Here is a 71,694-nt window from a genome sequence, read left to right as displayed (position 1 = left end):
TATCTCATTTACATTTACAGAAGCATTTGAAGAACTTGTTGAACCCTTCTCTGTGTTTGATACGCATTGTTTCTTTTATTTAGATCTCTCATCTGGATTTCAAAATAATAATAATAGAATTAATACTATACCATGCAAAAAATTATATAATAGAAAAAAGCTTACCCAAAAGGCAAAAACAGTAATTAAATATCTCATTTATATTTATAGAAGTATTTAAAGAAATTTTGGATCTTTCTTTGTCTTCGATACACATTGTTTTTGCTTTTCAGATGTGTCACCTAGAATTCAAAATAATAATAATATGATTGAGACTATATTACACAACAAATTATATCATTAAAGAAAACATAAATTAATTTGCTCAACAATTATTTCATAACTATCAAAAAAATATTGACAACCATGTAATATACAAAATAATTGTATGACTATACCAAAATAAATAAGCTAGTTATTTTTGTTCGGAAGTTTATTATAGATCATTTTGCCATGAAGTTCATACGTCAAAACACCAATTTATAGTTGATAAATAACTAAAACAACAAAATATAGACTAAACTTGTTTACTCTCTAGATAATAATTATATGAAGTTCTAATACTAAATACCTTTTTTCTTTTTGGAGATTGACTTTCTGATTGGCTTTGGAAATTTAGGCCTTTTTTTGTTCCACATAAACATTCTCAATTATCTATTCTCCTTGCATACTTTTGTTTTCAAATCAACGATACTTATTTTTCCAGAATCATATTCCAATATGTAGTTTTCAATCGCTTGCAGATATAATTCCTGAATATATGACTATATAGTTGCTGCATCTTGATCTGTAAGAACCATCTTACAATCTTGTACCTGACCAAAACAAAAAATATATTCTGTTAATTGCATTCTTTTTTTTCAGCTTTGTCGAGTTCAAATTATTATAATTGTATGAAAAAATTAATAACAAATGATTTACTATAGTTTTTTATGTAAATTTATGGATCGACAAATGTTTTATTAAAACTTTATAGCATAGAATATTATGGTTTTGTAGCAAGATTTGAATTGAAACAGAGCTTCATCTGTTACAGCCACACATTAAAATGGTTTGGCAACAAAGAGATTTCCAAACAAAGGGGACATTTATTATTATAACTATGAATAAATGGTTGGTTCACCAATGATCTACCAAAAGTATATCATGCATTTGTTGATTTGACAACTGAGAATAACGTCGACTCTAACATTATAACCAAAAAGATACTTGCATCTATTACAATTATACTTATATTATGGTATTCTAATTAACTCGTCGCAATTCTACAGGCCCGTTATATATAAATAAATGGTTCATCAATTAAATTTTGATCTCATGGAAATCTTAATCAATTACAATTCAAATGAAAAAGTATGATGAACAACGAAGTTTTCAATTTGCACTTTATTGGTTTTCCAAGAATTAGATTAATATTTTCAAAAATTAAAATCGTCAAATTCACATGTATTAAAAAAACTTGAGTAATTTGAATTTGATATCACAATCAATATTCAATTTAACAATTGTACAAGAATAGTTCACATACATAATATATTCATTACCTTTAATAGGAACTACACTGTCACTATAAGGAGCAATTGTTCCATCCAATTGTATATATCTATATTAGCGAACAATAAAATAAAGATATAAGAGAAATTTATCAGTAAGAAGCATATAAATATTATTATGCGTAAATTATTTAAAAAATGAAAGCAGTACGATATAAAGAAAAAAGAAAATCTAAACCTTAAAGTAGATCAAACACACCATACATAAGATAACAGTAATCTAATGTTCAGATAAATCTCTCTCTCTCTCTCTCTCTCTCTCTCTCTCTATATATATATATATATATATATATATATAGCAATGTTATTAATTTCAATAACTAGTCAAACACAATATTCTATAACATATACAATGTATGAGTATATATATATTTATTTATTTATAAATGCCATGCATTATAACTCACCATTTATTTATAGGAACAAATTCATCTCACTTGCAATTTATTAAGAGCAATACATTAATGAGCAAACTAAATTTCACAAAATAAATCATTAGGAAATTAATAGTTCGATATATTTTTATATCATGAAATCTTTATATTTTTTTTTAAAATAATGAAACCATGAAGTTCATAATTAATTATAGTTTTTAAATTATTAAATATTTTGTTTCTGTTTTAAATGACTACAATAAGTTTTTATCAGGTGTAATTATATTCGGAATTGGATATCTTCCACTTGGTTGAAACGTTGCCGTTTAACATGTTCATCATCCTTAAGAGCAAATTAGGGATTAAGGGCATTTTTTCCGTTGATTTTGTAATTACAGCTGCACTTCAAAAGCTTTCATATGTATCAACAAACTAAATTACATTACTTTACTGACTAAATTTATTGTTTTTATTGACTTACATCACTATTCAACTATGTTTTTACTTGCATTAACCAACAATTTGTGGGTAATTTTAGTTTTTCTTACTGGGTTTTATTTCCATCTCATTTTTTTGTCTGACAATGTCGCTTATAGAAATTCCTAGCACAATTACTTGTGCTGATCTTTTACAATTTCGAAAACATTACAATATCGACAACGATTTCGATTTATTACCATGCAATGGTTTTAAATTTTTTGTAGATTCGCATCCCCCACCTGGGTTTTTCACGTTTTTTGAAAATTTTCTCCAGTGTGGTCTTGTTCCTCTTTTCTCTTTGTTTGTCGAAGAAGTTATGATTTCTTATAATGATACACCCAGTCAGCTCCATCCCAATGCCTGGAAAATAGTTTTGGGTTGGAAGCTCTGTGTTTGATGCATGATATTCTACCCATGTTTTATATTTTTAACAACTTCTATGCATTGAAAAAGAGGCCGAATAGTCTGTTCTATTTTATCGAGGATAGAAAAGGTCAAGGATTGTTAACTAGATTATCAAATAAAGTGCGCGGATGGAATGATAGATATTTTCTGTTGGGTTGCAAAAAAGGTTGGTGTGGATTACCTACAGAATGGACAAAAGCTAAAATACCCCACCACAATCTCGATAAAATAGATGTGAACGAATCTGACATCCAGACATTGGAGAATTTTATTCGCAATCAACAAACATTTGATGTTTTTGATATGTTGGAGAAATACTCGATTCTTCAATTCAAAAGAGGTATTGCAATTTTTTATATGATCAGTTTACATTTATTTATAAATTGTTTCTCATGTAGCTTTTTTTCCCCCTAGTTATAGTGGATATCGAAAAAGCTTCTCCAAATTCAATAGCTTCAATATCAACTTCTACATTTGAAATTGAACATAAAGATGAAGATATAGAATAGCTGCCACTAATTAGGCGAAGCAAGCGTAAAAAGGTGTGTGATGAGGAAGCTCAAGTTTCAATTCCTCCCAACTATTTAAAGACAATGTCTAAGAAAGATCTTGAAGAACTTACATCAAAAGAGGTGAATTCTATGATTTAAAATTGATGAATTTGGTTTACTTCTAGTTTATTAAAAAAAAAATTATATTATTGTTGTTGTTGTTGACATGTTTGTGGAACAGAGAATTATGGCTTATTTGGAAATCAGGAGACGAGGGCTAGCCTCCGATAAAGTCATTGCAAATTTGAAAACAGACAAAAAAAAAAAAAATTGCTATTCATAGGGCCAAAATCACAGAGGAAATAATGGATTTAGAGAAACAGATGGCAGAAGCTGTGAATGAATCGGGTGGTTTCATAAGAAGAAATTATCAATTATTGAACAATCCCGTTCAAATGCAAAGTTAGAAAATGATGTTCTTGAAAGAAAGGAGAAAGAATTGTTGGACTACAACAGCAAGCTAAAATCTACCCTTGTTGTAGTTGAAAAAGAAAGAGATAGAGCTTTTGATGTTGTCTCACGCATGTTCTTGAACACTCGAGAAGTCTGTTGTGATAATTTAAGTCTAGATTTCCTGATGAAGATTTTAGTTTCTTAGAGAGCTTGATTTTGCAAGACGAAGAAAGAGATCTGGTAAAAGAGGATTGAAACGCCGAAGTTTGTGGTAACAGCGGTAACTAAGTTCAGACCTTGAGGTTTCCTATTACTTATGCTATGTTTTGAGAAATATGGAATGATAATCTCGAAGAGGAATTTGCTTTAATTCGTGAAGTTGTTTATAAGTATAATTACGTAGCCATGGATACTGAGTTACCTACTGTTGTTTTGCGTCTGGTTGGGACTTTCAAGAATATAAACAATTATAAGTACCAGACGTTGAAAGATAATGTCGATATGTTGAAATTGATTCAATTGGGGCTAACATTTTTGGACGAGAATGGATATTTACCTAGTTGTGGTTTGCAAGCGATTCGGTAGAGTTGTTACGCTAATGCGGGATTGACTTTAAGAAGAAAAATGAGAAGGGTATTGATGTGAATCGAATTGGTGAGCTTTTGATGTCAACAAGGATTTTGTTGAATGATGGTGTTCACTGGGTTATATGTCATAGTGGTTTATGTTTGTATTTGTAAAAATATTCCCTGATATATTATTGTCGAACTGTGTGTGGAGCTATTGTAACTACTATACTTGGTTAATGACTGGTACACTCTTAACAACATTAATTTGGATTGTATCAGCAAATATTGAAATACTGGTATTACAATATTGTGAATCTATTGTTTAACCAATACAAAATAATTTCAAACAGTAAAAAAAAAAAAACAATTTATATGAGAATAGAGATTTGTTTAATATATTTTAATATCAAAATACATGCGTGCATTGCTTTATATATTTATCAAGGTTCAGTAAATGGTGTAGGTCCAAGTTCTGTAGTCATTTGATCAAAACATTCTGATTTGAGATCAATCGAATACTCCGTTGTCTTAACATCAACAACAATAAGCTTAACATCGTCCACGATTTCAAATAAAGCATCAATCATATCATTGCATTTTTCTCTTGTACCATTTAGATTTTCTATGTTGCTGCGAACATTGGGTAGTATCTGTCTGTCACCCATTGTCGCACCAACAGGTTTAAAAAAACAATGAATTTCAATAAATATTTAAACATGCTAGAAATAAAAATTGCACTATAATTGTATATATATAAAAATAAAAGGATAATGTAAAGTTGAATTTCAAATAAATAAGTCAACAAATAATAGAGAATTTATAATATTCGCTCATTTACAGAAAGCAAAGTATCCTTTGCTTTCAAATCCGAAACAACAACGACTATAAAATTCATGACCTCAACCAGCAAATGCATGCCTTCTTTGATTTTTGTTTTCGCAATATTTATATCAGTAACATTCTGGTCGATGTCGCTCAAAATTATTTCAGATCTCCTCTTTCTCTAGCCATTATCGAACCAATTAAAGGTAAAAGAGATAAAGAGAGTCTACAAACGTATAAAAGTTATATGAAAAAAAAGTTGAGATTGATAGTTATATATACATGCAGTTTCGAGAAGAGCTTAAATAAGAAGAGAAAATGAACATATGGAAAACAAACATACGTGTTCTATTAAATGAATGCAATGATTGAAGAATCCGAAAATATCAAAAACCCAACCGAGGTGATATGTACTGACTTAAAACGTTTCATTGATTTAATAAATAATTACATCTGGAAAACCAACGAAGAAATAGTAATAAATAAGTATAATGATATAAAAAATTGTTCAGATAGTTTCAAAAGAAACAATAATATATATTTAGTTAAAGTCCACTGTTTCATACAGTAGTTACAACTTGATATTAGCATAACAATTTGTTCAATAGACCAATGGTAAGAATGTTATAGTTCAATGAATGATATAATGTTTATAAACATTATCAAACTTAATTAATATGAAATCCTATATTAAAGTAATTTGTTATTTTAATCTGGTTGATGGTTTTATATTAATTAGGTAAACAGTTTATTAAATTACTAATGACATTTTAGTTTTTCATTCCATTTATGTTTCACCGGTTGGCTTATGTGATTTATGTTTCTTTAATATATTCATTTATCTGGTGTTTCTTTATTTAATGCATTTTTTATTTCTTTAAGCTATGTTCACGCCCATTGTCTGTCCAACACGCTGTCAGTGTAATCGTTTTGGCTTTCTCTCGTGTCGGTGCTGATTTTCTTCCAAAGGTTTTGAAGCTTTCGTGTCGACATCTCTACATTGCTAATTTAGTTATTGTATATCTCATCCCTTTTTTTAATACTGTTCTTTGTTTTTGGTAGTAGTTCCATCTGTTTGTTTGTGTAATCTATTGTTACAATTTGTTTAATGTTATAGTATACAGTTGTATTTTATGGGCATTCCTATGAATTGAAGTTATTTCTACGCAATTATAACACTTGTAAAAAAATTTGGATCAAGCGTTATTATAAGTGAAAACCTAGGTTTACCGTTCATAAGAAATTAATACTTGAAGGGTCACAAAAGGGAAGAAACAAAAAAAAAAATTGTTACAACTACTCTTACAGAGAAATTTCTTGTTTCAGAATTTACATGTTTGAGATAACGATATATTTTTTTTTTAACCGTTTGTTTTTCTTGTTAATATATTTCAGTTTCATATTTGATCTGCTTTATTATGTAATCTTGGTAGAATGGAAAAGACAAATCAATCATCAAAGATGGTAGAATCACAAATTGAGGGGAAAGAAAATGCAAAGAATTTATCTCCAAAAACTAAACGGAAGAAAGTTGTCAGAGGTCTTGGTAGGCGCTCTGCAAGACTCCGAGGAACAATTGTGGATACTCATAATGACGATGTTCAGCATGAGATAGAATCGGTGGTTTTCACTGATAGCAACCAAGAAATTGAACTACAATCACCTCAGTAGATGAAACAGGCTGAACCAAGTAATACAATTGAAAATTTGAAAGGAAAGGTTGACCATTTAATACATCTAATCAAAAATCAGCAAACCAGATATAGAGATTTGTACTTCAAATCCCAAAAGAAGGTATAAAGATTCTGGTAGAATATGATTCACTTTTCTAGATGATTTCAAATGCTATATCTATTTAAGTACTGTTAATGATTTTAATAATTTTGTTTTCACTCAAATTCAAGTTGAAACCTTAACAGAAGAAAATCATCAGTTGGCTTTGAAGCTACAAAATGCATTTGGAAAACTTGAAGCAGTATGACTTCTATAGATTATTAATTAGATACGCTGTTGTATCACTTTTATAAACTCACAATACTTTTATAACAAAATAATATGTCTTTCCACAAACTATATTTTACATATGAAATTGGTGAAATGAATTTGAACACTTGAGAAGATCAGAAAAATTGTGTTTTTTTTGTTTGCTTGCAGACAGAGAAGTACACCAAATTATGTTTGGAATTGATGAACAAACGGAAGAACACGGTCTTGCCAACAAATTCAACAGCAGTTCAAGATACAATCAATGTATCCTCTCAACCAATGCATGAGCATCAACCTCATCACAAGGGTAGACCCCCATCAAGCAACCAGAAAGAATATCCACAAATGAAGACCCAATTCGTTTATGTGTTTAATCTATTAAATATGAAATGAATACTTTATAAAAATTTCTATGTTGTCTCTTTTGGATTGCTTTTATAGTTTTTATGTGAACTTAAAAAACGTTTGGTTAGCTTTTTTACGTGAATATTGCAATGTTATGTTGTTTCTTTTGGATCGCTTTTATAGTTCTTTTCCTCTTTTGTGATACCCCTAATATGTTTGTATAAAAATGGTCTAATTATATTTTCAGCATCATCTACTTGTACAATTAATACTATATTTGCAGACATGTTTTTGACATTCGATGTCAGTATTTCATAGTGAATTATGCATGATATTTAATATTACCTGAATAATATTGATATCAACTATTTAAACTTAAAATTTATACCGACCTTCTGTAATTTCTGTAACTTATAATAATTTTCAAGTTTGACATTGTCTATTAAAACTTTTCTCACAATATAGGATTCATATATTTCTTTGAAATCAGTAACCCAGTCCAATTCTCAAAACAAACATATGTTCACACAGTTCATTCAAAAGCTTTGTTTGTTTAATAATTGAGAACGTGATAATCCAATTAATTTTTGGATTACTATATCAAACAACATAAAAGTTATTTTGGCAATTTTGTTAGACATACTCACATCTACATTTTTCCTGTTATAACAGTAATGAAAAATTTACAAAAATTAAATGGAGAATGGTCGTATTACTAGACCAACTATAAACATATGTTATACTTATTTTATTCATTTAAAACAATAACAAAAAATTTAATAATTTGAAAACTATAATTGATTCAAAATTTCATGCTTTCATTATTATTATTTTTTAAATAAAGATTTTTAGATATAAAAATATATCGAACTATTAATGTTGTGATAATTTATCTTAAAAAAATTGTATTTCCTCAATAATGTATTACTATCAATAAACTATACTTCAAACAAATCTGATCCCATAAATAAATATTGACATAAAATCACATGAATTTCAGGGGACAACATAAATTTAATTCTTTCACAATAACATCTATGAAGTAATTCACTATCTATTTCAGCTCAAAACATTAAAACTAAACCATAACATTTTATACTAATTGTAGTAAACAATATGTCGAATCTAGAATTGTACCTAACCATTAATGACATTTTTGCATTTCTTTTTGTTGTAATGCGTTATATAATCTGATCATATTTCAAATTTCAACGATACAACTTGATTGTTCATAGACTCAAATGTTCAATTTTGTTATTCTTGAGTGAAGGGTGTGATATTTTTTTTTACACGAAATAGTTTGTTCACTATTTTATACTAATTGTGGTTTAATGTTATATTTATTTATGTTGGCATCCATCAATCAAGAGAAAGCATTTTCACAAACAAAGTCCCGTTTACATTATGTACTTAATCTATCAAATGTGACATGATCACTTTATCAAGACCTCAACTTTTTTCTTGGATTGCTTTTGTAACCCCTACCGTTGCTTTTAACATTCTCATTGTCACTTTCTTTCTGCTCATTTCCTCGTTCCCTCTCTTTCGATGTGCCTAACATGTCTGTACAAGAATTGTCTATCCTATTTTCAGCATCATTAGCTTCAACTCTTGCCACCATTTTTCCGGACACATCTTTGATTTTTGGTGTCAGTATTTTGTATTCAGTCACGTCTAACATTGACAATTGTGATCCATATTCTCCATTATTTGCTTGTTGTTTTTTATAGAACATTGATATCACTTCAATATTATGAAAATTAACTATCTAAGAATAAAAATTATACTGACCTTTTGCAATTCTCACAACTTATATTCGTCCTCAAGATTCTCATCAATTGGAAAAAAATTTGTGACAGTATAAGATTCGTATCCTTCCTTCAGATCCATAATTCTCAACTTCATTTTGAAAACAAACATCTGTCCAGACAGGTCACCTAAAACTTTTGGGATATTCTTCAAATCATTACCTTGTTTGTTCAACAGTTGAGAACATGATAACCCAACCAATCTCTAGGTTACTGTATCAAACAATATAAAAGTTGCTTTGGCAGTTCCATCTGACACTCTCATTTCTACCTTGTATCTGTTATAACATTAACTAAACATTATTACAAATAAATGTCTGAAATTGAATATACTTCTTACTGCATTGACAATACATAATTATAAAGAGTAAAAAATAAACAATGATATACCTCATCTAAGGAGATTTCAATTCCTTGTTGCATTTGTCATAATATAAATAGGTATTAATATCAGGAATTTTCTTCTTGCAATAGGTGCAGGAATTGTAATACCAACCATATCTATCATCAACTTCGGTTATCTTGGCCTTAATTGTATACTCCATCACCTATACAATTGTAATTTCTGTTCACAAACTATGTTATAATAATTAGTTTAATGTTTAGTGAATATTGTACCTCATCAACATTATGTCACACGAGATGGGTAACATGTGTAAGTGGTGTTCTATTCTCAAACATTTCCTTATCAATCGGAACTTGATTCAGAATCTTTTTCTGTAATTGAATTACTGACAGAATTCCCATTCTGAAATAATAAAGAGTAGATAAAATTTTAAATATGATTCAATCCGTGAAATTACTTTAAAAAATTGTTTCTCAAACACATACTCTTTCTGTAGAGAATGCACCTCCCCAATATCTAAATTTATATAAATTCTAGATGCCGAAGTTGTATTGAGATATAATCTTCCTGTGTGGAAAAAAATAAGTTAGTAATAAAAAATATATCAATTTCATGTAATATATTTTTATTACCTTGGAAATCTTTAACATTTGTTGAAGTAACTATTATGACAATTGGGTTTGTACTTGCTGATTGCAAATCTTCTCCTATTTCTTTAGAAAATTTTCCCCATAATGTAATGTCAACTGCTTCAATTAAATTAATATTAGTGTAAATGATTTAAAGTGGCAGAAGAACGTAATAATATTAACAAAGGAATTTACTCTTCCATCTGTAATCTGATGTCTCTTTTTTTAGTCTTTTTCGACTTGATCTCTTCAATTTCTCCTAGTGCATTCAAAACTCCAATGATATCTACATATAATTTATCATATTTGATGTACAAAAATATTTCTCACACATTTAAAATACAAATATTCAAATTAACTATACCTGATAATAACCTTGTATCATTTGTTCTATTTTGAAGATCATGAAGACCAGCAAATTCAAATTTATATCTCGGAATAACAATTCTTGGTTCTTTTATTTCTTGTAAAGTCATGATCATCAGAAATTGTATACGGTATATACTGTCAATAGGTCTATAAGAGGGAGCACATGGTATGACTTTTATATGTCTGATCAAATATATTGACCCTTTATGAAGATGATTTTTAAACTTTGCAATCCTATTCTTTGGTATCGACGCATGAATAACTTGATTCTAAAAAACCAATGAAAATCACAAATTTAAACAAACCTGTATAAATTGGAAATAAAAGTCTTAACATTATTTTCAGATTATATTTTATACCTATTCATTAACCAAAATCATGTCAAGGCTCATAAATTCGTCACCCATTCTAAAATTCCTACATTCCCACAATCTAGATACTTTGACAGTGACTATCCAATCATCTCTTGATTCATCAATACCTTTAAGAAAAGTATTAGACATAGTTATGACTTGCCTACAAAAAGAAATTCATCCTTAATACAATTCAATAAAAGCAATAAAGATTCCCAACCGAGATTTTACAACTAAAGCAAATGCATTGTATCATAATTATAAATATATAAAATAATGTTTCAATTTTATAATCTAAATCATAATATAAATATTTCTTATCACAATTTAATAGTAAGTGGATTTTTTGTTTGGTACTGAAATTTTAAACTCCAAGAAGAACTTACTGATTTACAATTGTCACTACAATATTGTTCGTCAATTTCTTTATTATAATTCTATAATATTATTATATGAAATTAACAGCTTTTATAGACGATTCATAATCCAACATATATAGCATTACAATACAAAGATAAAAACAATTGAAGGTATCACATTACCGATAATAGGAACTATATCTTAACTATGCCATCAATTTGTTTGTTTTTTTTTTCTTGGGAACAATGATATAATGATGTACTTTCAAGTACCTTTACTTATTTCTCTTAATCTTGTACAACAACATAAACAACTACATATATATAACAAACACATTAATTTCAAGCGTTATGTATAAAACCTTTCACATTCAGATAAATACTCCTCATACTTCACATTAAACATAATACATAGCAAATACAATGTATCGATCTCTTTAAGATAAATATCTATCCAAAAAAACTGCATCAACTTCAATAACGACTGGGATTTTTTAATGTTTGTAATTTTTTTTTTATGTGGACAGCTGTAACTCTTATTTAAGTTGCATTTGATACAAACTTATACTATTATGTGACATAAACAGTACCATTTATTTCATCAACACTTTAACAAAAACACTACATTAAGAACGACATTAAATATCAGAATATCAAACATCATCATAATATCAAACACATCAATCAAAAAGGTAGTACATTAACCCATAATTAAACCAAAATTCTAATATCCTAACCATTAATAGTAATATCACATTGAAAGTATCACATAACAGTACAATGCACCCATCGATTTTGGATAAATATATATCTATAAATATTTACAACGTCAACACAATGCATCTATAAAATTATTAATAGTATAAATCCAATGCATAAAAAAGAAGCAATTGTAAAGCTACAAAACACGATATCAAGAGACTAACACTATTAAGAACAACAACAAATATGAGAATGCCAAACATCATCAAAATACCGAACATATCAATGAAAAAGTAAGTGTATTAATCCATCGGGCTGCATGATTAGTTTCGCAGTTTGTTTATTACAAATTATCCGCATAAAATACCATGATTCAAAAACCACACCTTTGATTTATTGAATAAATTACAGCACAACAAATGGTTTATTACAATGCAAATCATAAACTTTATTGTTTATAGACTGATACTGAAATGTTCAACTGAGAGAAACATTGAGCCATTTCAATTATTTTAATAATATTATAGTTCGACAGCTTTACTGATATAAACTCAAAGAGAAATCAAGCCACTTTATTTTTTATTGATATTATAGTTCGACATCTTTAAAAAATTGTCTAACAAATTGTATGGAATCCATTGCCTAACCATTGTCTATAATTATGATTGTTCAAAGCCTGCTGTGGTCAATAACTTCACTATCAAACCATCAATTTGGCTATAAATGGTGATAGGGCAAATACCAATTGTGATATCATGATTTAAGAATGCTTGGAATTTCGACGGATCAAGGTATCATTGAGGTCTACATTCCATTGCCAAACCATAACCAGGATGTAATTAATTGTATTTATAATTTGTTACAACTTTTCTAGGAACACTGCTAAACCATGAATTTGAATACTTATCCATGACTTAAGGATCGCTGAAATTTGGATAGCTTGATATATCATAAAGATAAACAATCCCATTTATTCCTATGTTAGTCACTCCCAGGTTATTTTTTATAGTCAGACTAAGTATTAGATAGCTCGCCTGATACCAACTTAGAAAGACGTTAAGCCACTTAATTGTTTATTGATATTGTAGTTCGGCATCTTTAAAAAATCGCCTAACAAATAGTATGGAATTCGTTGCCTAGCCATTGTCCATAACTATGATTGTTCAAGCTATCCAAATCTTTACATCCTTAAACGACTGATATATCAGATCGAATTGGTTGTAGTCAATATACGGTGATTTAGTGGTTGTAGTCAATTTACGCTTCACAATTTATCCATAAGGTATCATTGCGGTCTACATTCAATAGCCGAACCATCATCAGGACATGATTGGTTGCATTTATAATTTGTTACAACTTTTCTAGGACCACTGGTAAACCATGAATTTGATTGGAATTAGGATACATTAATACAATTCCATTTGTCCCTATATTGGTCACATTCAGATAAATACTCCTCACACTTCACATTAAATAATACAAAGCAAATACAATGTATCGATCTCTTTCAGATAAATATCTATCTACAAAATTGCAGCAACTTCAATAACACTTAATAAACAACACAACAATAATAACAAAATTGAATAACAACTACAATTTTTTTATATGGACAGTTGTAATTCCTTTTTAAGTTGCATTTGATACAAACTTATATTATTATATGACATAAACATTACCATTTATTTCATCAACACTTTAACAAAAACGCTACATTAAGAATGACATTAAACATTAGAATACCAAACGTCATCATAATACCGAACACATCAATCAAAAAGGAAGTGCATTAACCCATAATTAAACCAAAATTCTGATATCGTGACCATTAACAGTAATATCACATAACAATACAATGCACCAATCAATTTTGGATAAATATATATCTATAAATATTTGTAGCGTCAACACATGCACCTATAAAATTATTAATAGTATAAATCCAACTCATCAAAAAGGAGCAATTGTAAAGCTACAAAACACGATATCAAGAGACTGATACTGAAATTTTCAACTGAGAGAGACATTGACCGCTTCAATTTTTTTATTAATATTATAGTTCGGCAGCTTTGCTGATAAAAACTCAAAGAGAAATTAAGCCACTTCATTTTGTATTAATATTATAGTTCGGCATCTTTAAAAAATTGTACTAACATATTGCGATGATACACAACTGAACATGCACCCCTTTTATAACCCCTTATTTAGACCTTCCGAATACCAATGCAATTAAATACGAATTTAATACTATAATACTTTCTCTCTCTAGCTAGTATACTTGTAAAATAACAGTAAAACTCACTAAATATATATAAGAAAATATACATGTAGGTGAGTATAAAATAATGGCCCCATAATTAATTTTTCTTTATATACAAATCTTTACATAATATAATAAAGTCACAAAACAGTAACTCGATAGTGTTGCCAAACCCTTCCGCTTCTTGACGTTCCAAGTGACCGCATCTCACTTACTACCTGCAAAAACATTGAAAACAACGGGGTGAGCACTAATTGCTCAGTAAGTAAACTCGTTATGTTACCGTTCTCTCTCCGTTGCTTAAATTCTGAATCTCTTTCCTTACATCACACTTTTATATTCTTCTCCGTTCTTTCTCTATTCTTTCTCTGTTCTTTCTCTATTCTTTCTCTATTTTTTTCTATTATTTCTCTGTTTTTTCTCAATTTCTAAATTTCTCACTACTCATGATAGTAGGCATGGTATCATGCATAGGTATGATGCAAATGCACAAATGCATAGGATGTGCATTTTCTTTTCTATTTTTTCTTATTCTGTTTTCTGTTTTTTTTCTCTGTATTCTTTTCTTTCTTTTATATTCTTTCTTTCTATTCTTTTCTCTTCTTCTATTCTTTCTTTTCTTTTCTTTCTTTCTTTTCTGCCGATCGGACTCGGTTAAGGCATGGATTTGGAACCCTGGCCGTGTGAGTGTATTCCTAATTCTGGGTATAGTCCTCATCCACATGCACTTCTAACGGACTGTACAATTCTTCATTCTGAAATCGAAGGCCGCTTACTAAAGGCGGCGTGCATGCGGGGCTATGTCACTCACGGGTTCCCCATCGCAACAACCTTCTCTTCTTTTATCTTTTTACACTTCTTTAAATAAAATTTCAGATTTGAACTATAGAATATTTCTCTTTTCTTTCTCTTTGTTCTTTAAGGTTCTTTGATGTTTCTTAATAATCTTATGAGTATGTATGCATGTAGATGGGCTCATGCTTATTATTCTTTCTAAATTCACATGTTAGGATGCAATAATGCAATATGGAATGTAAACATGTCATTCTCTATCATCTACAAATTCATCTGAAGATAACAAATAATCATACTCATACATGCATTTCTCTTTGACATTTCATCAAACAATTTATATGCACACATCAACTCTAATTTGGCTACACTTCTACCTCTCTTCTAAGCCACCAAAATTTGGAATAAAACACACCAAGAATAACGTCAAACCTGTCCAGGATTCACACTCCATAAATTTTACTGCAGTTCTTCCATAATTCATCCAAACTCTCATCAAACATCAAGTACACAAACACTACTTCTCATGGATAAATTCTAACCATCATTCAACATCCAATCCGTCAACAATTCTTCATATATAAGCACATACATGCATAAAAGAAATTATCTACACAATATTACTACAATCATAACTAGGGTTGGATTTACTTACCTTAGATGTGAGCAATCCAACACTTTAGTAGTCTTCTTTTATCCAACTCCCTTTCTCTTAAATCCTATGAACACAAATCATAAGAATTCAACACTTTAAAAATTAAAACTCATTTCTTAGTGCAAGGATCTTACCTAAGGATGCTTGAGATTGAAATTCCACTAAAAATAAACCAACATCTATGAATTGCCCTTGAAAATTGATTGAAGAAATTTGAGAGAATTTGGGGATGAAGGTGGCGTGAAAGAGGAGAAGAAATGGCTAGGGTTTCATTCTTCAACTCTTGATATAACAAAATATTATTTATAGTTTCCCATTTCACCCTTGCACTTTCTATGAAATTTCATCTATGTCCCTTAGTCAATTACCATAATGCCCTCATTTTTATTGCATTCTCCATGAAATTCTATTTCTTTTCACTCCCCACCTTTTCAACTAATTATTGAACGAAATAGAGACAACAATAGGAACAAAATATAACAGTAAAACAAATTAAACAGTAAACAAAGAAAATAACACGCGCGATTTACCACGATTCACCTAATGTGGGCTACGTCCAGCTGAGTCAATATTATTGTAATATGCCTCACCTCTCTCGTTTACAATGAATGAATTGCCCTATGATTTGTTATCATACACATAACAAGAGAAAAGTATGTTTATATACTAGGTTTAAGAGACTAAACCTAATTTTACAAGGATTCCTATTCCTAAGCCCAACCCAATAAGGAATTAGTAATTTAAAAGAAATCCTACAGCGGTTATACATGGAAAAGCCCAAAACCGCCTACGGGCTCGGGGGTGCTGCCCCCGCGACACCCGCCCGCTCACCCAATAATGCTGAAGTAATCGATAACTCCAACAATTATGAGTGAAAATACCATTTTACCCCTAATGAAATTTTAGGGAATTTTCTTCACACTTGTTCAAGATAACTTTAACAAAATCCAACTAAGGGTATTAGGGCATAAGTAAAGCTACATACCTCGATGTGGGCATTACAAATACGAAAAAAGTTTTCCAATGTCAATACAATGCATCTATATAATTACAGATAGCAATCCTATACAAATGTCATTAAACCACAATTAGTAATAGTAATCCAATACTCATCTATACTTGTTATTAATGCACATCTTTGGAATGTCAATGCAATGCACTTGTATTATTATTATTATTATTAATTATTAATATAGATCCCATTTTTTAATTAATTAATAATTATAGATGGAGCAATAAATTCCAATCCAAAGTGTCAAGATAGAGCAATTTGATTGGCCAATCAATCCAATGTGTCAAAATAGAGCAATTCTAGAGCTTCCAAAATGTGTCACATGGCGAACAACCCGCATAGGTATTCAACTTTATATATATTGTATGGAATCTATTGCCTAACCATTGTCCATAATTATGATTGTTCAAAGCCTGTTGTAATCGATAACTTCACTGTCAAACCATCAATTTGGCTATAGAATGGTAATAGGGCAAATACCGATTGTGATATCTTGATTTAAGAATGCTTGGAATTTGGACAAATCAAGGTATCATCGAGGTCTACATGCCATTGCGAAACCATAACCAAGATGTAATTAATTGCATTTATAATTTGTTATAACTTTTCTGGGAACACTGCTAAACCATAAATTTGACTACTTATCCATGATCTAAGGATGGCCGAAATTTGGATAGCTTGATATATCCGAAAGATAAACAATTTCATATGTTCCTATATTAGTCAGTCCCAAGTTATTTTTTATAGTCAGACCAAGTATTAGGCAACTTGCCTGATACTAACTTAGAGAGACGTTAAGCCACTTAATTTTTTATTAATATTGTAATTCGACATCTTTAAAAAATTGTCTAACAAATAGTGTGGAATTCGTTGTCTGACCATTGTCCATAATTATGATTGTTCAAAGTTTGCTACGGTTGATAACTTCACCGTCAAACCATCAATTTGGCTATAGAATGGTAATAGAGCAGATACCAATCCACAATTGATCCATAAGGTATCATTGAGGTCTACATTCCATTGCCGAACCATTATTAGGATATGATTGGTTGTGTTTATAAGTTGTTATAACTTTTCTAGGAAGACTGCCAAACCATGAATTTGATCAGAATTTGGATACCTTAATACAATCATATATGTTCCTATATTGGTCACTTTAGGAATATTTCATTGGTGCAAGTCCAAAGGAAAGGATAGTAAATATTTTGTTAAACCTACAACTTAGAAAACATTATAAGAACGTCAAGATGGTTAGACCTTCCGGATGCCAATGCAATGCACACATACTGACAAAAGAAGTAAAAAATCGTCATCCATAATTGGGCGGCATGATTTGCTTGCCAATTTGTTTGTTGTAATTCATTGGCATAAGATATTATGATCCAAAAAGCACACCTTTGATAAATTGTCTGAGTATTAATAAATACATAGATGATTGGGACACATATAGTTGAATACATCAAAATCACCGTGTATTAACTACAACCATGTAACATCAAACCGCAAATGTTCATGCAAGCAAAATAACTTGCACAATAACAACTATCATAATCTAGCAACACTAAACCCGGAATAACCAAATCTCTGAATCACCATCACCATCATATCAGGATACTAACCATGACACGCCCACAGCACGAAACGTTGACATCCACAATGACCAAATCCGATACAATAACATTTCATTCATAAATCACAAAATCGAACCTCAACTACTATCGGATTTTGCTACCCTGTGATAGTAATGCACCGTGCAGCACAATTCGATTATAGTTGAGGGCCGATCGTGTCACCTGAGAACAGAGTTAGCAAAAACAATACACACACGAGTCTTGTTAACATAAAACAATCCATAAATGTTTCAAGTAGCTCAGTCCCAAAACAAATGCTTACATATCGGCAGGAACAAACAGATAGTATGGCCGAAAAAACAATGCTTAATCTTTAGACAAAATACAAACCATGAACGTTTAATGTTACTCAACGTCAACAATACAGGGAAAAATTAATTGCCCCTCATATGAACATACCGACAACAAATACTCACTGTTCAGCCAAAACTGTAAGCTGAAAATAAAATCAACAAACATTAGTGAGCATATAATTCACACTAATCGATTGCAACCATAGCCATACCAAATCAATGATAGTACTGAAGACTTAATAAACACAACTTGGCACAGAACACGCTGGCTATTGTATGAACACGTCAACTCTTTTCCTTGTAACCTGAAAAACAAAATCAACGAATCCACATTTTATGTCGATCGATCGACAGAAGAGACGCATCAAATCAATGACTCTACCAAAAAAATAATAAACACAAATCCTCATTTCCTTGAAAACAAACATAACAAAATGAAATCGATCTTCTTGTTAACATTGTTAAGGAACAATTATCCATTCGTATAAAAATTGGGACCTAAAAACGGAAACAACAAAAGTTAATTAATCTTCATATTAAAATTATCAAGGAACACACTTACCATTCGAAAGGAATAACACAATCAATCATTCAAATAAATTGGCCGAACAAAAACAATCATTCAATCTGACAATAACTGTTAAAATAGTTGGAAGACATACTTACAATTTCGCATTAAAATAGTTAGAAGATATACTTACAATTCAGAAGAACAAATCAAAATAACAACTCATCTGACAATGTCAATTGGACATCCAGCCTTTATTCCATGCCAATTCATGAATCTTTGACTTGTAAACAACAAAAACATACATAAATAAAAAACCATCGATCAAAATGCACATGAAGAACAAACATATTATTTTCACAAACTAAAATAACATATAAACAATTAACAAAAGACCAGACATATTGTTGATACCAACTAACAAATTGCGATGATACACAACTAAACATGAGCCCCTTTTATAACCCCTTATTTAAACCTTCTGAATACCAACGCAATTAAATACGATTTCAATACGAAGAAAGTTTTCCAATGTCAATACAATGCACCTATATAATTATAGATAGCAATTCTAGACAAATGTCATTAGACCACAATTAGTAATAGCAATCTAATACACCTGTATACTTGTTATTACTGCACATCTTTGGAATGTTAATACAATGCACCTATATTTTATTATTATTATTAATACATATCCTATTTTTTTAATTAATTAATAATTATAGATGGAGTAATAAATACCAATCCAATGTGTCAAGATAGAACAATTTGATTGACTTGTCAATCCAATGTGCCAAAATGGAACAATTCTAGAGCTTCCAAAATGCACCACATGATCGAGTAGGGGTCTCTATTTTAAAACCTAGACTGGACCGGTCGGTTCAACCGGTTCGACCGAACCCGATCTTATTTCCAGTCCGAGCTAATATAAAACCCGGTTATAACCAAACAACTGTGTTAACCCGCCATTGAACCGGATGAACAGTGCCACCCACTCGGGCCAACCGACCCGCTAGGTTAATCGGTTCACTGTTTCAAATGAAAAAAAAAAAAAAACCCTAACTCTATACTTTAAGTTTTTCTATGCAAAACACCAAAGGCAATCACACACAGCCACTCTCTAAATCGCAGCCACTTTGAGCCCTCTCAGAAGTCGCAACCCAATCTCAATCAACTCCACTCTCTCAAGCTTGAAATCGCAACCGCTGTCTCAATCTCAATCTCAATCAACGACGACACCTCCCTTGCTCGACGATGACGACGACGACGACGACGTCTCCCTCCCTCGCTAGAAATCGACGACGACAACACCTCCCTTACTGGAAATCGACAACGACAACACCTCCCTTGCTCGACGACGACAATGCCTCTCTTCCTCACTAGAAATCGACGACGATGACGCCTCCATTGCTCAAAATCAATGACAACGATGCCTTTCTCCCTCGCTTAAGCTTTGTAAAGGTATTTCCACTGTAAAAAAATGCTTAGTGTGATCTGGAAATCGACGACAACTCCCTTTTTCTGGATTTTGCATGTTTCGACTGAGTTGAGTTTTGTTATCTCAAAAATGCTTGGAAGTTTTGTTAGTTGTATTTGTTTTGAGAAGGGAAATAAGAGTCGGTTAATTAAATAATGGAAAGCTTGCTTGTTGGGTGAAATTTTTGGACATTGGTCTGCACTCTAGTGTGGTTGTCATTAATTCTGCTTGTGGGTGAAATTTTTGTTAGGTGGAACTTGAAAGAATGGGTGAGAGACAAATGTTTGGCTTGTTCATTAATTTTGAAGTTAACTCCCTTTGTTGGCGGAATTGTTATAATAAAGAAAGTTCTTTTATTTATATATTGTATTTGTATTTTATATGTTTATGGACTCCATGAATTGATGGATATTGAAGGATACAGGAGTAGGGTTTCGGATTTAATTAAATTGGTGTTTGGGTTCAATCATCAATGGAAGTAATTGGGTTGAATGAAAATAATTGGGTCCAATGGTAAACATAACAATAATTATTTAAACATATTATATTAAAATATATAATGATGTCACCGATCCAATCGGTTAGACCGATTGACTCGTGACCCAAGCAATAAAACGAGTTACCCTCCGGTTCAAGTTTTGAAATAGTGGTAAGGGTCGCCTTGTATTCGCAAGTAGGAGAGGTAGGGCCAAGGAGCTAGATAGGTGTAACAGCATTACCCATTAATATTTAATACCTTTATTTAACATTCCTCAAACCTCTCATTCAACTCGAACGAAGTGTGAGACCATTATTTAAACGAATACATATGATTACGTCTATCTGGTTGGACCAACCCACATGGGTATTCAGCTTTATATATATATATATATTTTGCATCTTCTAAAATTCATGAACAAGCTTCAACACTTACAGCAGCCATTATTGCCAAACTCCATTACTAACATTCAATTACACAACTTCTCTGTTTGCTACATAACACTCAATACTAAAAGCCATAAATGGTGCCACAACCACAAGCCCCATCGGCTATCATAGTAACATATTCAAGAAAACCTATTCCATTCAAACACCCATTTGGTTTTCTAGACATTATCTTCTCCCTCCTAAGCACCATCATCATCAAGGTTGTTCACCCGTTCACATTCATCAATCCATTCGCTGTATCTGCAATCACAAACTCCATGTAAGCAAAATAAAAAAAAAATAAAAAAAAAAAAAAAAATATATATATATATATACATACACACACACACAAATGACAGTGACAATTCCAGATTAGTTAAACTTACATGTCGATTGGTTCGGTTAAAGCTGCAACCAGAGAGGAAGAAAAATCAATCATCCATCAACACAAAGTTAATTTAACAACTTAAATGAAATAACTTGAACTTCAGCCTTTAAAAATTCTTGAGCTTCACTTTCTATTTTCCCTCGACCACTTTATAAGATTAATTAAAAAGAAGCACAAAAGATTTAAGCTCCCTCCAAAATTTGATCAAGTTCGTTCAAGAATATTCCAATTACCTGTGATAGTGGTGCTGAAGCTCTCTTGGCATATCAAGCATACAGCTTCACCTATTAAGTTCTTCATATCGCTGAAATCACAAAAACACTAAAAGTCAGTACGCAAATTTGAAAACTACACCCCTATCATATCAATTGATATTAATTGGATTTACACTTAATGAATCCAAATTACCACATGGAGATCCCAGGGGCTCAAATTTTTTGAAGCTGTTTATAAGTTCCAATAAAAATAATACTCAGGAAACAAACTTAAAAATTTGAATGAACTCTTACATGCGGCATTCAACACTGGTGCCATGGTTACAGAAGGGACAACTGAAGACAGTATCAAGCTTATCCATCCGCTTCTTTGGTGGAGGCTTCGCCCTTGACTTCCTCTTTCCCATTACTCAAGTCCTTCTACATCAAAGTTACCGGTCAGAAACAAGTTAATATATAAATAAAATAAAATAAGAAGAAAAGATTTTAACAAGAAGAAGAAAACCATCAGCGTTTCACAATAACCACTCACTATTCCAACTACAAAAACAACCACAGCGCCTCTCATATACATTACCGGTTACCATATATTTAAAATAATTAAAAAAACTAATTTAATCCGTAATTTTCTTTGTTTAGAATCAGTAACATTAATTAACAACATGAGATACGAAACAGAATTTCTTTCCTTTCCTTATTTTTTTAAAATAATTTTTTGCCAATGTTTTATGGTTACAGTTGAACCGAAACCCTAAAAATTAAAGTCAATCGCCTTAAATTATCTACAGAGCTAAAGGTGAAATTTCGTTTTCATTGAATAACATGTAATTTAAGCTCAAACTCTCGCATTCCAAAAAAAATATATATAAATTTTTTTAAAATTTCTCATAAACCGCATAGAATGTATCTATAAAATAAAGAAAAAACCAAAATTGAATTTCTTTTTGATATAAAAATAACCATCGAGAAGGGACGCACCAAAGGATCGACAAAAATCGATTCTCGATTTAAAAAAATCGATTACGTATGGTTTCGATCTGCAAATTTGTCTGCAAATATTACCAACACTATCAGAAAACAATGAAAATCGTGATCGAATTAATCAAATAGATTAACAAAAATTAAGAAAAACAAATCAACTGACCTGTAAGAGATTCCGATTAGCGCACAAAGCAAAACCCTAGCTTTGTCAATGAGAAAGATAGAGCCAACGATGACTTGTATCGACTATTTATAATTTTGAGAAATTTCTAGGGCGACCTAGAATACGATGCCGTTTCTCTGTTTGTTTTTCATCCGTTAATTACCGCCACTTTTCATTTTATTAGCTGTATACTAATATTGTTTTCCTTGTTGATTTCGGAAATCGGAATTGGCTTGCCTTAATTAACTAGGATTAATTAAACAAGAATGTTTAGATTTTAATTTTAATCCTTAAATTAAATTTAATAAGGTTTTTACATCCGGGGTTACCTCCAAAAACCATTTATCATTTTCACAGGCCTCACTGACGGATCATTTAACAAGACTCAGTAAAGCCCAATTCCGGCCCAACGCTTAAAAGTAGGCCCAATAAGCTATCTACTTTGCTAACATGCGCCGCTCAAACGTTCAAAAAACCTCGAAAAAACCCTTACTCCTCTGAAATGGCTGTCACTCACTCACTGTCTTCCTTCAGTCCTTCTTTTTCCTTTATTGTCCCCAAATTACTCTTCTTTAAACCTGGAAATCGCTTCCCTGTCGTTTCCTGCACTTCTCCGAAAACCACTGCTTCGCTATCTACAGAACAGGAAGTTTTGAAAGCAGTGGTGGAATCCGATGGCAATACGCTTCCGTGTGTCAGAACGTACGAGAACGACTTGGCTCGGCTCAGCCTTGTCGGTGCCGTTGGCTTCAACCAGGCTCTGACCGCCGCTGCGGCTGATGGAGGTCAAGCTGCCTCCGAACATGTCATGTCCGGTTTGCCCGCTATGGTCGTTGAAACCGTTTATCCTGGCCCCACGAACGAGCGCGCCACGGTCTCCACCCGGCTGGTCAGCATTGAATCTTAATTTGATTTGTTTTCGTTTATAATGATTGATGAATGTGTATAAATCAATTTTGAAGTTTAGCGTTTGATTGATTTGCAAGAATTTTGTTATAGAAGTAATGAACGGCTATATTATGATGAGCTTGATATTATTTATTATTTCTTCTGAAAAAAGTATTATACCGGCATTTGAGTTTTGTAAGTGAACCAGTGTAGTGAATTTTGGGGGACTTGAGAAGTAAAAAGATGTGGAATCATGTTTAATTTAGTTTGTTGTGGTTATTGTTGCATCTTTTTGTGATTCTATTCGATGTTGATTGTACATTTTGTAGATTTTGTTTGTGTTTATGGATAGGAGTTCTGAATTCAATTGTAATTTGCAGTTTTTGCCAGCTAGGAAAGTTGAAGAGAAAGCTAAGAGACTCAGAAAATCTCTTTCTAAAGATGTTCTGTATGGCACCACTTCTAAGAACATACTTGCCATGACATTTAGACAAGTAGTGATGCAACAACTTTTGAAATTTGAACTGGTTTTGTTCAGACCTGGCTCAGAAAGAGATATGGAGGATCTTGAAAACCCGAGAAAGGTTATAAACTGTTTTTTGTCTTTTAAGATTTTTATTGTTACGTCTGCATCACTATGTTGTGATACCATACTAGTATCTCTGTTATGCAGGTGCAACTTGGTACTGATAGGTTCAGTTCTCTTATTTATTTGGTATTAGCAGGTTCCTGCATCATTCACCCTTACCTCTTCAGATGAATGGGTTATCTCAATACTTGCTGAAGTTGTTTGCATTTCTGCTCTTCAGAGTACTGAAAGACATTTCCTCAATAATTCATTGGGTAAAACTTCAAGAAGTTTCTTTCCTAGGTTTTGGAAGCCCAAAAAGATTATATCAAAAGATTCTTCTATTGTCATATATAAATTATTTGAAGATGAGATAATTGAAAACGCCAAGAGTCTGCTAGAAACTTTTAATTCAACGAAGGAAAATGTTAACCCTGTCAAAGTGAGGCCAAAGCACAATTGGTGGTCATCATCAGCTTACTCTAAGTTGGAAAAGATAGGTGGGCCTGATTTTTGTGCTTGGACAAGTGAGTATGTACCTGCTTACAAGCTTCAAATAGATGCTAGTAGATTTAAGGATGTAAAGTTTGATGGTTGGAGAAATTGTGCTGAGAATAGGTGGGAAATTCTTCTGACCCACTCCCAAATGGTATCTTATCTTTCCTTTTTAATATTTTTTATTTTGCTTTTAGTGGTACATTGTTTTTGTTGTGTTTGATGTGGTAATTCACTCATAATATAGTGTTCCTCTAAGTTACAAGATATTGGCATAAATCATTTTGAAATAGGTTGGTAATATTGATGTTGGTGACAATTCCTCCACCTGAAAACAGAACCAGTTGAAAAAAAACCCGTAATTTTGAGTGTGATAAAGCCAGATCACTGCTGTGCAATAATGAAGATTGTTTATCATTTACTATTGATTTGAAGTTTACTTTTAAATTTATTTTTCCTTTATTGTAAGTCTAGTTTCCTATATTTGTAGGCTGGGTTGGCCGACGTATTAGACATGTACTATGAAGATATTTTCACACTGCCAAGTAAACAGCTGTCATGTGAAGCAGTTGTGAATTATACTAACTTGTCCAGTAAAAAGGTATTTAACTTATATCAATTTTATCTATTTCAGCTCTTCATTTAATGCTTAAATTTGAATGTTTAATGACATATGCTTGCTGCTTATAATTGGCCTTCTGGCTAATGTCAGTGAAACTTTGAATAGATAATTGATCTCAAAATGATTTGTGATTTTTTAAACTAAAAGTTGACAAGTTATAGAACTTTTGATCATGGAAAGTGTGGTGCACATGATGCGTTTGCTATTTCAATATTATTGTTTGGGAAGTTAGGTTTTACTCTTTTTTTTTTTATTTTTTTTTTATTTTTTTATAGATTTTACTCTTCTTTTTTTATATTACTATTTTTCTTTTGTATTAAATGTAAGTGATGTAGAATCTGGATCTAATCATTTTAGGAAATAATTTATTTAGGAAATTTTCAGTCAAATTATTTCTTCTTTTATGTTGATTAAGTTTTCTTAGTTTGTTATAATTTAGGTTGCTTATTATAAGAAGATTTACATGTTATATTTTCCCTCTTTAATTTAGCATTAGCTTTATGAAAAAGACTTTATGCTCTTATTTTATGCAGACAATGATATGAAAAATTGAACTTTGTTTTCTCTTTTTCCCTAAGTTTATCCCCTTTCTTCCTGTCTTATTCTATCTTGCAGGAAAATTATAACCAAACCAGCTCCTGCAAACACTCAAATCTGTCTTAAAAACTTCCATAAAACACATAAACCATCTTATATTAGCATTCCACAAAACCTCACAGCCCATAAAAAGGCCACAAAATAAATGAATAAATAAAAAATGTGGAATACCAGAAAGTGATACCAAATGGTCACCTCTGTTCCACCGCACACAATTTAGAATCAGCACTGTTGACACCGCTCTTTCCCAAAACTAGCAATTTTCTAGATTTCACCAGCCTTGCATGTACCTCCTGTTAGACTTGATTAGGTTTGGTAGGTCTATCTCTAACTCCCTATTGTGGCATTGTTTTGATAGAATTTTGGCTCTACTAAATTGATATAGAACAATCAAGATCAAAATAATGAGGGGAAGAAAGGGGAGAAAATTGGACAAGAAAGAAATGGAAGAATAATAGCAGAGAGAGAACAAGATTCAACTTATATATCAATCTCGTGTTTGCATACATTAAGAACCTAAAGCCTTTTTTATAATGGCTATTACTAAATAAAATGGGAAAAATTTTCAAACCTTCTGATAATAAGCAACCTAAATCTTACCTAACTAAGAAAAGAGAAAAGGAAATGAAGCTATATCAACTTAAAATAAGAATTAAAACCAAATCACCATATAAGAAGAAAAAAAACTAAATCAACTTAAATGAAGAAATAGTTTGATGAAAACATGCTCTTAAATACATCATTTACTAAAATAATTAGATCCTAGTTTCTCCATTAGTAGTGGGAGGATTTGATGTCATCTTAATATTATTTTTTGAGGAAGTTGAATTTTTATAATCTTAGATATGCGTTTCAATTATTTACTTGTTTTCATGTTCCCCTTTCTTCTAGTGTTGGAATTTTATGGGGAGGCAGGTAAGGGGTTTATGGTTTGTGAAGGATCCTGGTGCGAACAACTTGTTATTGGTTTCTGATAATCGAGTTTGGGTTAAATGCTCTGTTTAGTTTAATTTCCATTGAGTCCTGGCTGATTGGTTCCATTTCTTACAGGGAAACTATTCTTTTTTGAAAATTCTATCTGTCACTCTTGCAAGTGGAATTTTTCTTGTTGCCATCAGTGCTCTTGGTCAATTTTTTTTGCCTCATTTATACAAGGGAGACAAGTACCCGAGACAAAACAGGTTGCTACCTTCTTCTCAAACTGAGCCTGCTATACACCAGCTTGCAGATGCTGCGAAGGTATACTTTCTTTTAGCGTGTGAGATTGCCACTATACAAGTACTTTAGCAGATAAGTTTGTCCAAGAAATACACTCATTTCTTAAAGGACTTTACAATCAAAAACTCATGTCAGCCTTTAACTGCAAGGAACCCCAGTCCCTCCCATTTGGACTGACCAGGTAAAATCCTGGAACAATTTGAGACCAGCAATACACAGAAAATTCTGGAAAGTGCATAAAATGGCATTTCTAAATTTTTTTTTGAAGAAAAGGTGGAAAGGTCTTTTGGGAACAACCTTATTGCGGTCAAATCATGATGATTGTGCTACGTTTATTAACTTTTTGTTTATGATTGATTTGTATTCAATATTTCTTCCCGTATTTTTTTTTATCTTTTAAAGAAATTTATTCTCCCTATCATGTTTCTTCATGGCGCAATGTTTTTTCTTTAATCATGTGCAATATGGAAATATTTCATTATATATTAAGTATACATATGTGTTTAGGTTTACATCTTTTTGTGTTAGGAATGCTTGAGTAAGTGCTTTCTTTCATGTATCTCCCTTATACTATAATGCCCCATGTTTTTTTTATCTTGTTGTTGGTGTTTTGAAGATAATATTTGAATTTTCAACTAAGACTGGTACCATATGCATTTTTTTAATAACCCTAAAATCTCTCAGAGTGTGTATAGGCTTGAAACATAGAGACAACTACCAGAACCTACAATCTTTAGCTGTCAAGAAAGTCCATGAGATATTATATCCCAGGTTGGTGGTCTTAAGAAGACTTAAATCTTTGACCTCATGGTTGAAAAACAGAGGGCCTAACTAGTTGGTTCACCTCTTTGAGTTACACTACCGTATTTTCAATAAATAGGTTTATCTGGAATTAGGATTATGTTACTGTTGGGCCTATTTAATATTATGTTCCTATATACCAATTTGGATTGGGGTTGTCAGCTGTTACAGAGTAGTTATCTTTAATGAGTATTATTGAAGCTAATCTGCATTTCTAAAACCTTTTTGATTTTCTCTGGTATGCATGTTGGTATGCTTGGCTGTGCTAAATATATTAGGAATTTTGATTAGTTACAGGGTTGCTATTAATTTCAGCAGCTCTTTTGTTTAAATGATTTTGCATTAGTCATGTAAAGGCCACTGATTCTGTTGAATATCCCTGACAGCATAGAGGTTTATGCTTGAAAGCAGTTAATCACCAATCTTAGAAGTTCTTAAGTTTTAGCTTGTTCATTATAATTTTTGCATATTTATGAGTTTCATTCTAAAAGAAACTTAAAATTTGGATTTACTGTGGATAGTTGGAAGAATTTTGCGTTTCAATTGTCAAAAGGATTAAGGATGCTTTTGATTGGCGTGGTGACATAATGACTGAAAAGAGTATTGGTGCTTGGATTGGGGAAAAGCCAAATTACTTGAAATTAACTCATGAAGATGATTCCAGTAATGGGGAGAATTCAACTGATTCTGCTCCTTCAGAGAAAATGGATGCAGACATGAAATCATCTGTGCAGGATATTGCTAGTTATCAGGTAATTTTTACTTGTACAAGTTTTCTTTTTTTTTTTTTTCTTTACAATTTTCTGTGTCCTCTTTTTAGCGCATATGCCCATGTGACAAGAAGAAATAAAATAAAAAAAGAAGCTCAAATATGAAATTACACTTTTGATACAATACATGCATGTGCTATGTGGTTTGGCCTACGGGTAGTTATGGTGGTGGTGTCCTTACTGATAACTAATCCCCATCCGTAATTTGAATTGTTCAACCAGGTCAAGCTGAACCTGAGCTATCCTAGTACCATTTTTTTTCTCTGTACACTGGATCTAAATTCTAAAAAGCACTCAAACATCCTTTTAAGTTTTAGCTCTAAAGCTAAAGCATGATTGTGCACTAAGTTGTACATTTTATGTATGATCAGTTACATACTAGCCCTGTTTCTCCATTCGTTTATTGTCTAGTTCTTCTCGAATAAGTAAACCTAGCCACATTTAGTTAAACATGGTCATTTCCACTATGTAACATCAAATTAATGTTCTTGGCAATAGTAAAAGGAGTTCCCTTTTAACCTTTATGGTACGGATGGTGTTCTTTGGAACACAATGGAATGAAGTGAGGACTTCAATGAATTTCTTCATTCAGGCTACATTATTGTCAAGAACAATACTGTAGGACAAGGAGTGTACCATAGTGGTTTTAGTAGGAGTGTCCTACTGTTAGCATTCTGCTTGTTTGATATTCATTATATCATTTTGGTACTTGCATCCTGTTGTTGCTTATCATTCTTGGACAGCTCCTCTTATATTTTTCATTTGCTTGCTTGTTATTTGGTTGGACTTTAGGTGGTTCTTTCAACTGATGGAAAAATAATTGGGTTCCAACCAACAAGTCGAGTGGGTGTAAATCATTGGGCTGCCAATCCCTTGGCACGGGAGCTGTATGGTGGGAAAAAGCTTGCCCCTGGTAAGATTAGTGTTGATGGCTTTTATATGTGTTGTTTCTTCTGTGTCATACTAAGTCAATGTGATTGATGTTCTTGGCTTGTTGCTTGCAGGTTTCATAGAACCCAACCTGAAGATCCGGCTTCCAAATGAGATAGTTTTAATTGAGCTATTGATGTCTGTCAATTCAGATTCATGTTTTGCATTGGCGAGGCCAATTCAAATTCCTGTTGATGGTGAATGACTGCAATTAACTATTTGTCATGTTTTATGATGTTTGGATAAATCATAAGTGAATCTTTGTGCGATCATGTTCTGCATTTGCTGCAAAGATTCAGTGTTCCTTGAAGATCAACTGATAAGGCGATGGAATGACTGCCTTTACATGTAGACAGATAAAGGTACATGGATTTCCCCCCAAGAAGCTATTTAACAAGTTAATATAATGTGTGGATAGTAAAAAAATTTCACCTGGTGTATAGAAACACTGAGGTGAGTTTTTCTAAGTTAGTGGGGAATTTTGATTTGTGTGGGCGGGAGTTGATGTTGGAAAGATAATTATGATGTATTGATCATTGTTAATATGAATCGAGATTCTTTCATATACATACTATTGTAAATATTCATTTTTTTTTTACCCGTGAATTTTCCAAATCTATAAAGCAATTTTATTCTGCCTCCTCTATTTCTTTTCAGGATCTAAATGATAATCCTTTTGTTAAGCCATGATTCTAATCTAAGATTCTTGCTTGTCAATTTCATTTCATCGGAAATATATAACATACTTACTGAGGATAGAATAGTATTGTTCAATTTCTTGTCATTGGAAATATAGAGCAAAATTATGCTGCCAATCACTGTTCCTTAACCGATGATATTCCTTTTCCATTGCATCCCCTCCTCATGACAGCCATGGATCTCACTCGGCCTGCCATTTGAAGCGATTCTCTGTGACCTCAAACCCCATTTCGTCTTCTTTGATTTCACTCACTGGTTGCCAGCATTGACACAAAAGCTAGGCATCAAATCCATACTTTGTATTATTAGTTCTTCCACTATTCATTATTTTTTAAGCCCAGAAAGAAAATTTCCTCAGAACCTGATATATTGCAACCTCCACAAATGTACATGCCCATCAACATGAAGCTCGACTAGTTGCTACAACCGTTCAAGACTTTGGTGGCTTATCATTAGGAGAATGACTATTAGCATCTTTGAGTGAGTGTGATGCTATTGGTTTCAAAACATGCAGGGAGATTGAAGGGGCTTACTGTGATTATATTGCAAGCCAGTTCTTTTGGCAGGGCCTGAAGTGCCAGAACCTCCTTCTATAACTTTAGAAGAACAATGGGAAACGTTGTTGGCTGGTTTCAAAGCTAAAAGTTTGGTATTCTGTGCATTTGGGAGTGAGTGTATCATGCAAAAGGCCCAGTTTCAAGAACTGGTTTTAGGTTTTGAGCTCACTGGTTCACCATTTTTCGCTGCTCTAAAACCACCAATGGGACATGATACAATAGAGCCGGCATTACCTCAAGACTTTCAAGAAAGAGTTAGAGGAAGACGATACATTCATGGAGGGTAGATTCAGCAACAGCTGTTCTTGAAGGATCCTTGTGTGGGTTGTTTTGTGACACACCGTGGATCAAATTCATTATCAGAGGGAACGGTGAACGATAAATTAGATTTATTTAAATTACATTAACTGAAAACAATAACCTAAAATTATGTCTGTGTAGTAGGTTATTTGAAAAAATGTTATTCTGAAAAATTATCTAATATGATAGGATATGATGAAATTAGATATATCTTGTCGGCCAAAATGTGGTCGTAGTCAATGGGCAAAATATGGTTGTCGTCAACGGCCATATCGTTAACGACCAAATCTCTGACTATAGATCTAGTCGTTTTCAGTCAGATCCATGATAGATTTGGCTGGAAACCACTATATCGGTGCACCAACTAGATCCAATCGGTCATGCGTTGTTTCGACACTGATGGTCAACGGTGCTTGCTGGCGGTTGACAGTGGTTTGGGTGGGTGGGGTATTTTTTTTAATTTATAAATTTTTATTGTGAAATGTAACTGTTTTTAGTTGAATGGAGTGGAAAAAAATATTAGAATAAGATAATAAAAAATAGGTTTTGCTCACTTTTCATTTTCAATAAAAAAATCTTATTTGATTTAGATTAATTTTCAAAATAATGATCTCAATAAATAAATATTTTGTTTTTTTAATCCAAATATAGTAATAAAAAATTGATTGAAAAGAGTCAGTAGACAGGTAATATTTACTTAAATAGCATTTACTGTTTAAACAAAAGTATTAATTCAAAAAAATATCCTATTCATCCACGTGTATGACTGAGATTGCAGGAACTACTTCGTTTCGGTGTAAGTGAAAGCAGCAGAGGAAACCGTGGGGAACACGGTAATAGGGTTTTAGTTGCCAACTTGGAAAGGACGATACGTAAAATATAAAAGGAGCAGTCAAGCGAGCCGAAAATCAATTCATTCTCATTTTATACGAAAGAAGTGAAAGCAAGTTTGGATTTCTTGAATCAAATCATCTCATTACTTAGTGTTTTTGTTGTTGTTATTGTGATGGGAAGAGGCAAGTTCAAGGGCAAGCCCACCGGGCAACGCCAGTTCTCCACCCCTGAAGACATACGTAAGTGCTCCACCTTTTAATTTTCAGTTTTTAAGCTTAAATTCAAATTTCCGCTGATAAGTAATTAATAATCTAGAATTTAAGTTTTCAAATATAGATGAGATTGTGATTTGTTTATAGTAATGTTATGTTGATTTTGAATGATGAGAACCAAATATTAGCTGATTAATGGTCTGAAATATAGATGAAATTTGAATTGTTTAATTACTTTGAGTTTTCAAGTTTTCTAAATTTTAAATTCTTGTTTGGTTGCAGTTGCGGAAACTCTACCCGTCCTCGTACTTTCAAACGGGTTTTTCTCTTTTTCTTTCTACCAATTATGCATGGTTTGTCTAACTGATGATTGCTGATTATTTTAAGGTTTTATTAGGTGGAAGCTGAATATGAGAGGAAGTATCTGATGTGGAATCTGGGGAAGAATCTGAAGAGAAAACTGAAGTAAGTTGTGTGTAATTTTTTTCAATTTTTCAATGAAAAATTAACTTTAAACTCATGTGTTCTATGATGATTTAGCAGAGTCGTAAAGGAACTGAAGGTCTGATTAGATCAATCCTAATTTAGTCAAGTCAAAGAATTTGAAAGCTAAGATGTTGATGTAAGTTTCATGCATCCTCCTTGTAAATTATGTATTACTGAAAAGGTTGTGTTAATAGCAGTGACCAAAAATATTAGTACTTCACTCATTAATCCATTCTTTCTTTTTTTCCTTGTGCGTTTGGGAGACCAACTGAACTTTCAAGGCGTGAAAGGTTTTTGTTCGCATTGGTTAAAGTGGGAGGATGCTACCTTAATTAAACAGAACTCTTTATAGGTTCGGAGCTGGTTTTGATTTTTGAACTGTAGATGGAAGAAGAATTGGAATTTTCTTTTATGAATATTGTAAAACAAATCAGTTTAATCAAGATAGGATGGAAGAACAAGTGGATTTTTCTCTTACGAATATTTTAAAACAAATGGGTTTAAACAAAGATAGGATGGTAGGGCGGTCGCCTATCTTAGAATAGAGAGATGAAAAAATGTCACAAGCCCATGATCAAATTGTTGTCTGTTAGAATCTTTCAAATGAAGCAATTATCCTTATTACATATCACTTCTCTTGTGCGTTATAGAGAGACTGGAGAAACAAAGATCTCATGAACGTTACATGAAGCTGCAAGAACAAGGAAAACAGAAAAAGCAAGACAGGATTTAGGTGAAACTTAGCTATTTCTCTTTTCATATTTAGTTGTGCAATGTTAATCTTTGTGGTTGAACTGGTTACTGTGTTAATGGTGATGACTTTCATATATGCAAAATTTTGCCTCCTTATTACTTTCCATGATCTTGCAACATGTTAAAGTTACTCGTATGGTGGCATATCTTGGCATCACCACTTTCCTCTTTGCTTATTATACTAGATATATGGGCCCTTTTTAGCTTTTATGTGATTTTACATGTACTTGTAAAAGTTATAGTTTAGAAAATAAGATCAGAGTTCTTCAGGAGAATGAGATTATATTTCTTTTCGCCTCTTTTCCTCTGCCCTTAAGCGTAACAGTGGAAGATCTTGTGATATCAAGCATTCTTTTTTTTTTTTTTTTTGGATTACTGCTGGCTAATTTGCGCTCTCTATTTCTTTGACACCCACTTCTGATTGTGGTCTTGATGACTAGCTTCTAGCTTCAATTACCTGAAATTTGAATAGGTTTAGGAACCATGAGAACCCTAAACTTGTATCCAATCTGATCTAAACCCGGGCTGAGCATATTTTTGCGCCATTCCCACTTGATGTTCTTCAGTTGATTGACAATGTATGCTGTTGTCCAGTGCTACTACAATTAGTATTTTGTCATATTGACTTATTGTTGCACATGCAGAACGTTTAGCACTTATACGTCAGGAAAGGGCTGAAGCTGCCAAAAGACGGGAAGAAGAAAGGGGAGGTAATGCTCTGAGAACATTCAGTTTATTTGTGTTCTTAGATATATGATTTTAAAACTTACTTATACATATATATTCACTTGTTTCAGCCAAAGAGCGGAAGAAGGCGGAAGCTCGGAAATGACATTCCTAGAGATTATTGATGTGAAACAAGTGACTTAGTACAGGAAACATATTTCCATTATAGATTGTGTTGTTGTTTAACTTTTAATCAAAGATTTATATAGAGGAAACAATTGTCTCCTTGATCTCTTTGCTTATAATTTGAAGATTTATTAAATAAAATGATTTTTATTTCACTGTTATTTCAATGTTTGGCTTGGCTTCCTGTGGGAGGCGTAGGACTTCAACGCCCTTATTATTAATATTTTTTGGGCTGAATTTTATTAATATTTCACATAATTTTAGAATATATTTTTTATAAATAGATGCTTTTTTTCTTCCGAAAGTGTTAAAAGAAATATTTAAGCAAAATAAAATTGTTGAGAGCCAGATGTCCACAGTTTGACAGATGGCAAACTAGAACGAAGATATAAATGTGAAAAGAACCTCTGTTTTTGTACAACGCTTAGCCCACCATGACCGACAGGCAAAATCCCCAAACCTCTCAGAACCTTCCTTCTTCTTCTTCTTCTTCTTCTTCTTCTTCCAAACTCACACCCGAAACCAGCAAAGCCAACAGCAGCTCTTCGGGCCAAAAGATCCGCTACCCGAACCCAGCGGAAACATCAATTCCCGACGCGGCAACACTTCGAGAGCAGTGGAAGTTCGCAATCAAGCAGTACAGTAAATGGTACTCCCACGCGTGGGGCACCGCAATTCTCGCGGGTTTGTCATTCTTTGCTCTTGGTTGGGTTATAAAGGGATCCAATCCTCTGCCCTCTTTCAAGGGTGATGATTCTCCTGCTCCTTCCGATGATCCTGATAATTCAAAGTGAACCTTCCTCGTTCATCACGCTTCTTCGATGTGGGTAAATCTGATTTCTCAATTGTTTGGGTTTTGTGTTGATTGAGCTTTGGGGATTTATTTGCAATAGTTCAGGTTTTGTAAATTTTAATTTTATGAATTATTAAGTAATATTACTTGCTGGACCCTTCGTCTCAATACTGAGTTGCAAGTAAAATCAACGAAAATTAAAACTTTGTAGGCTCCCAGCAATTAGGAGATAATTGTTGAATTAATTACTTTGGTCCCATCATTTAAAAGGGCAATCCTGCTTAAATTAACAGATAAATATATGTTTTAACTGAGAAAAGTTAATGTCTTTGTATATTATGATTCTGATAATACATCTTTAAAGGATGAAGATGAACGTCTAATTGTGTGTAATTTTACTCTGATTCTAGTCCTTACATTCAGAATTATGTGTTTCAGGATTGACTCATGGATGCTTCTTATAATATATATCCCACCGTTGTGAAGAAGACAGCTTTGTATCTAGAGTGTCACTTTCTGACATTTTCAACTGCTTTTATTGTACAGTGTTTCCGGAAATGTTATATCATAACAGAGGTTGTTAAGTAACAAGTTATCTTTGGGTGGAAAAGTTGGTGGTTGTTATCCTCTTTTCAGTTTGTTCTCAAAGAATGGTGTTAATGGCTGAGCCATTTGTGTTATTGTGTGTTTAAGGATGCATGTCTATTGGTGTTGATTAAGTGAAAGCAGCAGAGGAAACCGTGGGGAACACGGTAATAGGGTTTTAGTTGCCAACTTGGAAAGGACGATACGTAAAATATAAAAGGAGCAGTCAAGCGAGCCGAAAATCAATTCATTCTCATTTTATACGAAAGAAGTGAAAGCAAGTTTGGATTTCTTGAATCAAATCATCTCATTACTTAGTGTTTTTGTTGTTGTTATTGTGATGGGAAGAGGCAAGTTCAAGGGCAAGCCCACCGGGCAACGCCAGTTCTCCACCCCTGAAGACATACGTAAGTGCTCCACCTTTTAATTTTCAGTTTTTAAGCTTAAATTCAAATTTCCGCTGATAAGTAATTAATAATCTAGAATTTAAGTTTTCAAATATAGATGAGATTGTGATTTGTTTATAGTAATGTTATGTTGATTTTGAATGATGAGAACCAAATATTAGCTGATTAATGGTCGGAAATATAGATGAAATTTGAATTGTTTAATTACTTTGAGTTTTCAAGTTTTCTAAATTTTAAATTCTTGTTTGGTTGCAGTTGCTGGAAACTCTACCCGTCCTCGTACTTTCAAACGGGTTTTTCTCTTTTTCTTTCTACCAAATTATGCATGGTTTGTCTAACTGATGATTGCTGATTAATTTTAGAGGTTTTTTATTAGTATTATTTCTTTATTAGGTGGAAGCTGAATATGAAGAGGAAGTATCTGATGTGGAATCTGGGGAAGAATCTGAAGAGAAAACTGAAGTAAGTTGATGTGAATTTTTTTCAATTTTTCAATGAAAAATTAACTTTAAACTCATGTGTCTATGATGATTTTAGCAGAGTCGTAAAGGAACTGAAGGTCTGATTGAGATCAATAATCCTAATTTAGTCAAGTCAAAGAATTTGAAAGCTAAAGATGTTGATGTAAGTTTCATGCATCCTCCTTGTAAATTATGTATTACTGAAAAGGTTGTGTTAATAGCAGGTGCCCAAAAATATTAGTACTTCACTCATTAATCCATTCTTTCTTTTTTTCCTTGTGCAGTTTGGGAGACCAACTGAACTTTCAAGGCGTGAAAGGTTTGTTATTGCGCATTGTTTAAAGTGGGAGGATGCTACCTTAATTAAACAGAACTCTTTATAGGTTCTTGAGTTGGTTTTGATTTTTGAACTGATAGATAAGGAAGAAGAATTGGAATTTTCTTTTATGAAATATTGTAAAAACAAATCAGTTTAATCAAAGATAGGATGGAAGAACAAGTGGATTTTTCTCTTACGAAATATTTTAAAAACAAATGGGTTTAAACAAAGATAGGATGGTAGGGCGGTGGCCATATCTTAGAATAGAGGAGATGAAAAAATGTCACAAGCCCATGATCAAATTGTTGTCTGTTAGAATCTTTCAAATGAAGCAATTATCCTTATTATATATCACTTCTCTTGTGTGTTTATAGAGAGGAACTGGAGAAACAAAGATCTCATGAACGTTACATGAAGCTGCAAGAACAAGGGAAAACAGAAAAAGCAAGACAGGATTTAGGTGAAACTTAGCTATTTCTCTTTTCATATTTAGTTGTGCAATGTTGAATCTTTGGTGTTTGAACTGGTCACTGTGTTAATGGTGATGACTTTCAGATATATGCAAAATTTTGCCTGCCTTATTACTTTCCATGATCTTGCAACATGTTAAAGTTACTCGTATGGTGGCATATCTTGGCATCACCACTTTCCTCTTTGGCTTATTTATACTAGATATATGGGCCCTTTTTAGCTTTTATGTGATTTTACATGTACTTGTTTCAAAAGTTGATAGTTTAGAAAATAAGATCAGAGTTCTTTCAGGAGAAAGTGAGATTATATTTCTTTTCGCCTCTTTTCCTCTGCCCTTAAGCGTAACAGTGGAAGATCTTGTGATATCAAGCAATTCTTTTTTTTTTTTTTTTTGGATTACTGCTGGCTAATTTGCGCTCTCTATTTCTTTGACACCCACTTCTGATTGTGGTCTTGATGACTAGCTTCTAGCTTCAATTACCTGAAATTTGAATAGGTTTAGGAACCATGAGAACCCTAAACTTGTATCCAATCTGATCTAAACGCGGGCAGAGCATATTTTTGCGCCATTCCCACTTGATGTTCTTCAGTTGATTGACAATGTATGCTGTTGTCCAGTGCTACTACAATAGTATTTTGTCATATTGACTTATTGTTGCACATGCAGAACGTTTAGCACTTATACGTCAGGAAAGGGCTGAAGCTGCCAAAAGACGGGAAGAAGAAAGGGGAGGTAATGCTCTGAGAACATTCAGTTTATTTGTGTTCTTAGATATATGATTTTAAAACTTATTTATTCACTTGTTTCAGCCAAAGAACAGAAGAAGGCGGGAGCTCGGAAATGACATTCCTAGAGATTATTGATGTGAAACAAGACAACAAGTGACTTAATACAGGAAACATATTTCCATTATGGATTGTATTGTTGTTTAACTTTTAATCAAAGATTTATATAGAGGAAACAATTGTCTCCTTGATCTCTTTGCTTATAATTTGAAGATTTAATCAAACATTTACTAAATAAAATGATTTTTATTTCATTGTTATTTCAATGTTTGGCTTGGCTTCCTGTGGGAGGTGTAGGACTTCGACGCCTTTATTATTAATATTTTTTGGGCTGAATTTTATTAATATTTCACATAATTTTAGAATATATTTTTTATAAATAGATGCTTTTTTTTTTTTTTTCGAAAGAGTTAAAAGAAATATTTAAGCTAAATAAAATTGTTGAGAGCCAGATGTCCACAGTTTGACAGATGGCAAACTGGAACGAAGATATAAATGTGAAAAGAACCTCTGTTTTTGTACAGCGCTTAGCCCACCATGACCGACCAGCAAAATCCCCAAACCTCTCAGAACCTTCCTTCTTCTTCTTCTAAACTCACACCCGAAACCAGCAAAGCCAACAGCAGCTCTTCGGGCCAAAAGATCCGCTATCCGAACCCAGCGGAAACATCAATTCCCAACGCGGCAACACTTCGAGAGCAATGGAAGTTCGCAATCAAGCAGTACAGTATATGGTACTCCCACGCGTGGGGCACCGCAATTCTCGCGGGTTTGTCATTTTTTGCTCTTGGTTGGGTTATAAAGGGATCCAATCCTCTCCCCTCTTTCAAGGGTGATGATTCTCCTGCTCCTTCCGATGATCCTGATAATTCAAAGTGAACCTTCCTCGTTCATCACGCTTCTTCGATGTGGGTAAATCTGATTTCTCAATTGTTTGGGTTTTGTGTTGATTGAGCTTTGGGGATTTATTTGCAATAGTTCAGGTTTTGTAAATTTTAATTTTATGAATTATTAAGTAATATTACTTGCTGGACCCTTCGTCTCAATACTGAGTTGCAAGTAAAATCAACGAAAATTAAAACTTTGTAGGCTCCCAGCAATTAGGAGATAATTGTTGAATTAATTACTTTGGTCCCATCATTTAAAAGGGCAATCCTGCTTAAATTAACAGATAAATATATGTTTTAACTGAGAAAAGTTAATGTCTTTGTATATTATGATTCTGATAATACATTTTTAAAGGATGAAGATGAACCTCTAATTGTGTGTAATTTTACTCTGATTCTAGTCCTTACATTCAGAATTATGTGTTTCAGGATTAACTCATGGATGCTTCTTATAATATATATCCCACCGTTGTGAAGAAGACAGCTTTGTAGCTAGAGTGCCACTTTCTGACATTTTCAACTGCTTTTATTGTACAGTGTTCCGGAAATGTTATATCATAACAGAGGTTGTTAAGTAACAAGTTATCTTTGGGTGGAAAAGTTGGTGGTTGTTATCCTCTTTTCAGTTTGTTCTCAAAGAATGGTGTTAATGGCTGAGCCATTTATGTTATTGTGTTTTTAAGGATGCATGTCTATTGGTGTTGATTAACAATTTTGGAGGCATTAACCCCTCCCCTCATGATGGAATGGCAAATCCTTTATCTATTAGGGTATAACTCGAATGGCAAATCCTTTAATTATTAGGGTTAATTATACCCATTCGAGTCACAAGATTACTTTGGTCTATTAAACTTGTAGGGTGTTCCTTGGTCCTGAGAATTAAACAAACTCTAATGTGGGGTTAAATATCTCATATGGCTGAAAAAGAAATTTTGGAGTCATTGATTGTCATTACATTTTGAGAAGTTTAACATGTCTTAATAAAAAACGTAAATAATTTCTGAATATCTGATTACGATTCTTCTCTCTCTCTTCAAACTCTATGCTTCACAATGTTTCTTCGATGATGCTAAAGCTATGAAAATATAACCTCAATAAACTAGGGAATACCAATGATTTCGACTCAGAAATTCATGATGAAGGGACCATGAGGCGTTTAATTACAAACACAAATAAAGTCGTATTCTCTTTACAAAATGATGTGACCATAACCACCCACTTATGATTGGATGGATGGAGGGGGGTTGTAGGGTTGAAAGACTTGAGGGTCACAAGTTTAAGTTGTATTAAGTGGGTGGCTAACCAATTAGCTTACCTAAAAACAAATGGTGTGACCATTAATCTTTAAATCTTTAGTTTAGTTAAATGTAGATCCTTTATATTTGATGCATGACCCAATTCACTTATAATAAAGTAAAGTTAATGAAGGGATTGAGATTCCAAAGAGAAGGGTATCATTTACAAGATAGATCAGTTGAAACTGGAAAAAGGATTAAGCAAAATTAGTGAAAGACTGACAGTTACAAGTGACAAAGCAGTTTCTCCTTTACGGGGTTTTATATAAAGTTTGTATTAGTGAAGTAATTTACAAGCTATTCCGAGAAGTTGAGGCGTTGATAAACAATTTAAATACAGCATTTATAGCGGAGGAACACCTGGTACCTGGTACATACTACAGAGTATTTTCAAATCAAACTGAACTTCTGATAGTCTTTCTCCCTCTTAATGCCCCTAACTGACAACCCAAACAAAAGGCCATAAAACTAATTCACTGAATACAAAATATATAGAGAATCGGAAAATGATATATATTTCAATGACTGCAGATCAATTTTCGTGTCTTACTAAATTTTGCATATCAACTTCTGATGTTTGTATAAACAACAAACTTGATTGAAAAGAAGATCATGAAGACACGAAATGAAAACGACAAAGTAAATCTGATATGCTACAACACTTTAGGGTGAAATGATGGTTATACGATCCTGAAGTTTCAATTGTTCTTAACATAGCAAAAATAAACCACCTAGCGATTTGAACAGAACTTCCAGAGATTGGCAGAATACGTGTATCTCAATGCCCAAATGTCTGAAAATTATGGTGATCATGATTGACACATAATGATTTGTTTCCCTTCCAAATGTTATTGAATTTAACTATTAATGTCCTTTAAGACAAAGGTGCCTACCAGGAGTCCCAAATATTGACAAGGTGAGGAAAACTTTTGATTACTGAACATAGAAACTGTGCTGCCCCTGAGTTAAAAAGAGCATATCAACACTTTACTTATCATTTTCATGGTAGACGGAAATTTCGGTTCTGCATCATTGAAGCATCCTTCATAAATTTTCAACCCAAAACAGACAGTTTTTAAAAGCAAATTTAGAGCAGTTGGGAATTAGTATAATACACAAATGGGGGCAACAAAAGCAGGTAAAATATAGAATCAAAAAACATAAAGCAAAACCTCTAAATTTCTTTAAGATCCTAAGTCATTAGTTAAGATAGATAGGGCCAGGCTAGTATCTATATCACAAGTTCTACCTGTTAATATTTTGTTGATACATTTTCATGCAGTCAGGCAAACCTCTATGAAGATATGAACAAGCATAAGATGTCAAAGATTACTTTTCTTCAGACCTTTTCTCCATACTTAAGCAGAACAACATCCAGCTTTCTTCACGGCTGATACATCATCTTTAGTTCCAACATTGATTGTCTGTCCTTTGGGCAAAGCAGCCGGATCCTCTCCGATCTCAAGAGCCTTCTTGCTTACAATGCGATAGATCTGGGTCAGCACTTCTGTAAAGGAATTCTCAACATTCATGGACTCAAGGGCAGATGTCTCCATGAAAAAGGTGTTCTCTCTTTCTGCAAATGCAGTAGCATCTTCGGTAGATACCGCCCGAAGGTGTCGCAGATCTGCCTTGTTACCAACAAGCATGATCACAATGTTGGAATCTGTGTGATCCCGGAGCTCCTTAAGCCATCGTTCCACATTTTCAAATGTAACATGGCGTGTGACATCAAAGACTAGCAAAGCACCAACAGCCCCTCGATAGTATGCACTTGTGATTGCACGATACCTTTTGCAAAGAGAAAAAAAGAAAAGAAAAAAGAAAATGAACATTTTCAGTAGTATAATCCAAAGAGCCAGAAGTTTGAAGACTTATCAAGTAATTTTTATAAGATTGAAACAGAACAAGCATCCTAGTAAGAAACTGTGTTTCGGATTCTAAAGTAATAACATCATTCATACCAAGTACACTTGAAGCAATAAGAGATTTATATGAAGGGCAAATATAAAAATTTTAACTTCGGAAGTCAAAAACACAAGGAGGAGGGGGAAAGCTGGAGATAACCTTCAGGGTCTGAATAGTGTACTAAAAGAGTATCCTGGTATGGTCTGCCATAAAGCAGGGTTATCAACTCATTCAACAAAGATTTAATATTTAAAACCTGAAACAACAAGAATGGAGCAAATCTCTGCGTGCAAAAGGCTTGTTCATGAAGTGATGAATCTAAAATTAATCCCACGAATGAATTTGAATATTCTGGAACGTCAATTAAGGGAAGCCAATATTCTAAAGAGTTAAACTCAGAGATAATAATACAGTTCTAAATGTTTGATCTTCTCTTTGTTAATAAATACATTAAAACAAACAAAAACTAACAGCCCTTTCACCGTCATCTTCCATAAACGAATGAAACTAATAGATCCATTAAACAAAACCATACAATTATCAAAAACACAAAATCCCAGATCTATAAACAAATAAAAATTATACCTTTCTTGGCCGGCAGTATCCCAAATCTGGGCCTTGACGATCTTATCATCACAACGAATACTACGAGTAGCGAACTCGACCCCAATAGTGGACTTGGATTCGAGACTAAACTCGTTGCGTGTGAACCTAGACAAAAGGTTGGATTTGCCCACACCAGAGTCCCCAATCAGAACCACTTTAAACAAATAATCGTAGTCATCATCAGCTCTGTACGCACCCATTCGATGTTTTCGGATTTAAAAAAAGAAAAACAAATGAGAGATTTTTATTATTTCGTTCCACAAAACACATAAATGGGTGTTGGGATTTTTGTTCGTCGCTGGCTGTTTTAGTGTGTTTGTGTTTTTGGTAATATTTTCGAGTCCAAGCTGGCAACTCTAACTTTGTTGTTACAGAACCCAATTTCTGTTTTCAATTCATTGACACAACTTGTTCATAGTTAATTAATGGAGTAAACAATTTTACCCACCCAAGGTTTGGTCTAATGACATTTTACCACCCACCGTTACAATTTTAGCATCAGTTTTAACTGTAAAAGGACAGAATAGTAAATTAGAGACAATTGGAATTGTGTTGGGACTCTCATTCGAGGTTAATGTTTACAGAAAATGGGTTAAAGGATTATGCAATTCAAGAGGGCTTTGCATTAAGGAAGTTATCAATTCGAAAACTTTCTCGTTTGTGTTTGTTTCTCAGGAAAATTATTTACATTCCGTGTGTTGAATTGATAAAAACAAACGAAATTAGTGCAAGATGAGAATCAAATGTCGGAAAATATGCTTCGGGTTTTGCTTCAGCAATTGGTGGTGCGTTTCTTACTGTTTTGACTTCTATAATTGAGATTCAGCATTTTACTAGCTTTAGTGTTTGATATTTTTCACTTTAAAAAGTGCTAGCTTCAAATTGATTTTTGTGCTGCTGGCAAGCACTCTTGAATGCTGTAAAAAGTGGTGGTTTTAAAGCATTCTTGATTCTTTGTTTATTTGAAACGAATATGACACAAGATGACATTCCTAACGAATTTGAAAATATGCTTTGGGTTCAAGAATTGGTGGTACATTCCTAACAATGACCTCAGGAACTGAGGTTCGGCATTTTTCTAGCTTGTGTGTTTATTAAATTAACAGATTTTCCATCTTTATGAACAACAAGATTATCATTTTCAAACAAATGTATATAGCCTTTAGCAAAGGGTACAAAAGGGAGGCTTTTGTGAAACCCATAAGCCAAAACAAGAAGAAGGGAGAAGACAAAGAGAGAAGAACCCATTTGAGAAGTTGAAGACAAATAAAGAAGAAAAATAAGGAATAGAGAAAGAGAAAAAAGATTGCAGTGGGCGGTAAAAGAAGAAGAGAGAGGCAAGAGACGAAGAGAAGTAAAGAAAGAGGGAAGAGAGAAGAGAAGAAGAAGAAGAAGGTAAATGACATAATTATATTTTAACTATTTTTTAAAATTATCATTTTGTCCTTCTGCAGTTAAAATTAACGGACAAATTGTAACGGTGGATGGGAAAATATCATTATAAAACTTGGCAGGTGGGAAAGTGTCGTTAGGTGAAACCTTGGGTGGGAAAATGTTAACTCTTAATTAATGTATATAACAACTAGGTTAAGGAATTTAATCTAGATGTTTTTATTCTAATTTTAACAATTAACATTAAAAAGTAAGATTGTAATTCCATCATATTGTATTTGGTATGTGATTGTTTATGCTAAAATTCTAACTTAATATCTACATTATAATGTAATGTGAAACGCATGTGAACCAAAAAGGCAATGGATTTCTCATGAGTTAACGACTTTTTTCCACTCAAATAATAGTTTTATGACAATTTTCCACCCATAAACTTTTAAAATATTACTTTTCATCAAAAAAAAAAAATACATTTTCCGATTCGATGGCGAATGGAGGTGCAAATTCGGTCCATTATGTTAAGGTTTTTAAAGAGGGGAGGCCGATGAGTCTTTTGGTGGTTGAAAATTGAATTTTAGTGGTCGTAATTGGTTGGAATTTGATTTGGAAGGGGCGACTACGCAAACCATAATCGCTTTATTGTTGGCAATTGACAAGGTCGAGAGGAGTAAGGATTGGGGGGTTTTGGTTAGTGATGACGGGGAAGAGAATGATAGTGGTTTGGGATTGCAACGATGTCGGAATCAGCCAGAGATGGGTGGGGCATGTGGGAAAGTGTCATTTGGGTGGAAAAATGATAATTTAAAAGTCTATGGGTGTGAAAGGTAATTAAGCCATTATTTGGGTGGGAAAAAGTCGTTTACTCGGAATATCTTATTGGTCTACTTTAAATGGGATACGGGATATACTATTGACCATTGTATTTATCAATTGGTATAGCATTTTTGCACGCCATCTCTATCAAACAATTTGACATCTTCCAATTATTATGATGTAACACATGCAAGTGCCAGAATTCTAAATTGACCCAACTAGAATATAAAAATTGTGTTGAAATTAATTAAACTTATAAAAATGGTATTATTGAATCTCTTGATACTTATCCTTTTATGAGTTTATCATGGATTCGTAGGGAAAATATAGTCGTTTTATAGACCATTTAGTGTGACATTGTAAAATAATTTACCTTATATGAGTTAAAATAGCACATATTTCAAAGATCTTCGAAAGATTACAGAGATTCCAAAATCTTCAGACTAAATGACAACCAAAATACAAGAGGGAAGTGCAGAACGGGTCAGGGCCAAGTTAAGTTGACCCAAGCCCCTTTTACTAGCAAGGTTCAGCCCACTTTGTATACTTCAATTTGAAGAGTAGTATTATTAAATATCTCTTTCTAAACCTTATCATCTCCATTTTTTCGCCTGGTTAAGCATCCTTACATATAAATCCTGCATTTCTTCACAATCTATTTCACCTTCAATTTCATTCATAGTCTATCTCCACTACAATTTTTTATATGTAGTATCTTTATTCCAAACAACTTCAACTTCCATGAGAACTAAAAAAAATAAAGACTTTCCACAAAACAAATCAATCGGCAATGGATAAGTGTTAAAATAAATATTTTCTCCTCTTTTTTTGTTTTTGTTTTTCCTGTTGTTTGACTTACAAGTTTAATCAAGAGTTAAACTGAATTTCTTAAAGCAAACCTAAGATAAGAACGGTTAATTGGAGTATCCATTGTTGTTTTATTCTATTGTTTAATTCCATCTTCCGTCCCTTTAAAAAAAAAAAAAAAAAAAGTAAAATATCAAATTCCAAACTATTTTTCAGAAAGAAAAAAAATAAAGGTTTAAGAAATTTTTAAGATATGGGGTGTTCTAAAAGAACAAATGTCCACTCGCTTCGGATATCATTTCTACAGTTATTTCTTCAACATTGGTTATTCTCCACTCACTTCGGATATCGAAACACCTGTAAGCTGTAACATCATGAAAAGGAGAGAGAGAGAAATGACAATGGTTTTGAATGGAGTCGTGGCCGTCATGATTAACATACGTGACAGTTCATATAACACACAGTGGCTTAGAGTGAGCGACATGGAGAGGAAGTTTGCAGAACTGATATATCTAAATCGCTTAGTCAAATCCAAGTGTATAGTCTTAATACTGTTCTCACCATTTTGCACGTAAAAAATCTTCACCAATCAACCAAACTTGACCAAGAGAACTACCACTCTTTTAGTCTTTACCATCTGTGTTCAAAGATCGAAATTACAACAGTTCAATGTTCCTCAAAAACATTAATACCATTTCGTTCATGGTCAGATCTTGAATTTATTGTAGAAATGGATCAAATTAATGAAACCTTCCGGAAACTGCAATGAGAAAAAACAGACAGTTTCCATTATATATAGTCTTATTTGGGAATAAAGCCCATACTAATTAAAGGCAAAACCCTAGATCTTTGAATGTATGTAAGTTGATTGGGTCACAATTTTTTTTTTTTTTTTTTTTCTAAGGGTGTTGTTCATGAGTGATAGTTTAACTTATTTTTCTATCTCTGTGTTGAAAAATGAAATAGTATTTTTATTTATCCAACAAATGTTTAATGATTATATGATCTTGATTTTTTTTTTTAATGATATTTCTCACACAAAAACACAATTGAATGTCTAGCTTATGTATTACTTATTGAGATTATAGGAATATTAGGTAAAGGGTGTTCTAGGGTATTTCTAGCAATAATGAACTCTTTAGTTGAGGGATCTATATAGTCACTTAAATATTTTCAAATATTTCTATGAGAGGTCAATCCATCCATCAACTGTACTATTATTGTATGTAAAAGTTTTTCGGTATAAAATACAAAAAAAAAAATTTAAATTGCAGCTTCTCTAGGGACAAACCGATATTGGGTATTTTGGGTGTGTATATGAAGAGTATTCCAAATGAAAACTTGATGATTATACATATACAAGGGCGAAAGAAATTACCATAACAGTATTGGGCAAGAATCAAGCTGTTTAGATATCCTAAACCGGGCATGGCTGCTTCAGCTAAATTCCAAGTAGAAGTTGAAGAAAAAAATGCTTAAAATCAGCTTGGCTTACTTCAAATAGAAGCAAAGATTGAAGAAGAGGCAGAATTTATGAGAATGATATCACCTGAGTTGGATCATATGAGTTCACATTAAACCGTACGTAAACAGTCATTACATCAATCGGACACATGTGTGCATGTGATGCAATTAAAAACCTTTGGATTATTGTGCAATCAATTATCGAGATTTTGTTGCCATCGCGATTATGCAAAAGTGCTAGAACATAGAAGCATTTTATATTTGCTTTAAAAAGAAAAAAGGATATTACATTCGTCCGAAAGTACTTTTCAAAATATCCAACACCCATAACATAAGAGTCATTAAACTGAAAGCCTAAAAGTCTTAAGGCAAACCCTAGAAGATAAGAGAGAGAAGATGAAACTAAGACTCTAAGCACACCACCCATAGCTAGTCTCTTCCGCTTCCACACTTCTAAATCTGAAACCAAGAAAAACATTAACAATCTTATTTAGTAACCAAAACCTTGACAGTTCACACACAGTAAATTATAATAACGACATGAGCATAAATTGCTGTGTAAATTGAAAATCAGTTAATGGCTAAGAATTTACAATATCAAAGCTGTATAAATATATATAATTTTCAAAAGTTTTGACCCCTAAATAACAATGTTTCTAGTTCTAAACAATTCTTTGACAACCATTAATAATAGTGGAGAAAATGGGACAATATATAAATTAGAGAGGGCTTAAGTTCGCACCAGATAGTAAAATGCGCCATGATGGAGGGACTGCAGTGTGACACCCCACTCGTTGGTGAGAACAGGCTGACCAGAGGAGTTAAGCAAGACAGCGTCTTCACCAAAAGCCTCACGCACATTGAAGGGTCCCATGGACACTTCAAAAGCCACATCGTTGATGAACACCGTTGATCTTGCCGTTGCAGCACCGGCTGGGGCCACTGGACTAGCTGATTCTTCAAGACCTGCCAACACAGAATAATTTCTCCGTTTTGTGTATGTAAATTATTTACAAGAGCAAAGCAATAGTCAATCCATGCACACGTCCATCTAGACACTGATCGCAGAATATTGTGGGCCTATAAAGACAAACTCTCTTTCATAAATTTCCATATATGACAATTTTATATACGAGTGCTCTCGTACCAAAAAAATTGATACATCAACATCAATCACGTCTATGAATTCTTAGCGACCCTACTCGACGGGTATACTGCTCGTGGTAGATTATGTAAAATGCAAGGTCAAACATATTAAAAGATTTGGCCTTTACTTTGGAACATTTAAAACTTATAATTACATACATTTGAGGTGTATCATGTATGAATGTGATAAAATGTGAAAATCAAGAAGTTTGAGTGAAGGAAAAAGCTCATACCTTGAATTTGGTTGATGGTAGATGGAACAGTAGCAGTAGCGGTGGTGTCAGGAAGAGGAGAGGGAGCAATACTTAGAGTACTAGGAAGAGTGGTCATAGAGTAATTGAGATGTTGTTGGATCTTCATTGTCTCTTCTTGCTCTTTCTTTGCAGTTCCATGGTTCATTATCTCACTAAGCAAAAGACTAGTGCAAGGCCCAAGTTGTGGACGGTGAACCTGAACCACATTTGAAAGCTCAGGGAAGCCAAACCCTTGTGTTAAACTTGTTCCTTCAACAGTCTGTTGATTTGGAAAGAAAAAGGGTTCGGTCAAGAACTCGTTATGAGCTCGAAAATAGGTCTGGTTCACTGATCCAGTTGAAGAAGCACTGGACACATCGACACCATTTGGAGAGCTCAAAGAGAGAGTCTTACTAGACCCTTTTGGAGAGGATTTCTCAGAAGAAGACGATGAAGAAGAAGGAGCTATAATATTAGAGGCAACGGAGGTGATTTGAGGATTTTGATTGGTTTGTTGGGATTGTTTTGAATTTTGGAGGTGGCGAAGCTTGTGTTTGCTTCTTGACTTTCTATTTTGGAACCAGTAAAATACATTGGCGTCGCCTACTTGCCCATACTCTTGTAATTGAGCTCTGATTCTTCTTATCTCGTCCCTTGGAGGGTTAACCATGCCAGAGTTGAAGATCGCTTCCAATATGCGGATCTGCTCAGGTTTTGGGTTCCATCTTGGCTTTGGCTCTGGACTACGTTCTTCACATCCAGGAACTGTTCAAAAGAAACTTAAAAGATGAATTATAACCAATTATCAGAAGACATAATTTACAAGAAATATTTTTTGAGACTAGCCCTTTTGTATGGGTTCGAAAAGAGCTGAAATGATATTTACAGTAATATTTACAATGCTGTGTAATTACCTGTAGTGTAAGGTGGTCGGTGGCAACCATTTGAGATGAGATTTGGGTTGATATCATGCTGCCATTGGTGAGGGTGAGTGTTGCAGGGCTTGGACTTGAACATACTAGGCCAGTTTCTGTTTGATGAAGCCATGATGATGACGGTGATCGATGATGATAGAAGCCAAAAATCTAAGGTGAATATCACAGTAACCAACCAAACAAATGACCCCTTTTGTTGCTCTAGTTTTTGATACTGAATCCTTTATGCAGACATGTCATCTCTTCTTATAGCCTCCTCAGCTACCCTGTATACATTTTATTTTAATCAATAAATTATCAGTACTTCCCAACTTCCTATGAAAATAAAATTAAATCAATTATATATATATATATTAAGAGGCAAACTTAATTAATTTATGCATATAAAATACAGAAAACCTACAACAGGAATCGCCTGTCGAAAGATAAACAAGGAAACGAAATAAATAAAAAGGGAAGATGGAAAGTACTCTCCCATCCCTTCCTTACAGTTTTGCATTAAAACTGAAATACTTCAGCTCTACTCAAAGTACAAGCTAATTCCCCCGGACGAGAAGCAAAGAAAGCAAGGAAAAGAATACATGCTGGAGCTTAAATAGAATCTTCATCAGAGTTGACAGAGCTCTTAATGAAAAGAGAAGTGAATAGTTTTGTGACACCAAAGTGTGGACAGGGAGAGAGAGAGAGAGAGAGAAAGAGATTGGGTGTTATAATGTTTATGTAGCTTTAGAGAAATGGGTTGTTCTGATCAGTTTGTCTCTTTCCATTTCGTCATAGCTAATTTCTTTTTCCAGTTTTCAATGGAGAGGATTCTCTTCCTCAATTTGGTTTGCTTGCAGTGTATTAATGGAATGATGAATGGGGTAGATATAAGTGTGGGATTATTCTAATGGAAAAGGTTGTTGCAGAAATAAATAGGGGGCGAGGTCTGTTTGAAAGTCAAGAAGGGCTTATAGGATTTGATTGGAAAGCGGTGGTGGGATAGTAATTGCAACTACTGGATTATTTTGGGCAAAGTAAGGTGGGTTTTGAATTGACTCGAGGGCCTTTATTTATTACATTCATTTCAACTTATTTTCCAAAAATTTCATTTACTACATACTTATCTTATCTAGCTACGTTTCTTCCAAGTTACATAACTCTAACCTAACTAAAGAGATGCACATTAAACCAACAAATTTATATCAACAGAATATAAGTAATTAAAATTAGCTTTCAAAATGCTTTCACGCAACTCAAATATTGGATGTATAACTTGACGAAGCATACTATAAAATGCATGTAAAATTTTAATTAAGCCTAAAAATTGACTCTATCGTGAAGCCATCTTACAATTAATACCTTTATATATGTAAGATAAGGTTCTCAAACTGTCGCATAATATAAAAAAAAAAAATCATTTCTTAGCCCATTCTCCGAAGTGAACTCGTTTTTCCATTTCTTTTATTAAGTTTTATCCATGTTAAAGAGTTTGGCAGAGGTCATAATAATCAATTGACATTCACTTATCTGGATTTGGCAAATAAAACTTGACGTTCATAACATAAAAACCAAAGGAGACCAAAGGACCTGGCCTTACAGATCAAAAACCAAAAACCAAAAGGAGAGATGTGAACGTAAAAAGAGAATACCAAATTAATAAGACTTTAGTTTTACTGTTTCGCGCATGATGTCAATTAATTACTTTCCATGAACTTAATGGCAACCATATGATATGACAAAAACGTAATTGACTTAGTAGTGATTTGGTGAGATACATTGCTTTTTGCAATCCTTAATTCTATCTGCGATTTGCATTAATTTGTTGATTCAAATTCAATCCGTGAAGCACTGATTTCTTAATTACTGCTGATTTGCTCACGGATCGTCTATGAGATCTGCACATTATAACTTCATCTACACCACGCTTCAGAATATACTTGAAGTAGTTTATAATGTATAAGTGTTTGACGCTTTCGTCCTAATTGAACCAACAACTCTTCCCGTACGTCTTCCTATTAACTGGTGCTGCTGGAATGAATTAAATTGTGCGAACCCTAACTTTAATTGATTACTACAGCTAGGGCTCACTCTAGTTGTCATAGCATCTTGTAAATTTCGCCAAAAAACGATTGTACAAATTCATTGCGCTCGTAAAAAATTTTGTGAGCAAGTATGATAGAAGATCTTAATTGAATACATCACACATGGGTTCTATACATGAAAAGTCAAGCTAGTAGGAGAATCGGTTGAGTTGAGGTTATGAATGCAATGATGGGTATCAGGAAAAACTTCTTCTAACTGTCCTTTGATAGTTTGATTTCTACATTGCTCTAAACCTTGTTTTAAGTTCCATTCACACTACTTCTTTGGACCTTTAAAAAGTAGTTATTGTTTTTGTTTAGTCTTCCATAAATAACACATGCCTAGCTATATATGGTAGAGATTTATACACCTAAATAGAGAGCTAATGTAATGAATTTTATTCATCTAAATATTAAAAAAAAACTATTACAAATTTAAAAATAATCTAAAATACCTCATAAATAATGAGGAAAAAACGAACTACCTTAAAAACAAGGAAATCAAAGTAGACGTGAGAGCCTATATTAATGAGCTTCGCTGCCACATTATTTATTTATTTTTTTTGGTGACTGAGGGTGTTCAAGTTAGCTTGCACGCATCTCAACTAATTTTTTAGGGTTTTGAGGTTGATGACCGGATAAATTCCTTCAGTGACCACTTCTATTAGTGTTTGTGAGGACTCGAATTCAGAAATCCATGCTAAACTCTTTTGTTCTTTTATCATTAGATCACCCAATGGTGATTAGCCGCCGCATTATAAAAATTAAGCATAGTGACAAGAAAAATATATACACAAAAACTGCAATTTGCAATTTAGCCAAAGATTACAAATTTTGCGGTGAATGCTATCATAAGTTGAATTCAACAGACAAGAAATTGAGGTCACTTAATCACTTTCAATCTATATAAAAGAATAACCCTTTTTGCAATGCAAGATAAATAGCTAAAAATAATTGTCCTCATCTAAACAAAGAAAGCAGAACGAAACCCAAACTATTTGCAAAACGGTATGTATTAGTTTTATAACCTAATGGAAAGAAAAAGTATGCCATATAACCTCAATGCAAGATCTTTAAAATGATTTTTTTATATGGTAGAATTTTTATTTATGAGTCTTATAATTCATTATGTATCCATCATGTTGTAGGGTAGGATCTCTGTACATGTCCGTTTCATCATGAAACTCATCATATACGAAGGAAACATAGAAAGATCGTTTGATTGACCAATCCTTTTGGGCAGCTGGAACATTAATATTGGCATGAGAGCAATAAATGAAGGGTGTTATAGGGTAACTTTTTATGAGATGATCTAACGTAACACATACATAATAACTTTCTGTTGCTTATAGCTTATAATTGAAGAAAATTTCGTAAAGAATGAATTTGAAATTAAATGGAAGCTGCAAATAAAGTCAGAGAAATAGGGAAACTTGTTTGGTGTTTGGTTTGGCAAAGAGACAGTACAGTTTGAATTCACTATTGGGTTGGGGGGAAAGATGACTGAAGCAACTGAGACCAAGAGATACCAAAGCAAATACAAATTAGCAAGTCTATCTCATTTCCCCATGCAAGAAGAGCAAAGGAAAGAAATATAAGAGTTAGAAGAAAAGGAGTAAATGTTTGGTCTAAGTGGTGTCGGTACCATTCCGACATGCGAACCTCAAACGAAACTCGAGTGCGTGACATCTCATCTCTCCCTCAATTATTCAAATCCCCTTCTTTATGACCCTCAATCTGAAGGTTTCAGTCTTGCAGATTGTTGTTAGTATAATAATATAATATAATGCCACAGTAAACGACTTTTTTCCACTCAAGGTTTGCCGATAATTTTTCACCTAAAATCTTTTAAAATATCACTTTCAAATCTAAAGTTTATATTATATTAGTATTTAAAATATATTTCACTTTCTCAATTGATGTTTAAAAAAATTATTAGGAGCCAGAATAAGAGAGATTGATTGAATATTTATTATCATAATTAACTAAAAATCAACTAAAAACATAAAACTTTAATTTTATGATAATTGACAGTCAACGAGAAGTTAAGTATCGAACTAGAAAGAGTTTTATAGAGAAAAGATTAAAAATTAAAATGGTGGTAATGAGAAAAATTTTTATCATTAAAACCGATTTGAATTAATTTTGGATATTAAGAGAATATAAATTTTAAGCGAAAAAATTAAAAAAGTGATATTTTAAAATTGATAGGGTGAAAATATGTGATTAAGGCGAACCTTGCGTGGGAAAAAGTCCTTTATAATGCTAACTTAATTAAGCTACATATATATTCATTTTTCATTAGTTTATTTGTTGAAGGGCAGATGTAATTAAATTCTGACACAAGAAACATGGGACCATGGCTGATCTTTTCTATAAACCAAATGCTCAGTCTCAGAGTTTTCTCTCTCTATTTCTTTCTTTCTTTTTCAATTTATTTTCTCGGGTGAAATGGAAGAGACAGACAGGACGTGAGCAGAAAAAGTGCGGAATACGATCCCATCAAAAGTCTTGTGAACTGAAGTGGACTTGTGGTAATGTACTTGTTAGTAAAGTGTTTTGGCTTTCTGCAAACGTGTGTACGCTTGTTAATTATGGCGAACTCAGTGAGGCCATACCTTACCTTCATCTTTCTATAACTCTATCTCAATATCTCTCCACCACTTTAAAGTTAAAGAGATCTCTGCTCTTCTGATCTGATGGATCTTCTGTTCCTCTGTGTAGACGTACTAATAATATTTATTAACCCTTTTACTATTTTCGTGTCAAATTCCCTATCTTAATCATCTTTTCTTTTCCGTTCCTACCAATTTGTCTGGAACAATTTCGATATGTATATTAACTCTCTACAAACACCACTATAACTCTACGCTTTATCATACTTCCCTTTAACCATTCTCTTTTTTTTTCTTCCTATCCAGTAATCTATTACTGTATTAATAATTAACATATCACTACGGTTCATCTAGCACATACCAATTCAATTTTAACTTCAATGGGTGCCCGATAGCTCCCGCAATGTTATGTTTCTTCATACATTTTTATCAGGATTCTTTAGCACCAGCTTAATTCTTAGCTTAAGAACGTATAAAATGATAAAAAAAAAAAAATTTAAAAAGACATAAAAAAAAAAATTTAAAAACAACCAAAAAAAAAAGAAAACAAAAAAAAAAAAAAAAAAAAAAAAAAAAAAAAAAAAAAAAAAAAAAAAAATAAATAAAAGTAATTTAACTTGATTCATCCAATTAACAGGTTACGTCCATCAAAATTAATATTATTATAATACTATCTCACATCTTTCGTTACAATAAATATAATTTACTCTATCATACTTATATAAGAGAAAAATAAGTTTATATACTAGATTTAAAGTGTAAAACATAATATTACAATGATCTCGTTTTCCTAAACCCAAACCCAATTAGGAATTAATGACCCCCGAATATGTTTGTGTGACTTTTTATTGTTGAAGTGGTTGACAACCTCCAATAAATATTAACTAATTAAACTGATTAGGAAACTTACCTTCAACCAATGTACTGATATACATAATATTCAACTATATATATATGTGCGTGTGTGTGTGTGTGTGAGTGTGTGTGTCAAAAAAACATGAACTAATGTACATATATAACTAGATATTGTTGACTATTTTCAGAACCAGTATGGCGAATTAATTACCTCCGGTTACTAATATTGAATTTCTATGCTTTTTGTGGTGTTTAGTAACTAGGGATGATTATATATATAGAATCAAACAATTTATTTCTTTAATTTATTATGGTTAAAAGCCCTCCATATCTAACAAACCCAAAAGAAAAGTAAGGGAAAAAAAAAAAACACCTTAATTCTATTTTTTTGATGACCGCTTGACCAAGATGTTCGAACCAGCTTACGTGCACCTAAACTAATCCCTCGAGACTCTGAAACTGTCGTCTGGTAAGAACTTCAGGTACCACCCTTATTAGCAATCAATGAAGAACTCAAACTCAAAACCATTTAAATAATACATTCAATAGTCTTTATCGAAACATTTGATCATTTAGAGATTGGTTAAAAAACCTTAATTACTGTAGGCATAATATTATTATGAAATCCTTGTGTCCGTTATTGAATTAATATTATCGTTGACCATGTTTAGTCTCACTCTTAAATTGCCCTATCTCACTGGTTCTATATAAAACAAAGCTAGAATTTTGTAGAAACTTTTTTTTTTCTCCTGTGTTCTCTAGTAGATTACGCATGACATCACTGAACAGCATTTCGGTGTACTGTCTCTAGCTACCAACACCATTCAGACATTGTTCCAGTTGTAAAAGAAAAACTCTTAACAAAGTTCTTATTTATTGATTTATTTTTGAAAGAATTGAACTAGCGTTGCACATGATCTCAATAAATGTTGGTAATTACCTAAGCAAACATGAAATAAGTATGTGTGTGTGTCTTGAGCTTGAAATGCGCTAAACAGCAGTCACTAAATGCAAACGTGCATGTAGTAAATACGCAACATGCGAAGATTAAATGCATGAATTTGGGGGCCACATGCAAACCTTAATAAAATATTGCCATTTTTTATTCAAGTTTTGAAACACCAAAACGTATTTAGATTTATATCTTTTGTTTTGGCACAGAAAAAAATAGAGAGAAGCTTTAGAATTTGAAGGTTTGTTTGGTTTTTTTTATGGCATCCATTTGAAGCTACATGGATTCTGCATTTGTGAAACTGAAAGCTATCAATTGATTTCAACAACGTCTGGGATCGATAATCCTAATCCTATGATTGAATTTTACGTTGTTGGAAAATCTATATACATCTCATTGGTGTTGATCCACTCTTCAAACACCTATATGTATACATCATTATTAACTTCTCTCTCTCTCTCTCTCTTTCAAATGCTTCTTAGTATCAATGCGGCAATGACTAAATGTTAATTTTGATTAAAAAGAGAAGTTTCACTATGTATTGCATGATGCATATTGTATATGGTAAACTCCTACATTTATATTGTCACCGCTAATGTCCCTTTTCCAGTAGTGAACACATCCTGTTGAAGGTTTTTTTTTTTGTTTTTTTGTTTTTTGGTTTTTTTGTTTTTTATGATTGAAGGTGTTCGTGCCAATTTACGCATACATCGACTAATTTCTCGAGACCTTGAAGTTAATGATCAGATAAACCCTCTAATGGTCACCCCTATTAGCAACTGAGAGGAATAGAACTCAAGACCTCTTGAGTAATATACCCAAGAGTCCCTATCGCTCTATTCGGTCACTCAGGGTGCTTTATTGAAGGGTATTTGGTTCTAAGTAAAAAAGTCTATAATCAAATAAAGTCAAAACAATATCTTGTGCTACAGGCAGCAGTGATAAACCTTCAATATGATATATATAAAACCAGATAACTTGTGGAAAAACTTCCTTTCAAATAATTTTACAAACTATTTGTTGGTCAGTGATGTATATTCACTCTTGAAACTTGAAAGTGTGAAAACGACTAAATAATTTTGGGTACATCACTTACTGAAGATAGACTGAACTTTTAATTTGATCGATTTCCACTCCCTACTCTGCAATAGATCATAAAAGAAAGTACTAATTAATCTATGTTTTAATTTAATCCGCGAATCACGGATACATCCTCATGGGAAATTGTAGGCTACATAAGTTGAAAAAGGCATTAGTCAAACTTCCTTCCTTCAAATTACAGATTAGTTAATTTTGCATTGACCAACAAATTAATTAACTACACATTTATAAATTTATATTATTCTAAGAGAAAACTTTGCTCGAACGACTAGATATTGTATTGGGATACTAAAGCAAAGTTGAAAACTGGGAATGTCAAATGCCAAGATGCTTAGCCTATTAATTAGAAGAAATGTATGTTTGGTCCTTAAAATTATTATTATTAGAGTAAACCACATATTCCCACTTGAGGTTTAGCAAAATCTCAAGTTAAAATCATTGGTTGCATTTATTATAGATTCCCACCCTTAAACAAAAATCATTAGTGGCTGTTGGAGGTAGTGAAAAACAATCGACAAGTGAAGATATGAGTTTTGTAGAAGAGATTGTAGGGAGTCTAACAGTGGTCTTGGAAGTGATTTTGAACCTCGAAATCAGTCCAAAAAAACTAAAAACCGTCAATTTGGACATTACTAATGTGAGCAGTTTTTTGCTAATATGAGTCAGTCTTATTCCAAAGAAAGCTTCGATGCACTTTAGCGTGCTAACATGCATTGTGCTATAGTGAAAAATTGAGAATTGATTAAAATAATGAAAATGACGTTACTTTAAGGATGCCAATCTAGAATAAATACAACCAGAAGTATCAATTTGGGATTTCACTAAAACTTAGGTGAGAATATATTGTTTTCTCTTATTAGAAATTATTATTATTAGAAGATTCACATATATTCCCAGTGATTGCCACAGAATCTTGAAGGGGGGAACAAAAAGAGGGTTCTTATTTCACATTGTCGTTAGATTTGAGATTAAAGGAGTGGAAGGCGCAATTAAGAAAAGGATTACTATAAATAGGTCGATAATTCTGAAAAGCTGCTCGAGGAAATGGCTCCAGTGTTCAAGGTTATATACTTTGTATTTGTACATGAACTTCAAAGCATGCTACTCCTTGAATAAACAAAAACATATAAATAAATAAAAAAAAAAAAAGTCAGTTGTAACGGCCTTCAAGAACTATGACTTTTTGTTATTGACTAATTAGTGTGCATTGGTTAAAGAAACAATGGAAAAAAACCATCTATTGCATGCTCTGGCTGTTTGACAATTTGGGGGCAAATTAAAGTACTGTGATTGGTTTTCTGATCGTTGAACAAGGAATCCAAACAACTGTTGGGGTCAACATTTTTGAACTTGTAATTGAGGTTGGTCATAGGCACAATAATTCCGCTTATTATGGCCCATTAAGCTGAATTTAGGTAGGCCCAACTATTAATCAATGGGATGACCCATTGGAATGACACAGCTTTAACTGGTGGAGGGACATTATCTAGCAGTCCCACTCTAGAGTTATTCATATCAGTTTATGCATACCTCAATTAATTCACAACCATCGTGGTTTATAGGTAAATCATGAACAAATATATTACCTTTATGCTCAACAGGGGAATCCAACCTGAAACTGTGAGTTAAACCATTTGTAGCCCCCTTGATTTGCTATTATCGTTAGGTTACCTATGGATGGGTCGATGGCACTTTGGACGATAATTCTGAAAGTAATTAGTATTTTGAATTTTGAAGTTATATAATGCTGCTTTGTTTAAAATAATCAGGATTTCGGGTCAGCTTGGTGCAAAGACCAACAGATCTTTTACCCCTTTTTGTTGATATAATTGAAATCCAAAGAGCACAACCGATTTTAAACTCCATATCTAAAATTAACAAAGAGGTAGCTTTATACTGAGTTTTTTTTTATGTTCCTTACTCTTATGTTTAGAAAGGTTTACAAGTTTTATTAGGTTTAAATAACACTAATCTTCAGGGAGGTTTAGACTTCAGAATGCTCTTAACTGTGCCTAGGCGAAGTTCAGAATATGCATGTTTTTTATATGCAGATGTGAATTTGTACGTTCTTTATATTGTATGTTTCATTTCTTGAAGATGATCTTTAATATTCTATCTGTACTTGAAATGGTATTTTTTTTTTTTTTATTTTATGACCCAGGGTGTTCGAATCAATTTACGTGTACCTTAACTAATTACTCAGGACGTTGGAACTATTAACCGGATAAGAGATCTAATGGCTACCCTTATTAGCAACTGAAGAGGGACTTGAATTCTAAGAAACTCAAAACCTCTTAAGTAATATACCTTAGAGTTCCTATCGAACCACTCGACCACCCAGAGATAATTAGAAAATGAAATTAATGCAGCTGTTGGGAAATTAAATCAATGAAATGGAATATAACCATACACAGAGAGAATGCCAAATTGGTATCAGTAATTGCACACAAAGATAAAATGAAATATACTGCAAATACTAAAATTCATTTAGCAGCATATATAACAAAATCTAACGATCTCGGCGTGAAGGAGATCTTCCATGGCTTCAAATAGTATTTATGAGAAATATAACCCAAAAAAAAAAAAATGTGATATACAATCCAATTGTGAAACAATTTGAAAGGAAGGCAATTCGACAGTATTTAAAATCTTAAAGGAAAGAACACGTCCGCTGCTTGCGGGGCTTTTTCTTTGGCTTTGGGGGCCGCAAAGCAACCTTTATTGCAGCATCAAACACAGCCTTCACATTCTGCAATACCACAACAACAGTAATACAGATTACGCAACAAAAAATTCTCTTATGAAAACTCATATAAAGATTTATTGTGCGAATTTTGGGAACAGAGAAGCTAGATGAAGTTTTGGGTTTGGATACCTGCTGAGTTTTGGAACTGCATTCTATGTAAGTGGCAGCGCCAATCATCTTCTTCAATTCCTCTCCCTGTTCAATCGTCTCGCCATTAAGCAATTAAAACATTATATTAACGTAACCCTATTCACATTTGGTAATTATACTATTTAATTACTTGGATTTGTGCATCTTAAATGCAGGGATAATATGTACCTGAGCTGTTGTTATAGGCGCTGATCCTGGATGATCGCTCAAGTACTGCTTGTCGTCGCGTAAATCTACACTTTAAGATATGTTAATTAAGTGTTCCAGTTATAATTAGGCAAAAGTTGATTTGTTAATGTTGATTCAGACTAAATTATATGGTTTGTGGATGAAAATTAACAAATGGTTACCTAGTTTTGTCCCTACAAGCACAATGGGTACGTTGGGAGCGTAATGCCTTAGCTCAGGAATCCACTGTCAGCCATCAACAATGATACATGTCCAAGGAAGATAAATTGGGGAAAATTGAATATATTGAATTAAAAAAGAAAAAAAATTATGGAAAAAGAAGAAACAAGGACCTTCTTATGGATGTTTTCATAACTGGCCTTGCTGACGAGAGAAAAGGCCAACAAAAACACATCAGCTCCTCTATAACTCAGAGGCCTCAGCCTGTTGTAATCCTCTTGTCCTGTGATTAAAATCAAACACCCATATTAACAAAATCATCCGACATTAATTAATGAAAACATATATATAGTTTTAAAGTTAATCACCTGCAGTGTCCCATAGGCCGAGATTGACTGTACTACCATCCACCACGACGTTGGCACTGAAGTTATCAAACACAGTTGGAACATAATCCTGTAAACCAGAAAGAAAAAATGAAAAAAGAAAAGAGAACTCCTTTGATTATGATGATTGATAATAATCAGGATCATCATACAATTAAAGAGAAAATCATACCGTTGGAAAGGTATTGCTAGTGTAGGAAATGAGCATACATGTCTTCCCTACAGCTCCATCCCCTACAGTCACACACTTGATAAATCTTGCTGTACTCATATTAATTCTTCTTCTTCAGCAAAAGAAGATGATAATTAAGGAAGAAGAAGAGCATGAAAGAAATGAAATGACAAGGTAGGTTTTAAGAAAGTTAGCTATAGGTATCAACAACTGCCACTTGAGCTATAACTCTATATCAAAAATAGAATGATTGAGCTATGTGTTTTCTTTTCTTTAGGTGCAAGGCCAAAGGAAGAATTGGGAAACAAAGTAGGTTTGGTGCTGGTGTTAGTTGGTTTAAGTGTTGGGGAAGGGAGGAAGTGAATGATGAAATTTTAAATAGTAAACGACTTTTTCCCACCCAAGGTTTGCCTTAATAACACTTTCCCATCCAAAAGTTTCAAAATATTAATTTACTACACAAAGTTTATATTTCGACCAATCATCGGCCGATTCTAACATCGTTATGACCCCATATCACCACCATTCTCTTCTTCAACCATCACTTACCAAAACCCCTCAAACCTTGCTACCGCCGACCTTGTCAATCACCGTCAATCGAGTGATTTATGGAGTGTGCAATTGCCCCTCTCAAGTTAGATTTCGACCAATCCTGACTATCAAAATCTAACTTGCCACCACCAAAAGACTTATTGGCCTCTCTTATTCAAAATCCTCAATAGTCTAGACCAAGTTTGCTCTTTATTTGTTGCCGAATCAAAAAGTGTATTCTGGGTGGTAAACGAAATATAAACTTTGGATAGTAAATTAGTATTTTGAAACTTTTTAGGTGGGAAAGTGTTATTAAGACAAACCTTGGGTGGGAAAAAGTCGTTTATTCCAATTTTAAATAAAGGAACATGGATTGCTTCATTAACCAATACACTATGATGGAATTAGAGGAATATAATTCTAAGTATTTAAAAAGTTGTAAACCTAAACCTACTAAAAGTGTTTTAATGGGTGTCACCATTATTATTATTGGTTGGTTTTGTGCTTGTCTGGGCTCCTCTCAGATTAGCATTGTTGTGGCCCCGCTCATCACATCATTATTATTAAAAATGGTTGTATTCAGTGTAAGTAGATCTACTTGAGGTACCTGTTTTACCTATATAATACAATGCAAGTGGACGACGTGAGCTGGGCTCACATTAAGAGAAAAAGCCCAAACGGCAAAACGGAGGCCAAATAATTTCCGTCCGAGAAAATGAGGATGTCATTGTTGGCACGTTGACTTCTAAGAAGTAAAAAGTTTGTCATTATATTTAAAATATTTTCTATAATTCAGTGATTTTACAAGATGTAATTTATATAAAATAAAAATACTTCTAATAAATTTATGACATGTTTGGTAGACTATTTGAAAAATATTATTCTGAAAATGGGTTTTAAGTTGAGTTGAGTTGAGTTGAATTAAATTGAATTGGATCAGATTCTGAAAATGTGTTTGGTAAAATATCTAAAAAGTATATCAGAGTTTGATACAATGTTGAATGGTAATTTGGTACATTTTTTTAAAAAAGTTTTTAAGACAAAATAGGTTTTTGGTACATTTTCTGAAAATATTTTGATTATTTTCTAACCCCTTACATTTGTTAATTTAGCTAAACACACCCATAATAAAAAGTTTAAATATTAACTAAAACATTCCAGCCACCAAAGAGGACAACTGTCGGCCACCACTGTTAGACAAAGCCTGCAGTAGTCGAAACGGTGGACGACTAGTTGGATCTGGTCGATCATGCATCGATAAATATGACCCTTTTGGCCAGATCCATAATGGATCTGACCGAAAATGGCTAGATCTATGACTATAATTTGGGCCTTGACAACCAGATTCTCGCTGTTGTTAAAGACCAAGATTTGGCCATCATCAACGGCTAGCTTTCAACCAGAATCTAGTCGTCAACGGCTAGGTCTCTAGCCATAAATGACCAAATCCATGGTGGATTTGGCCGGAAATGACCATATCGATGCACAATCGGTCGTGCGTCATTTCGGTCATGTCGACCAACAGTAGTGGTCTTGAGTAGATTAATTTTCATATTAGAAGAAGAGAAAAATAAGAGAGGGAACATTAGAGGAAGGAGAGAAAGCAAAATGTTTTTAGTTGAATAAATTTGGAAAAATATTTTTAGTTTAATATAGCTGGATAATATGAAAACAAGTTCCATCCTTTTTTCATTTTTAGACAAAAAATCTTATTTGAGTTAGATTAATTTTCAGATTGAATTCGTCTAATAAGCAAACAAACATATATCCTATGTTTTTAATCCAAATAGGATAATAGAATAATAAACATTCAGGGGCTTAAGTATTATAATTGATATTATGTGACACTTGTCTAAAATAGACTATTACTACTTCAAGTGCGAATTGAATTTGTTTGCTTTTACTCTAATCCTAGATAACTTTGCGTTCAAAATCTAAATAATCTAATTTAATTGATTATACACAAACTATTAAACTCAAAGTCTTGAAATTAATCCAACGGCTGCAATTTGCTTAATGGCTTCCGGGTGCATGTAGAAATAAACTTGGTGAACATAAGATTGGCAGGACATATATGATTGACTTTTACTCGTATTGGTATTTGAATCTAGGTAGAATTACATATTTATACAAAAACCTTATTAAAACCCTGAATTTTAGAGGCATAAATATAGTGAACGGCTTTCCTCCCCTCTTCTTCGATCTCCTCGTATATTTCTTTCAAGAGTACGGTTTTTTCCTCTACTAATTGCTACCGTTTTATTCAGACTTTCTTCTTTAGTATATTTTTTCTTCCGGAAATTCATCCGCAAAACATGTTTTCAGGCAGCACGGGACAGTCTAGCAATAGCAATAGTTATAATCGCCATGCATGTGCAGCATGCAAGCATCAAAGAAAAAAGTGCTACCCGGGATTGTGTGTACTGGCACCATTCTTTCCGGCGAACAAGCCCGAAGAGTTCAAAGCAATTCACAAGGTGTTTGGTGTAAAAAATTTAGCAAAGATGTTAAGTTGTCTTGACGAACGAGACCGTCGGGTGGCGGTTTTGTCCTACGTATGGGAAGCAAAGCTATGGATGGAAGACCCAGTTAATGGACCACTAGGACATTATAATAGGCTAAACCAAGAGCTTCAGCATGTGAAACATATAAACAGATTACTCATACAGCAAATTCAACTGCAGAGCTCACCGCACATGTCCGGAATAGGGCCTCAGGACTATGTTACTAGTCAGGGAAGACAACCTATGTGTAATATAACCAGCAACCCAGATGTTATTTCATCTAATTGTCATTGTAGCGTTCAAAACAGTTATGCAACTGATGTGCAGAAAGAAGAGTGTAAAGGCCAAGGAACGACTAGTATTCCAACTCCTCAGAGTACAATTGTCCAGGGACAAGAGAGATTAAGCCAAGGAAGAGATGTTACTTTGGCTCACCCAGCATATGAGAGGGGAGAAAGAAATACAGTACTCGATGGCGGTAGTTCTTCTGCCAATTTTGGTTCTATTCGACCTGTCGAACAACAAACAACAAATTCACATAGCAGAGCTCCTGATTATCAAAGGACGACAAATCACCATGGAAGAGATCAAAGTGGTCATAACAGTGGTAGTTTTTGGCCAGAACAACAAAGAGGAAGAGGTCAAATTGCATCAAATTATGTTGATTCATTACAAAAGTTTAGCCAAAATATTTTCTCCTCTTGTTGGGATAATTGTGTAAACATTGATGGCTTTACCGATCAACAACCACAGGATTTTCCGAACAATAATCAGATTGGCTACTTCAATGTTCAAGGTAAACACAACACTTTGTTTTGGTATGTTTTTCTTAATTTGTCGTAACAAAGAAAATTAATCATATAAAATTTGCTTTGCCATCGGACTAAAACAGATTTTCTTTAAATTGAATTTGAATGAACCATAGATATGGGATTACTTAGTAGAGTCTTATCATTTAATTAAGGGAAACATGGATCTAGAATTGGATAATTTGGACGAGTGTATAGTGCTATGTCTAAGTACAAATTTTCATATGTAGTAATATATAATTGGTTGCAGATTCAAAGATGATAGATTTTACAGGTTGATCTCAACTTGAGGTATTATTATTCTCAAAATTTTATTAAGATTCATGTGAAATAAAAGAACTGCTTAATCTTATCGTATAGAAATAATATAAGCAGTCAAGCTATTTTTTTGCTCAATTTTGGAATTAAATTGATTTTTTAAATGTTTTTGTTATATGTAGTTTTGCAAAAGATAATATCGTGTAAGAGGAAATCCATATATTCTTTTAGGTGTTGAAAACTTATGTAAATCTATTTTAATCTTTATTTTTTTTATTTATTGTAGATCAAAATAATCAATTGAGACCTTACGATGGAGAAGGATCGAACACAAGATGAACATATATTAGTTTTCTTATATAGAATTATACTTTATCAATTATACATACATTGTACAGTATCATATGAGAAGATGCCCACATTCTCCCTATGATGATATATACTGTATTTATAGTTTTTAATTACTAAATTAACCTATTTTAATTCGGGGTTGAATCGAAAAAATACAAACTTTTCAAGGTTTTTTTGTGAACACTCTTTCACAATATTGTGGAGAATTTGTCGGTCAATTGCAGTGAACACCCAATCTTATTTCCTCAAATTCACATCTTCCTTGCCCATCTTTCAGGAGATAAAACATCAAAACACCCATCTTTAACCCAAATAAACTAATTTCTGTTCCATTAATCTAATCTGATTTACAAAACCAAAACTTAATTTCTTAAGCATGCTCATACTACATATCAATTAATAATTTTTAAGATTCAAAATAGCATTGAAAAAATGAGGAATTATTTATTGTGTGTAAGGTGAAAAATGAGGAAAGTTCTCATTTTGCTTTCAATTTTTCTATGGCTCTAAAGTTGAAACCAAATTGAGATGAAGGGTCTTCAGCTGTTCCGCAAGACCCTTAGAAAATTGGTCATTTTCAATATTCACACCCTTTAAAAGGTTCATTTTGTTAGAGTTGTTGACCATTTCAATGATAATGGGTCACGTCAGTGATTTGGGCTTATTCTATAAAGAGCCGTTCAAAGATTTTTTTTAAGTTATAAATTTCTAATTGGATTTGGGCTTAAGAAATAAAATCCTTGTAATATTAGGTTTTATCTTTTAAACCTAGTATATAAATTTCTTTTTCTCTTGTATGTGAGTGATAGTAAATCATAGAACAAATTACTTTAATTGTAACGAAATAGGTGAGACAGCATTACGATAATATTGACTTTGCTGGATATAATCTGATAATTGGGTGAACCAAAGTAAATCACACGTATATTTTTTTTCTTTTTACTCGATTGATATTTGTGTATGTTTTCTTTCTTGATTTCATATTATTCTATATTGTTCCACCTTTGAGGTTATTTTTCCTTTTTCTTATATTTAAAAAGAAAGAAATTAAAATCTCGCTTTGGTATTTAGAATCATAAGAAAAACGAGGAGAGTGGGTATTATAGAATTAAAGTCGTATATTTTTTTTTGATATAAACTACTACTGTGATTTGATCCCATATTATATTGCAATTATTCCTATATATAAGATTTCACATTCAACATAAAATTATATTAATTGTTGACATATCATCTTTAATAGCACATGAGTTTGACTCTCTCTTGTATTTCTTTGAATAAAATTATGGGTAATTATCAATAATCTTCCCTTAGATTTCAAATATTACACAAGATCCCACAAGTATCAAAAAGGATCAGTAACGTCCCCTTAAAAAAATATCACTCACCTTAGCTTAACTAAAATGATTAGTGTCAAATTTGTCTTTTAAAGGTAATATTTCTATGAATAAAATCATAGCAATGCTGGGATCATAATTAAGTGGTGGCTGAAATATAAAATATCTTTTAAGCATAAAAAAATATATTTAAAATTTAATTATTATGAAAATAAATATATGTAATATGATCATTTACTATTTATAATATGACAAGAAATAACATAACAGTAATTATATCATAAGTTCAAGAATACTGAAGGCTATTTTTTGTAACCAAAAAAAAAAAAAAATAAAATAAAATAAAATATAATCATGATAGAAAATTTACATGTCTAGCAAAGTACCTATATAAAGAACAAAGAGGTGAATTTTAGTATTTTTTTTTTCATTAAAAAAAAAATTAAAGATTGCTGGGAAATGAAAACAATTTTGTAATTGGTAATTAAAAAAAAAAAAAACTGCAAAAAATAAAAGGAGAAAAATATTGACAAATATGAGGAAAGTATCCCATAATAATACGTTGGCATTTATATCTATATTTTCTTAAACTTATATTTAGTCAAATTTTATTTTATTCATATCTTTTGAGTTTTGTATTTTGTATGGGCCAATAATCGTATTGGCTTTGACGAGATCTAATAACAAAACAAATTTATTAAGGCCCAATGTCTTAACCCAATTTCGATTGGAACTATGCTTAAATCCACCTTGTGGATTGACTACTCCATGAGTTGGGTTATCCCACAAGTTAAACTAAATCGGACTCCAGCCCATTAACTCACAACAGTCCCAAAATAGGAATCAGAATCCTATTTACTTTCCACTTTAGTCAAGATCCTGAATCTTACCTGAATTGGTAACCCTAATTTGATAAAGGTAAGCAATATCACTTCCTTCCTGATTCAATCTCCTCAACCAAGTAGGACTCAGAGTTCTACTAGGACTCCAACCTCTTTGGTTCACTATATAAATAAAGGTCAGATCTCTCATTATTAATTCAAAAATCACCCATAGCTTTAGCTCCCAAATTCTTGCTCTCAAGAATCATTGCCTTTTCTCAACATGAAGCTTAGTTCTGACTAGCTTCACCACCCTCAGCCACCGCAAAGCTATGCTCCGACCACTTTGTGTTAGTTTAGTCTTAGTCACATTATTACGGTAAACCCTTCACGCTCTCAACCCTCACTAAATATCTTCAATTGTGCTGACTTGAGCGTCAGAGCGCTTACGACAGACACCACACCAGTATCCCAAAGCCTTCACGTTCGTGCTTTCTCTTTGTGTAGGTCCATCAGATTGGCAATGACTTGCTTCTCACAAGATCTGTCCCTTTGAATCAACAATAGATTTTACCATCTATATATTTGTAAAAGTCTTTCCACAGATTAAATCTAAAACAATGAATTTAATATAAAAAATGTAATATTTCATCAATAACTTTAAATAACTATCTGTCCTAAAATTATATGATAAGACAATCCTAATTCTATAATACCCTCTCAATAAAGCTAAAAGATAAATTTCTAACAAAATCTAACAAACATGTCAAAAAGTTAGATTAATAAAGAAATTAGTACTAGTGAATAGATCAAAAGTTGAGAGGTCTTATGGTGCCTGTAGTGTTGAATAAATTAGTGATTTGCATTTTTTCTATTAAAACGTGTTGTCTTAGTCTTTAGGATTCTAATTAATTGGTTTCAAGAACGAGATGTTGTGGTAGACATGCACTTGATCTACATGAGTAGTTTACTTTTAGAGATATTAGGTAGTGGAGCAAGTGGTTAGTAGCTTAGTCTTTGCATCTCGATTTTGCACGTTGTGTAGTGCCTATTTTTATGCAATTAACTATCCATTGTGTATTAGCCTTGTTGATGCTTGATTTTTGACACCAACGACTCACACATGCAAAGTGCTAAGAGAGTCTTAGACACGTGATGGATCCATCAGATTGGAATATGGTGCTGAGATTATATATGTTGCAGAAAACATAAATAATAGACTGACAAGAGAGGTTTTTATAGTAGTTCGGATGCTTAAAGCAAATCCTACATCCACTGTTACTTGATATTCTCTAGCTATTTCTATGATATTGCCTGTAAGGCATACAAAGATGGAGAAATACTTTGTTTACAGAGAGAAATAATGAAGCTCAAATCTATGCCCAGCTCTCATATGCCCAATTCCTCATTTTCGTGAAGAGAAGTGCCAATTTATACACCGTTGAGGTCAATGTAATGAGTGTTTTGCAAGTTGCCTTGACACATGGACATCTCTCATCCGTTCTTCTCTTAAAATGAGATAGGGTTGGTATAAGATATCTTTGAGGCAGTATGGGCTTGACAGGAAGTGCAATTTGTCTTTTAGGCACTTATTGAGTTGTCATCAGCGTGACTTTTTATACATAACAGAACCCCCCTCCAAGTTTTTGGAGTGCGTAATCACGCTTCAAAAACTCAGGTCTTTGATCTGAATGGCTGTCGCACTGCAGGCTGCAGTCTCGAACTGAAGAGCTTGAACTATGCCTGGCACGATTGGGTGCTGAGAGCTAGGACTGCGATCTGAAAGCTTAGAGCGATCCAAAGCCGAACGCGATCTGATAACTAACATGAAATGTCCAATAGATGAATTCCTGGATGGAGCTAGCGTCAGAAGCCCAAACGCATGGCTTAGAGGCCTTAAACGGATAAGCCAACTTAAAACAGCCATACCTTTTGATTCGGGAGGAGTTTTGGAGCCCGTAAGATATCTATGGAAAGCTTGTTCCGAGCTCTACATCGTGGCAATTGGGGAACCATGAAAACCATATTAAAGGCCATTTTCGAGGCCAAAATCCATTGTTTCAACATGTTTCACGGCTGTTTTGAGTTTTCTACGTGTTTTTTCTGACGCTAGCAGCTGGTCGCGATCTGAGAACTGAAAACTGAGAACTGATCACGATCTGAGAGTTGAGAACATGACCTAAAGCTATTCGCAATATCAGAGCTAAGAGTTGATCGCGATTTGAAAGCTAGGAGCTGATCGCGATCTAATAAGAGCTCGACCTGAGAGTCTGAGGCATACAATCTGAACGATCTAATGCACACAATCTCAAGTAAATGAACGAGCTTATTGGCTCAATTAGAGCATAAGGAGCTCGATTAGAAAGCGCGGAAGGAGTTCGATTAGAAAGCGCGGAAGGAGTTCGATTAGAAAGCGCGAAGCTTGATCCGAGAACTCGAGATCAACGATCTGAACGTGTGATCAGCGATCTGGCCACGTGATCTGAACGTGTGATCAGCGATCTGGCCACGCGATCTGAAAGCTAAAGATCAACGATTTGAAGCTGAAGATCAGCGATTTGAGCGTTCGATTAGCGATTTGGCCATACGATCTGAGGCTAAAGATCAGCGATCTGAAGTTGAAGATCAAGACTATCTGAGCGTGCGATCAGCGATCTGGCCACGCGATTTGAAAACTCTGATGCGTGCGATCAGCGATCTGGCCATGCGATCTGAGAACTCTGATGCGTGCAATCAACGATCTGGCCACGCGATCTGAGAACTCTAAGGTGTGCGATCAGCGATCTGGCCACACGATCAGAGAACTCTAATGCATGCGATTTGCGATCTGGCCACGCGATCGAAGAACTCTGACGCGTGCGATCTGTGATTTGGCCACACGATCTGAGAACTCTGAATGTGCGATCTGGCCACGTGATCTGAGAACTCTGACGCATGCAATCTACAATTTGACCACGCCATTAGGGAACTTGGATGCAGGTTTGAGACCTGCATGGGCCACCAAACTGTTGATGCTTGATTTTGGACACCACCGACTTGCACGTGCAAAGTGCTAAGAGAGTCTTAGAAATTACACGTGATGGATCCATGAGATTGGAATATGGTGTTGATATATGTTGCAGAAAACATAAATAATAGACTGACAAGAGAGGTTTTTATAGTGGTTCAGATGCTTAAAGCAAATCCTACATCCACTGTTATTTTATATTCTCTGGCTATTTCTATGATATTGCCCATAAGGCATACAAAGATGGAGAAATACTTTGTTTACAGAGAGAAATAATGAAGCTCAAATCTATGCCCAGCTCTCATATGCCCAACTCCTTATTTTCGTGAAGAGAAGTGCCAATTTATACACCGTTGAGGTCAATGTAATGAGTGTTTTGCAAGTTGCCTTGACACATGGACATCTCTCATCCGTTCTTCTCTTAAAATGAG

At 33.1% G+C, this 71,694-nt stretch overlaps 7 protein-coding genes and 2 pseudogenes across 11 annotated transcripts; 5 read left to right on the top strand and 4 right to left on the bottom strand.

Moving 5' to 3' along the window:
* Positions 1-21,622: 21,622 nt before the first annotated feature.
* Positions 21,623-23,525, bottom strand: LOC116142831 (transcription elongation factor 1 homolog). 2 transcript variants are annotated; one of them, XM_031428244.1, is made up of 6 exons: positions 23,368-23,525; positions 23,202-23,272; positions 22,518-22,643; positions 22,242-22,312; positions 22,007-22,028; positions 21,623-21,881 (listed from the first exon to the last, which is right to left on the bottom strand). In XM_031428244.1, the coding sequence occupies exons 3-6, from the start codon at positions 22,628-22,630 to the stop codon at positions 21,821-21,823; spliced, it is 267 nt and encodes an 88-aa protein (XP_031284104.1). In that variant the 5' UTR covers positions 22,631-22,643; positions 23,202-23,272; positions 23,368-23,525; the 3' UTR covers positions 21,623-21,820. The 2 variants fall into 2 exon arrangements, with proteins under 2 accessions (XP_031284104.1, XP_031284105.1); XM_031428245.1 differs by having other exon boundaries at positions 22,518-22,640.
* A 329-nt stretch (positions 23,526-23,854) lies between these two features.
* Positions 23,855-30,889, top strand: LOC116142819. 2 transcript variants are annotated; one of them, XM_031428228.1, is made up of 8 exons: positions 23,855-24,256; positions 24,636-24,839; positions 24,981-25,472; positions 25,809-25,919; positions 27,588-27,776; positions 29,078-29,308; positions 30,119-30,239; positions 30,331-30,889. In XM_031428228.1, the coding sequence occupies exons 1-8, from the start codon at positions 23,870-23,872 to the stop codon at positions 30,459-30,461; spliced, it is 1,866 nt and encodes a 621-aa protein (XP_031284088.1). In that variant the 5' UTR covers positions 23,855-23,869; the 3' UTR covers positions 30,462-30,889. The 2 variants fall into 2 exon arrangements, with proteins under 2 accessions (XP_031284088.1, XP_031284087.1); XM_031428227.1 differs by having other exon boundaries at positions 24,978-25,472.
* Positions 30,589-31,919, top strand: LOC116142859 (annotated as a pseudogene).
* Positions 31,920-32,687: 768 nt separating this feature from the next.
* On the top strand, positions 32,688-35,069 carry LOC116142858 (annotated as a pseudogene).
* Positions 35,070-35,383: 314 nt separating this feature from the next.
* LOC116142857 lies at positions 35,384-35,743 on the top strand. Its single transcript, XM_031428267.1, has one exon. It carries the CDS (start codon positions 35,384-35,386, stop codon positions 35,741-35,743), a length of 360 nt encoding a protein of 119 aa, XP_031284127.1.
* Positions 35,744-36,561: 818 nt separating this feature from the next.
* Positions 36,562-40,347, top strand: LOC116142834 (28 kDa heat- and acid-stable phosphoprotein-like). 3 transcript variants are annotated; one of them, XM_031428247.1, is made up of 9 exons: positions 36,562-36,734; positions 36,990-37,027; positions 37,128-37,196; positions 37,272-37,358; positions 37,480-37,514; positions 37,889-37,974; positions 38,653-38,718; positions 38,796-39,679; positions 40,088-40,347. In XM_031428247.1, the coding sequence occupies exons 1-8, from the start codon at positions 36,668-36,670 to the stop codon at positions 38,828-38,830; spliced, it is 483 nt and encodes a 160-aa protein (XP_031284107.1). In that variant the 5' UTR covers positions 36,562-36,667; the 3' UTR covers positions 38,831-39,679; positions 40,088-40,347. The 3 variants fall into 3 exon arrangements, with proteins under 3 accessions (XP_031284107.1, XP_031284108.1, XP_031284109.1); XM_031428248.1 differs by having other exon boundaries at positions 38,796-39,683; XM_031428249.1 differs by having other exon boundaries at positions 36,563-36,734; positions 37,275-37,358.
* Positions 40,348-42,095: 1,748 nt separating this feature from the next.
* LOC116142809 (ras-related protein RABA1f) lies at positions 42,096-43,859 on the bottom strand. The gene is made up of 2 exons (XM_031428217.1): positions 43,447-43,859; positions 42,096-42,744 (listed from the first exon to the last, which is right to left on the bottom strand). The coding sequence occupies exons 1-2, from the start codon at positions 43,665-43,667 to the stop codon at positions 42,312-42,314; spliced, it is 654 nt and encodes a 217-aa protein (XP_031284077.1). The 5' UTR covers positions 43,668-43,859; the 3' UTR covers positions 42,096-42,311.
* A 4,814-nt stretch (positions 43,860-48,673) lies between these two features.
* Positions 48,674-50,369, bottom strand: LOC116142808 (WUSCHEL-related homeobox 9-like). The gene is made up of 3 exons (XM_031428216.1): positions 50,237-50,369; positions 49,323-50,087; positions 48,674-48,909 (listed from the first exon to the last, which is right to left on the bottom strand). Exons 1-3 carry the CDS (start codon positions 50,367-50,369, stop codon positions 48,674-48,676), a joined length of 1,134 nt encoding a protein of 377 aa, XP_031284076.1.
* Positions 50,370-60,291: 9,922 nt separating this feature from the next.
* On the bottom strand, positions 60,292-61,947 carry LOC116142811 (rac-like GTP-binding protein RAC13). The gene is made up of 7 exons (XM_031428218.1): positions 61,646-61,947; positions 61,456-61,543; positions 61,261-61,370; positions 61,090-61,153; positions 60,908-60,972; positions 60,719-60,784; positions 60,292-60,592 (listed from the first exon to the last, which is right to left on the bottom strand). Exons 1-7 carry the CDS (start codon positions 61,742-61,744, stop codon positions 60,494-60,496), a joined length of 591 nt encoding a protein of 196 aa, XP_031284078.1. The 5' UTR covers positions 61,745-61,947; the 3' UTR covers positions 60,292-60,493.
* Between the last annotated feature and the right edge of the window lie 9,747 nt (positions 61,948-71,694).

The sequence above is a fragment of the Pistacia vera genome, unplaced genomic scaffold (genome assembly GCF_008641045.1).
Source record: "Pistacia vera cultivar Batoury unplaced genomic scaffold, PisVer_v2 Contig42, whole genome shotgun sequence".
In the NCBI taxonomy this organism is placed as follows: domain Eukaryota; kingdom Viridiplantae; phylum Streptophyta; class Magnoliopsida; order Sapindales; family Anacardiaceae; genus Pistacia; species Pistacia vera.
This window is presented reverse-complemented; position numbering and strand designations above follow the sequence as displayed.

Coding starts and splice junctions, on each gene's coding strand:
- LOC116142811 (XM_031428218.1), bottom strand. CDS start 61,744: ATGAGTACAGCAAGATTTATCAAGTGTGTGACTGTAGGGGATGGAGCT. Junction 61,544..61,645: donor CTAGCAATACCTTTCCAACG/GTATGATTTTCT, acceptor TCTGGTTTACAG/GATTATGTTCCAACTGTGTT. Junction 61,371..61,455: donor CGGCCTATGGGACACTGCAG/GTGATTAACTTT, acceptor TTTTAATCACAG/GACAAGAGGATTACAACAGG.
- LOC116142834 (XM_031428247.1), top strand. CDS start 36,668: ATGGGAAGAGGCAAGTTCAAGGGCAAGCCCACCGGGCAACGCCAGTTC. Junction 37,515..37,888: donor GAACTTTCAAGGCGTGAAAG/GTTTGTTATTGC, acceptor GTGTGTTTATAG/AGAGGAACTGGAGAAACAAA. Junction 37,975..38,652: donor AAAAGCAAGACAGGATTTAG/GTGAAACTTAGC, acceptor TTGCACATGCAG/AACGTTTAGCACTTATACGT.
- LOC116142819 (XM_031428227.1), top strand. CDS start 23,870: ATGGCTGTCACTCACTCACTGTCTTCCTTCAGTCCTTCTTTTTCCTTT. Junction 24,257..24,635: donor CCACGGTCTCCACCCGGCTG/GTCAGCATTGAA, acceptor TGTAATTTGCAG/TTTTTGCCAGCTAGGAAAGT. Junction 24,840..24,977: donor ATCTTGAAAACCCGAGAAAG/GTTATAAACTGT, acceptor ATTTGGTATTAG/CAGGTTCCTGCATCATTCAC.
- LOC116142809 (XM_031428217.1), bottom strand. CDS start 43,667: ATGGGTGCGTACAGAGCTGATGATGACTACGATTATTTGTTTAAAGTG. Junction 42,745..43,446: donor GATACTGCCGGCCAAGAAAG/GTATAATTTTTA, acceptor TCTTTGCAAAAG/GTATCGTGCAATCACAAGTG.
- LOC116142831 (XM_031428244.1), bottom strand. CDS start 22,630: ATGGGAAAGAGGAAGTCAAGGGCGAAGCCTCCACCAAAGAAGCGGATG. Junction 22,029..22,241: donor CTTCAGCACCACTATCACAG/GTAATTGGAATA, acceptor CTCTGGTTGCAG/CTTTAACCGAACCAATCGAC. Junction 21,882..22,006: donor TTAACCGAACCAATCGACAT/GTAAGTTTAACT, acceptor TTGTGATTGCAG/ATACAGCGAATGGATTGATG.
- LOC116142808 (XM_031428216.1), bottom strand. CDS start 50,369: ATGGCTTCATCAAACAGAAACTGGCCTAGTATGTTCAAGTCCAAGCCC. Junction 50,088..50,236: donor CCGACCACCTTACACTACAG/GTAATTACACAG, acceptor TCTTTTGAACAG/TTCCTGGATGTGAAGAACGT. Junction 48,910..49,322: donor TACCATCAACCAAATTCAAG/GTATGAGCTTTT, acceptor CTGTGTTGGCAG/GTCTTGAAGAATCAGCTAGT.
- LOC116142857 (XM_031428267.1), top strand. CDS start 35,384: ATGACCGACAGGCAAAATCCCCAAACCTCTCAGAACCTTCCTTCTTCT.